Source organism: Toxotes jaculatrix, chromosome 14, assembly GCF_017976425.1.
Source record: "Toxotes jaculatrix isolate fToxJac2 chromosome 14, fToxJac2.pri, whole genome shotgun sequence".
NCBI lineage: Eukaryota > Metazoa > Chordata > Actinopteri > Toxotidae > Toxotes > Toxotes jaculatrix.
In genome coordinates, this window is record NC_054407.1 from 8,352,375 (window position 1) to 8,418,640 (window position 66,266).

The window sequence follows — 66,266 nt, forward strand, 5'->3', positions numbered from 1 at the left end:
TTTTGCTCCAGCCATAACCTTGTACTGACACTGTTCAATAAGTGTACTGGGCACTGCTCTTTGCTGAGGCTCACTGGTACAACTAGCTGTCAGGTTTTAGAGGTGCTTTGTTACATCAGGAAACCTGGTCAACACAAGTGATTCTGTTTGTGCCAGAACTGAAGAACTTCCTCAAACAACAAGAGCGAACGCATACAAGTTCAGATTTTTATTAGGCTGCTTTCTCTGTGTAGGCTTGATAATAATTCAGCTCACAATATGATGAACTACAAAAAATATTAATAGAATTATTTATATTATTGATCAGGCCTACTTTATGGGGAAAAACACTCCAGAAGTTGTTATTGTCAGTGAAGGATTTATTAAGAAAAAAAAAAAAACTAAGATTATTTCATTAATTTACAGATGTTTATTCTTTACAAAATTATCTATCAAAATGGTATAGGCCCAAAATGGCTTTAAACCACAGCTTTAATTCTATAGACGGACGTCAGAGGCACATTTTGACAATCAAACAGTGTAGCTTCTCACATTTTTTAATTTTCCACGAGCAAACGGCTCCTATAGACTCACTGGATGCTTCAGAATTCATATCAGACTTAGAGATGATGGGTCTAGAGCCAACAACGTGTACATAGGCCATTCTGCGCACACTATGCAGAGTGCTGTGATATCAAAGTAGCAGCTGGAATTGAACTGCCTCTCAAAATCAAACACATTATTAATACATTATGTGAGGTCTGTTGATTAGCGAAATTACAATTTCAACAGGAGAAAACGAGTTTTCCTTCGCCCTTCAAATGTTGCTCGGGGAACAAAAAGCTCACAGCTTAGCCTTGCCTGATATAACCTGGAGGTTTTGCAGCTTCATAGCCATGGCCATGTTTCCAGTGACCTTCAGCTTCCCTTTAAAGAACGCCTGCGGAGACGGAGAGAAAAGAGAAGGGAATAAAGACAAAAAGTCAACTTGTAACTGTAATACTTTGGTCACTGAAAAATGCATCTCTGGTGCACTGAAAATGAAAACTACTGAAAGCCTACATTTAATGGGAAAACAGAAAAAAACATATCATCATATCCTACTGGTTCAGTTTCAAGAAAGACTTATAGCTGGTAGAACACGTTTAACGAACACTTTAAAAACCTACCTTCAGTTCTTCTGATTTCAAACTGGGGTCGTTTTAATTTAACACTTTTAAGCAACTCAAAATGTTATGCTTTATCTAAACAACATCAGAATTACAGCAGAATTACCACCTATGTATAAGGACTGAGAGTTTCCTGTTGCTTTAAGAATTACCGACACCCTCAAAGTGTGCTGATACAAAAACAGTTAAACTGGATTAAGCTGGTAAACACAGGAAATAATCTAACACAGACATGTATTTAACTCTCTCTAGACAATAGACCGCTCTCAGCAATGCATGTCGAGGGGAAGAAACAACAGATGGACTGGCTGCCCAGAAACCTGATTTGCTTCCAAGCTGAATCTGGTGCAGTTAATTTGTGCTGTGAAAGCAAAACAAACCAACCACAGGATTTTATGATAGAAAATATGGGACTTTAGCAGAAAAAAAAAACTACTATCAAATCCATCTGCTGATCATGAACTGTTATGAAAGCAATGTCACAATCTGTATAAACACTGTACAGCACAGCCTGTATTTACCACACTTTGTAACCACGGAAACATGTATGTGCATCATCAAGTGAAAGCAGGTGTTACAACCTTAGTTGATGGTTCAGTTCACTGGAATGGGATGCAAGGGACAGCAGCAGGGTATTATCAGAAAGTGAAAAGGAGCTAAAACAGCAGTGTGTCGGGCTTTGTGTCCTACTCCATGTATTTTAGGTCCCCAATTAAAAGTAAGTGAAAGGTAATGGCCGCTCAGAAACTATACTCCTGTAATATTATGGGGGGGGGGACTTTTTCACATTTTCTGTCTGTTCATCAATATTTATGACTTCAGGTTGCAGTCTCGACTAATAATGCTCATAACGTTCATACACCTGTGAGCTGTGAGCCATAAGGTGCAGTAAAGTGCCGTATGGCTTGCGGTCAGTTGTAAAAGTTTGATTTCTCCACGTGGGTCCATGTGGAGCTGCCGACGCAAGATGATGTTCACAAAAAAATGGCCAGTCAATGACCTGTCAGTCTATATGACTCAATGCTTACAGCTGTAAGCACATACCATTTGAGGGTTCAGCTTTCCTGTCATCATATGCAGAAGATCCTCGTCATTCATGGCCAAGGTGCAGTCTGCCTTTTTATCTGAAAGAAAAAAAAACATGAGAACTTGAGAACTTATATACATATGTGTGTGTGTGTGCGTATATATATATATAGAGAGAGAGAAAGAGAGCGAGAGAGAGAGAGAGAGAGAGAGAGAGAGAGAGAGAGAGAGAGAGAGAGAGAGAGAGAAGAGAGAGGGGAGAAAATGACATTTCTCTTAAGAGACAGCACTCCAGGGTAGACCTGGCATTATGAAACTTTCCATTAGTGCAAAACATGCTATATGTGCCCACTGCACTTTCTTTCAGTGAAGCAACAATTCACAATAATGTTTTCTCTATTCTGACTAAGCATCAGTCCTGCTGTGTTCTGTGGCTTTTCAGGACAAAATCTCTGAGTGCCACTATCAGCCTGTTAAAAAGCAGAATACAACTTTTTCCATCATTATAAAAAGAAGCATGATGTCCACCTCGGGCATGATGATGATTAATCAATGTGCTTGAGGCATCTAATGGAGAAATCAGATGAAAACATGTTTTGTTTTGGGGGTTTTTTCTGTAGAGATGTGTGTGTTGTGAATTAGTGATTGTGATGAGCAATCCTCGCAGTCCTACAATCCTAAAAAAATGTTACATCAGTGCCTCTTCGACTCAAAAAGTGAACAAGCTTTAAAAGTCAGTATTAACCACAGTTATAGACCGTACAGTATACAGTATACGAACTGTAAACGTACTGATCTCTATGTCACGTATGTGTGTTAGCTAAATTTGCATTATTTCCATTAAATGCAAAAATAACAAACAACAACAACTTTTGCTAAACATCACTCAATGCAGTGCCAAGGGACAACTGCAGGATAATACCATGATTCATTTCATTTCCCCAAATTCTCCTGAGTCAGTTGCTTTAAAGACGAGATTGTTAGAAATAACTGAGAGCGACTGGGACCAGTCAACAAGCAGGACGTTAATAACACTTGGTGAGGTGTCGTGTTTGCTTCTTGCTTTATTTTTTTGATAAAACTATTCAGTGATGTTGTTGTTGTTGTGTAACATTATCACAACTAGAGAAGAGTCGTATAATGAACTGACTCAGTGCTAAACTCACATTTTAAGGTGAGCAGGGAGAAGCTTTCGCCCTTCAGCAGATGAACAGCCTTCTACTGTCAAACTCTGCCCATACACCATTCTGCACAGTGAAGCTCAAAGTGAAAAATAAGCAAAACTCACTTTTGACCGGAGCGGGACATCAAATGGATGAAACAGACTGTTCTCTCAGAGATTGTGTGTGTGTGTTTGTGAGTTGCTCTCCCCCCCCCCCCCCCCCAGTTGGGAGTTTCTAATTAATTTCATGTTTTGATATCTGCCGCAGCAGCATTATCACTTAGAATCCATCAGAGGAGCCATTTCAAAGTTATGGAAATGAGTAATGTGTTCGAAATTTCAGCTACGTGAGATTTACATACCAGTAGCTCACTAGAACTTCAGCCGTCCAATGTAAAACCTGACATGATGTTTTAACCGCCAATTCATTCTGACCGACAGCGATTTCTTCGCTCGTATTAAAAGCAGAATTTCTGAGAATCCATTAACTCTTTGAGTGAAGTCGTATTGTGCTGAATACATCATTCATGAGGATAAGGCCCAGGATAAAAATAAATTTTAAAAATGAAGCTTCAAATCCCACTGCTGCCACAAAAAAAAAAACATTTATAAACATAAAATAACAAATAACATTCGGACTTGACAGCAGAGTTGCCTCGCCTCTGTGACAGATACTTACTCGGGTCATTGGTGACAGAACCTTTGCCACTTTTCACATCAACAACCCAAGTCGCCTCCTTCCCATCTGGTCCACTCTTCACTTTAAATGCAAACACTCCACCAATCTTCTTGACAAGCTGCTCTCCTTCCTGCAGGGAGTCGAGAAGGCTTTTGAGTTCCATGACATGTTATATAAAATTGCAGTATAATGGCTGTGGACAGCCTGTAATTCCCCACTATTTCAAATTCAGTACCACAGACATCCATTATTATGTGGACGGTCTTCTTGAATAATTTAAATACAAGTTACATGGTTTAATCTCAGAAAATAATCACCTCAGTAAAAATGTACGATACTGCTGTACATATACCGCAAACTAAAATAACATACAAGAGCTAATCTGACTGAAACTGTGGAAGTGTAAATGTTTTAAGAGCCAACTGAGTCCTCACTTCACAATCTTTAAGCATTTATGCCTCTCACAATTATTCAGTTCCATCTGACTGAACTTTGAGCCACAAAAAAAGTGAATCTCTCCATTGTTCAGCCAGTCTGAAAGAGGCAGAGAGGCTGACTTCTCATTAAGGGAAATATTGTTCATCCATTGTGTATACAGCTTTTCTTTCTTTCTTTTTTTTTCTTTGTACTGCTCACATTTCACCACAGTGTGAAAGTACATTTTGCCTCACCAGTGCTGACCTGATGGCATCTTATTCACAGGGGGGAGAATACCTGATTATACCTGGGGTTCAGGGCTGTGAATACCTGATTATCTTCACCTAATCAAAATCACAAAAAAAAAAACAGTATCTACAACACTCAGTGGAAACACTCACCCACTTTGTTTTTTTTTGAAAGGAACATCTCCAAATAAATCAAATCATCCTGGGCAAGAATTGGAGTGGAGAGGCACACGATCATGTCCGCTCTCGAGAAATGTAACCAACACTCGGAGCTGAAACTGAAACTTAAGTCTAACAACCTATCATCAAGAATTATAGATATTGTTTGACATTAAGTTGGCAAGTGTGGGTAGAGTGAAAGCTCGCCTGCTGGAGTGAGCGGAATCCAAATGAATCCGAATACATGCTCCACATTTATAATCCTGCCACCTGAGGCTTCAAGGCATTTCAGTAGCCCTACGGCACACTTTACAACTTACCACTCCCACACATCATCACTGTAAAGCAGCTCTGCTCTGCACTCTGAGGGTTTTTGGGGGAGGGGAGGCGTCAGCCTCTGTCAGATGCAGGTTAACACTGACTGATCAGTGACAAATCAGAGGCTCACTTGTCTCCAACGTGGTCTTTAGCAAAAAATTGCTGGCCCCCTGTGATGTTTTCTGACAAGTCAAAGCACAATCATGAGCCTTTAAGCACAGGGTACATCCACCATGTTTTTAACAGACGTCATGTCACATGACTTAAAGTAATTTCAGCCGACCCCAGCGTAAAAGCAACATCCAGTTACATACAGCTAACACGCGTTTGTGTTATGTTTCAGATTTAGAGCTGTCATTCACCTTTGTACAAAGCATTATATATCAAGTGTGTTATATTTGTTAAAAAGCGATTCACTAATAAAGTTTAAATTGTTGCTGCTTCACTACAGCTGTACATATTAGGCCTTTAGAAAACAACGGACTGTTCACACCAGTGAATCCTTGGTAGCTTTGAACTTCAATATACGCTTAATGGTAAGAGGGTTGTATATGTTACACAGCGCTGAGACTGCAGCGCTGAAACCATCTGCTTTTATGATCCAACTCAAGTACAGTTTAGCTGGTACAATAGCGTATGTGGCTTCAGTGAATAAAAGCAACTAAAGACCATAAATTGGTCACTGCCTTTAGAAAGAAAGAAGATAAGACTTTGTGGTTGGTTTGTAATCTGTAACCACCTTCGCTTTGCTTTGATGGACCCGTTTATGAAGTAGTTATGGACACGTGTGGTCACATTTGCCCAATTTAGAACACAGTGGACTGAAAGGAAGAAAAGATGATTAAAGAAAATCGAAGATACCGAGGCCTTTAATATGATACAAACGTACTGATTCCACAAGATCAAACACAGAATAAGTAGGTTAAAGTGTGAGAGGGATGTTTGTTAGTGACAGCAAGTTGTTATACCTTCTCTAAATGTTTTTCAATCTCTCTGAAGACAGGGTAAACTTTAAAGCTCTCCAGACCGCTGCCTGAGCTGGTGGGAACAGCAGCCAAGTGCGACCTGAGGGGGGAAAGAAAAAGAACACAGATACACACATACAAAAAACACAGATACAAAGTGCACACAACCCCTAACCCTAACCCTGAGATTTCATCATGTTTCAATAACATGTGAGGCTCTAAACTATGTCAGTCTGGATGTTTTTCTGCAGAAAAGGGAAGAGAGGATAAAGCAATGTACTGCATCTACAGCACAAAGCCAGATAATGAGGAGGAGTACTGGAAATGGTCGAAGACACAATGTTCAAATGTTAGTCAATAACAAAACAGGGGAAAGAACAATACAGGACACAAAATGTTTCTTAGAATTGCGCATAAATGCACAGAATTATCTTGCTGCTGTTTTATCTTTGTTTTAAATGGCTGCAAAACAAATTTTTCCTCAGCACAGGGGACACAGACTGACCGATTAAAGAACACACCTGTAATATTCACACGATACAGAAATGGATCTCCCATGCCTTATTCTTCAGGTGTATTAGCTACCAGTTGATTGGTTAAAAAATACAGTGTAATACTATATAAAGCATCTACCTGAACTAATAAGAAATCATTGTTAAATTCTTGCTCACCTGGCCCCATGTGGGAATCCCATCCTGTAGAGAGCAACGACCACAGCTCCTCCTAAGCCAATGTTGTGTTGCAAGGCCACTTTTGCCCCCGGGACCTGCCTCTTGCCGGCCTGTCCTCTGAGCTGCCAGCACAGCTCTGCACACTGGGCCAGACCTGAGGGAGCACAAGGAGGGACAGAAGGACAGAGAGTGAGGCTGAGGTGACTATATAATTTAATGCTGACGAAGCTGCAAAATGCATCGTCATCATCGCACAAACTTTATTCAGTGAAGTATAATAAAATTTTAAAAAAAAGGTAAGGTTGATTGTTTCAGACTTTGAAATGCAGTTCCAGGAAAGGAAAATTAGCATTTTGTAGGTCAATCAGTCCTGGAAAGTACTGCTATATAAAAAGTAGGTAAGATGCATTAGTGAAGGTTTTTGTTTTAAGGTACAGAACAACAAGCATCTCCGTTTTTCCATTTCATAAAGCATGCAGTTCTTTAACAGGAGTTAAACCAACATTAACTGCTTTTTTGCCACTTTGGGGAAACAGTAACAGGCTGTAAATACAGCAGTGACATTTTACTACTTTTTAAGTTGATATGATGAACTTGTCACCACACGGTTTATTTCCGCTGGCAGGTCCCGAACAGACACCAAGCAACATTATCACTCGAGTTATGTTTCTGATCACCCGATGAATTTAAGTCCAATATTCACTTTTCTTTTACCTCTGTTTTCTCCGGGGGGGACCTGTCTTTTTAGCTGCTAGATGCTCCACTATGTTCACCAGCTGGGTGCTAATCTTGTGAAAATGTCTGCACTTAAGGTGGTGCTCGAAGGCAGTGAGCACCACCTGCCACTGCACCCAAAAGTTCCTTGACTTTTGGAGAGACCCATTTTTATGGACACTGATTTCCAATTTTCACAAGTGCCTTGACTAAAGAGCTTTGTCTTTGGGGCTGCAGTAATCAGAAGAGGAAAATTTAGTTAAGACAGACTTCTGACCCACATTTCAAGTTGCAGTTAATACATCTTCTGTCGGGGAGGGGCCTTAAAAAAAAAAAAAAAAAAAAGCGCAGCGTATTGCTTCAATCCCTTGATTAGTCACACTCACCAGGTGAAGACACTCCAGCATTCTGCAAGTGTAAAACACGATTTCCACACTGAGAAAGGTGACAAGTTGACTCCTAATCTGACAACTCGCTCCCTAATCTCGCCAGGGTCAGGTCCTGCGTTAGCGTTATAGCTAAGCATTTCATCCCATCTGCTTAATGAGCTTTTGCATTTCTCCATTATCCCAATGAGCTAAAGGACTTAACGGTAAAGACCTCTTCGTGGTGAGTCTTTCACATTCCGCAGCGCTCTCCTAATCTTCTCCACTGGGACTTGTTTGTGTCACAGCAATTTTGTCCAAATGCCAACTAAAACACTTACTGTGGAGTTCACCAGTTCACCGATTTATCAAAAATAAAGAGCCTCTGCAAATTACCTCAGGCACAGATATTTATATTCAACGAAAAGGAAGTGCTCACAGTCACACAAATCCTCTACACAGTTCTTCTGAAGAGAGCAAATTACAAATGCTCTTTCATGGTGACGAAGGATGATCATGAGGGTGTGTTGTAATTCATCACATAAGTCAAAGCCTCGCATCGGTGATGCCTCAAGGTCCCTGGATATTATGTCAACTCATAAAAAATCACATCCTCTTAGGGGTGGTGGGGCTCACACTACCTCCTGCGACGAGGGTCCCTGCCTCAGTCAGTCAATTAGCTGTCAATGTCTCCGCTCACAGTATTCCTGAGGGAAGAGGTCAGGGCTTTCCGAGCAAGATTAGGAGCAACACCATGGATCAGACAGCGCTTAGCTGACTGGGGCCCTTGCACACTCACTGGGAGAGTGACCCAGGAGATAGAGGGAGCATTGATTACATGGATGGGGAAAGTTCTTGCAAAAATAATGAGGTGGTGGGGAGGGGTATAGATGGTTCAGACTGTTGGGTGTGGAGAAAAGAAGTCAGAGAGAGAGAGAAAAATAAACACAATAACCATAAATAAAGAAGAAAGAAAAACAAGAAAGTGACAAATCTGTATCAAAATGAAGGAAAAAGGAGTTTACAGTATTGTTATCCCTCATGAGAAGGTGTGTGTATGTTCACACCATATGTGCACACCAACCAAAGCAGCTGTAACTATGAGTATGAAGTATGAAGAATTTGATGTGTATGAGAGATACTGGATCTGTGCAGAAGAAGATGACGCCCGCTACTGCAGAGGCTGGGTGAGCCAGCTGCACTGTTTGCCCAGTCTCACCCCTCAACGGTTTAATATGTGGACAGATTACAGGGGAGGCCTGCCAAAGCCACAGCCGGCTGCTCTCTCACATGCAGGCTTAGCATCGCTTTTACCCAGTTACAATCCAGGCAACCATCACTGTGACACACATGCCACCTGGTGGTCAGCCACGGACATGTCTCTGTCTATATCTCCTGCAAAATGTAGTAAGCCTGATGTGCTTAAACAAGCTCCGGACAAGCTAAAAATAAACATGAGTTTCAAATGTTTTTTGACCCTGATCTGGTATTTTGACTAAACCAGACTGGATTATGTATTTGTGAACTTGTGTTCTACAGTACATGACAGAGGCTCGGCATACCTGTGGCGCCCAGAGGATGTCCTTTAGAGATGAGACCGCCACTGGGGTTGACCACAAACTTGCCTCCATAGGTGTTGTCCCCTCTGTCAATCAGCTCTCCAGCTTTACCTGGAGAAAATATGAAACACACAAGAAGATCACAAAACAGTACAGAGTGAGAGCTGCACCGTTATATTATGCCCTATCATTATAATATCATCATTACATAAATGGGGGATCAAACATCTGCATCGCAGCAATTTAGCAACATTACGGACGAAAACTAAAACCCAGGCACTTTTCGTCTAATTTGGATTAAGTGCCGCTACATAGGACCTGATACTGGGCTGTTTGAGACATGTGTTGCACACGTCTGGAAAGCGATGAAAGCAGAGACATTTTTTCTGCTGCTGAATGAGAAATATTGGTTAAAGAAAAGCTACTTTCGGTGTTAATATCTTAAATCTTAAATAAATGTAGCTGCAATAATGTAGCTGCAAATCCTCCCTGATATGGACGGATCCCTTGACTCTAATTTACTGTGTCAATACAGCTGATCAAACAATACAAAGTGGTGGGGATGAAAGCTTTCACTCTCCACTGCCTGTTGCAGGAACCAGGCCTGATAAAGATACTTGGGTTGGAGCTTCATTTTTCCGGTAGCTCTGAATCTCTCTTGGGTAAAACAGCCTTAGTCCCCACATGTACAACTGTCCTGAAAACATCTGGATGGTTTAGTTAGATCTGGATCACATCCGTCAGTGTGACATTAGGTACTAGGCAGCAACAGGTTTTTATCAGTTTACTGCTAAAATCCCTAATTGCTGTATCCTCTCACAAGACTGGTTCTTGTTTGAGCACCACATTTTATATTTAACAATTCAGGGGAAATATCGATTTGAATATTGGCAGATACTCAGTATATTTATCGATATAGGGGGCAAAAAAACCCCTCAGTCCTGGCCAATTTTCATCTTTGTGTTCTCTCAAAAGTAGAAAATTAAATTGAGGCAGATGGAGGACGGTGGAAAACTTATCCATTCCTGCTTTGATCCTCCAACTGCCAAAATTCTGGAGGATAAAGAAGGACTTAAAGGACTAATAGCTGCAGTCTCACCTTCTTGACACAGCCCCAGGGCCTCGTATGTGATGAGCTCATTGGCTGAGAAGCAGTCGTGCAGCTCAACCACATCAACGTCACTGGGCTTCAGACCTGCCACCTCAAAGCACTTTTTAGCCGCTAACTGAGACATGTCGTATCCCACCTGCACAGAAAAAAAAAAACTTACTTTCACTGGGGGAAACTATTTTCACTGGTTTGTTTTTTTAATCATGCAAAGAAAACACTTAAGGATAAACACCGGCTTCATCCACGGCTGTCAAACCATCCATGAGCGAAATCATTCCGCGTCTCTTACCATCTTAATGCAGCTGTTTTCTTCAAACGTGGAGGCGAGGTCGGTCACCATCTCTTGGGCCACAATCTCCACTGCCTGGTTCTCCAGGTGGTGTTTCCTGACAAAGGCCTCGCTGGCCAAAACTGCTGCTCCAGCACCATCTGATGTCGGGCTGACGAGAGAAGACGCCGCGTGGGGACCAGGTATCATGGTTGACGTAGGAATGGAGACAAACATCATTCATTTTTAGATCAGAATCAGCACCTTGACCAAACAAATCTTTCACGGTTACATGTATCTGATGACCAATTGAGAGATTTTCCTTATTGAACGCAAACTATAAATCTGTGAGGATCTTACCAACACTGAAGCAGAGTCAGGAAATCAAACACCTTCCTGGAGTTGATCACCTGCTCCAAACTGTACTCCTCCTGGAACTGGGAATAACTGCATGAGTACACACACACACAAAAACATTAACATAAAATTGAAAAATAAAAAGCTAGAAAGCAGCAATCTGTTTCTATAAAGCTGTAAACTGTGTCTTACGGGTTGTTGGTCGAATGCTTGTGGTTTTTCCAGGCAATTTTAGCAAAGTGTTCCGGTTTCGTGCCTTGAAGAGATTAAAACATTGACATATCAAATATAGTGAAACTGCAAAACACAATTCAAGATACAACCATAACTTTCATGTTTTAGACCACGTCAGCATTTTCTCTTTTTACGTAACACGCATCATTTACCATATTTCTCCATGTGCTCCCTGCCAGCGTTGCCAAACATCTGTGGTGCTGCAGGTGCTGCCACCATCCCATAACGGTTGATCATAACCTCCATGTGCTTGTCCATGGGATTGGTCCTGTCCATATACTAAAACAAAAACAGGTATTTTTATGTAATAAAGCCTGTTTCTATTACAACAGATTCTTCTAATTTTCTATATTGTTTATGTTTTGGTTACAAGGAAAATTAGAGAAAGCAATTTAATTTGACAAACTGCTCGGCTTGTTTGAGTTTCCTTCTTAAAAGGCAGGAGTCTTATTTCTGCTGCAATGTCACAGAAACTTTCATATTCTTTCTTTTCAGCAGCCAATCAACAACCAACAACCATGCTACTGGCAAAAAGTACAGGCGGTGGACACAAGAATAACAACACCTGTATGTTAGACGTGTTCATGTAGTGTTCATGTTATTTTGTACCTTTGAGGACAAGGAGCCTCTCTCCATCTTCTCAAACCCGAGGGCCAACACACAGTCAGCGAGACCTGCAAAGGAAAATGAAAGAGCAGATTTTACAGTTTCTGTTACAGATAAAGGATTATGCTGCAGAACTCATGCGAGATGTCTCTGTGGACATTTTTCCTGCTGTGAAAATCTGTCATTATTGACATTCACTGAAACCACCATGAATTCATTCTGACCACATCCTGTGATACCTGTTATAGAGCAAAAACTACAAACCTTTTGCATCCTCATTTTTAAAAACACAGACTGATGGGGAGAGGGTGGTTTATCACCTTCAAGGCTTCCTCCTTGACTCACCTCCCAGGACCAGCTGCCGTGCCATGAAGAGAGCAGTGGAGCCTGTGGAGCAGTTGTTGTTGACGTTGATGATGGGGATCCCGGACAGACCCAGGCCGTGATAAATGGCCCTCTGCCCACATGTGGAGTCCCCTGAGGGAGTAAGGTCAGAGGTGAGGTGTTAATGATAGCAATATGTGTTACACATCATTTTCCTTGCATTACTTTTCAAATTCAAACATTAAAAAATTTTACTTTATAAAATGTAATGTCTATAGAGTATATTGTGCTGTATATAGTGTACACTGTATGTTCATGGGAATCGCAAGTATTTAAAGCCTCAGTGGACAATATCCAAAATGTAAATAATACACAAAACAAATGTTTATTAGAGACTCAGCAATAAGGTCTTACCATAGACATATCCTACACAGGCTTGTTCAATGGCAGAATATGGGATTCCTGCATCAGCTAAGGCCTTTTGACCTAAAACACGATGCAAACATACGGTTATGAAACACTGTGATAAGATCCAATTAAGATGTTCAGATAATGTATCTTCTGAATGACTGAACAATGTCCATATTCAGTGAAGATAAGCACCTGCTTCTTTGGCCATATCAGGATAGTCAGAGTTGTCTCGGGCTCCAGGCTTGTCAAACTGCAGCGACATAAAGAAAGACCAGATGGATTAGTGTTGTTTTATTTACATATGTTTTGCCTGTTTCTTTTAACAATTTAGTTGTTCGTTTTGTCTTCGGGACGTCTGGTTAGCTCAGATGGTAAAGCATGAGACTCAATCTCTCAGGGTCGTGGGTTTGAACCCCACTCTGGGTGGCACCACCTCCCATAGGCTCACCACCTCCAACACTACACATGTATAGTGTTGGAGGTGATACCACCACTTCAGTCTGTGCATTGCTCTGTCTACAGATCAGTCAGACAGGGACAACAGGCTTAATTGAACTTGAAGCAGTGTAAACATATTCTCATAAATGCAGTAAACAGATATTATCTCAGTTTATAACAGAGGGGGAGGGACACTTTTTTTTAAAATTCACTTTAAGTTCCCAGAGGTTGTTCAGCAGGACTTGAAGCAGTGGAGGTACAGTTCATAACGCTGGCAGCCTGCTGCAGCGATGACCCTTAGCACAGTTTGTAACTCTGCTGTCCATGAACTATGGACTGTAAAAGTTGGCATGGGGACACGAAATTTAGACCAAAGTAGGTCGAGCATTTAACTAACCAAACTTATAACAACCTAATTCACGAAAACTGACGACAAAAAAAAAAAATACAAATACAAATACAAACATAAACACCTACAACGTTACCCTGTCTGGGCTAACTTTGCTAGCTTCTGTTTACAATGTATACTCTCGGTTGTGACAGACGTTGTGGAGAAGTAAAAATAATATGAGCACAATTAATGACCGACAAATACTCAGAAACATCCGAGGACACCATCAGATAACTGTCAGATAACTGTAACGTTAAAATATAAAAGCTGACGTTTTGATAATGATCATGTTCAATGCACTGCAATCTGGAGTTAGCCAACAGGGCTAGCCTCAAGTCTTACACAAGTTCGCTCATATCGTCTTGCGGACTGAGACAGTAAATATGTAGAATAATACCTTTGTCATGCCCACACCGATAACAAACACCCTGTTCTTCTTTGCAGGTGCCATGGCTTTTCTCTTCAGCAGCTGGTCCGGACAGAGACACACAGATCTGAGGGCAGCAGTAGCACTGACAGGAGACTGCTGTCTCACCCACCACAGCAAAGATCGTCTGTGTCTCACGCGATGTCTCACTCTGTGGAGAAAACAAAAGCTTTCTCACGGAGTCAAGAGTTATCCTAAAGACAGAAACATGTTCTCCCTAAAATCTGTGGATATAACGTGTCCGTGTAAAACAGAGAACTATAAACTACTGGACCAGAGAAAAATATTTATCTCTATCACGTGGATAAACCTCTTTTAGGTTAAACCACTGGCAAAACACACTGTCGTCTAGATCAAAACAAAGTGAAACTCACAAAATCATCTTGGCTACTCTTTCTAATGCTTTGACAAACACAAACTTGGTCTTATTATTCTGTTTGTAACCTGGTATTCTTTTTTTCTTGTACACACCTTGTACTTATTAGCTTTAGCTGCATAAAGCAGGTTATATTCTATCTTACATGCCCACAAGTTTACCAGGTTGAAAACAATTACTACCAAGAGTTGTTTGTATTTGTCATGAATAATATTTATTTTGTATACTGTGTTAATTTAAGTTCCTTAATGAGCTTGGCTAACTGAAAACCTGTAAGTTGTACTTGTTGTGTAATGTGCGTGAGTCTGGTGTGATGAGGAATGTCAGCTCTGGGAGAAGCGACAGGGGCAATTCCTAGACTTTTTGCGGTTCCTGAAAACCCGGAAAGAGTGGGACCTCTTCAGTTTCTCGCTCTTTACTGGTTTAGCAGTCTGATGATTTTGCAGTAATTGCCCCTCATTTAGTATTTATCATTTAGTATTCCCCTGATTGGGCATCTTTGTTCAGTCCAGCTTCACTCAGATGCTCAGCTGAACAGACTGTTCAGTATTACTTTGCTGTAGTGATGTTCAATACAGCCTGAAGTTGCGCTGACTGTTGTACTTTTCAGTACTTGACTACACTCTCTCCTTTTTAATTTCCTCCCACAAAAAAATGCAGTTTTAAAAGTAAGGTGTGATGTTCCATTGCATCTATTGAGCTTTGAAGTTAATTATTGGATGTACAATAAATGCACAATAAATTACTATTGAATTTGAAGGGAAATCAATATAATCATTTTCTAATTAAAAGCTCAGAATATTTAAAATGAATAAAATAATGTGTCATCTTTTAAAAATATTATTGCAACTGGAACATCCAATGACAATGACACAATGCACTTTTTTCTCCTCATCAAAAAAGTGCTCCTATGAGCCTCGATATGCTTTTGTCACATACTACAATACTTTAAACAAAACAGATTTGAATTGTTAATTGATGCTAATGAGGGTGTGATGAAAGAACAACCTCAACTCAAAAGTTTCACCCTTCAATTTTATTGAGACAGTGAAAAAAAAACCCAGAAGCCTTCTCCGTTGAGCACGTCGATCAATCCCAGATGTGTGTATGGAGGCAACCTGTGCTGTTAATCCATGACTCCTAATGTTCATCGTCAACCAAACCAAGCCACCTCAGAGTCTGAAGCGTTGCTGTTTCCGGGAAACAGGCCTGAAGATGTTTGGCCGTAGTGTTCATTCTCCCTCCTCAGAGGCTCATCACATGATGACCGCAGCATCAGCACTTGATGAACTTGTGCGTGACCTCGTATATTCCCACCGACTCGCTGACTTTCTCATCATAGTCGGTCCAGTCCTGAGGTGTTAGTGAAAACATTCTCTAAAACGTTAATACTTGTGCAATGAACACAATGTAAACACAAAGACTGTTAAGCACTGCAAGTTATTCCCACTGCACTTACTTTTTCGAGTAGGTTGATATCAGGAAATGGTGTCCCAGACTCTGCTCCTTGTGCAGCAAAGCCAGCCTGGAGAAGGAAGGTAGAGAGAGTAGCATGGCATTATCATACTGTCAGTTATCTGGAACCAGGAACACAATTCATAGTTTTGGATAACACATATAAATAAAGCCTAAATCTGAAATAACTGTGTACTGTAATGTATCTGCGATGTTTCATTCAGAGTAGTTTGGATGTAATGGTGTCAGCAACAGGTCACTGATTTCAATTCATATCAATGGCCTTTGTTATGTGGAGTCACATTTCCTCCAGACCTCTGACTACGTGACCCTAATCATTGATTTTTTTTTTTTTTTTTTTGGGGGGGGTAAACGGTCCCTTGACTTTTTGAGCAGAAAACAGCAAACATGAGTAATGTCTGAAAAAGAAACAGGTACACCTAAAATGTTTTTATCTTCACCTGTGTTCAGCAGGCACACACACACACACACACACACACACACACACACACACACACACACACACACACACACACACAGTAAATTTCAAACAAAGCCTCTTACTTGTGGTTGGAAGTCAACAGGCTCCAAACCTCGACACTCAAACTGCACCATTGTTTTGAAGCTTTCACTGTCCTCGGCCTTCAACCCAGCAAACAGACAGAATTAGAGAAACACAAACACACAGTTAAACGGCCGGGAAATGAAACAGTTTCTCTCAACGGTAATTTGCTTTAAATGTTGAAGGGATTTCTAAAAGGCTCTGGAGGTGCTTTATTTTCAATAAAGCTTCTCATTAACAGAAACAGCCAGAAATGCTGGATGTTACTTAATGCATTTGCATCATCAGTATTTGCCTAAAGGGGTGATTAAACTGAAAAGGAGAAAGTTTACTCTGTGCACCATCTGTCATGCTGCACACCAGCAGCAGCCAAGTCTCCTGTGTAGATTGTCAGGCTGCATGAAAACAGGCTGGTAATGTGTGTGTGTGTATACTTAAAAGTAGAAGTACAGGATGTTTGCTTACGTTATAAGGTGTGATTGTGTCTCCCAGGATATCTGGAAGGAGACAGTTGACATATTATACTTCCACCAGAGTTTTTACCTCAGAGATTGTAGACAAAATGATATGTCAGATTGTACCAATTGAATTTTCCCTAGCACAGAGTTTACACTTCTGCACCATGCTGGCACTGCCTCTTCCTCCTTTCAGTGGCACACTCTCCTATGGAAAATTAAAAAAAAAGAAAAACACAAGTTGGATACTGCATGTGTGTGAGTTTTACAAAATCTGGCAAAATGCGTGGACACAAAGATTTAGTTTTCTTACCACTAGGGTAACATACTGCCATTTGTCCGGGATCTCGCCACAGTTCCCACACTTCAGCTAAATTAAGAGGAAAAGATAGAAAGAAAACTGCTTATGTGAGTGAGACAGAAAAGGAGACAGAGGCTAAAACACGTAGTAGGCAGAGAAAGAAAATTACAGAATGGTACTTGGCCATGATTTGAGCCTGCACTGTTTCAGTTCAGCAGGAAAGACGCTGAACTAAAAACACAAATGGAGGTGGAGGTTGGGATGCACTCCCACACACTTTTATACAGGATCTATTTGATCAGATTTTGTTTAAAAAATTGTGCCAAACCTCTATGATATTTGAGGAGAATTAGAGATTGATTCTGAAGAATCTGGGAATTTGAGCATCAGTCAGTGCAGAGAGCAGGGTGTGAACATAACATTTGAACAGTTTGAGCCTGTCTCCATATTTAGTAGTTAAAGAGTGTTTAAAGTCACCAGGTTTCCCTTAAGAATGAACATGATAAACTTGGGACCATTACTGAACAAAGAGAGAAAATACTCCGATATAACTAAATGTGTGGAGAGGTGAATTAGCATGCTAGCTTCAGCCATCCTACCTTCAGAAACCAGCGGAAGTCTTCTCCCAGTGGTCTCACGTTGGTGACATTCTCCAGAGTGGCTTTGAACTGGAGCCCAAATTTCTGTCGTGCATATTTCAAAAGGAGGAGTTAGTATTCACCCAAAAATAAGCTACACACGTTCACGTTTACACCACACACGAAGCATAGACACATACCACCATCTTGAAGCCTTCCCACTGACAACTTTCCTTGCTGCGTTCATGACTCCTCGGATATTCTGATTTCTCTATCTATCTCCCAATAATAATAAAGCACCAGTTTGGGTTTTTTGGTGGCGTTAGCGACATAGAAAAGCAGTCAGTGTACCAGCAGCGCGTTTTCCCCTTTTGCATTAGAAATTGAACGTCACGGTCTTGATTCTTTCTCTCATTTTTAGTGTTCAAAATCGACAACACGTATCCAAGCATTCACACATCCGTCAGCACGATAAGGCAGCAGAACAACAGCGGTCAACGGCGCCCTCTAGTGGAAACACCGGGGAGAAACCGAATGACCTACTAACGGTATTTTATTGTGTAAAGCTGTGTTAGCCAAGTCTTTGTTCTAACAAGCTCTCTCACACACACATAGACGCACATTTAAATCTCACATCAGCGCACCATTCACATACTTTAACCAAATAATGAAGCGATTATCACAGATACACTGGGATGTTTCAGTTTATTGACCATTTAGCATCTGGCGACGCCATATAAATCCTCCAGAAGAAAAAAAAACAACTCCCCGAGCCAAATCATCAGCCATACCGTACAAATCTCATGGTACAAATCATTCATTCATTCAATTGCACTATACACAACATATACAGCACATGGAATACAAAAAATCGATTCAACAGTTTTTATTGTAACCTTGTGTTAGAATTGAAACTGGTTTCTAGTGCGGATGCTTGCTGTACATAACCTGAGGCAACTTAGCAGAGGCATTGTGGTGGGTCTCAGTGGTTCATGGTCACACACCTGGCATAAATAATATTGCTGTGGCCTTGAACACCCTCATCGCTCCTTTATTTTTTTTCTCTGGACTTTCAAATCAAAAAGGGTATCATCAACCTGAGAATATACATGTTGCATTTTAATCTTATTCAACGGGGCCTGATTCTGTGGTGAAAGCTGGCAAAAACCTCTAAATTAGGGAAGATTTGATGTAAATTATATGTCCAGATTTGAATACCTTTCTGTTATGCACAAAGAGAAGTAGATGTATTAATAACTTTTGATTGGGACAGTCAATACACATCAATGGGCTCTTAATTAGAGAAGAAAAATAATGTAACAATACCCACAACACTGGACTCAGTTAATACAGTAGTCAGTTGATTTTTCAAGCCTTGGGCTTCACTGGTCTGGTGGTCACATTATTCTGCATGTGACAATCAATACTGAAAAATTGTGTAGTGTTTTTCTGCTGCTGCAAATGTTACACAGAATCAACACGGTGAACACTTTGTGTAGTAAACAGACTTCTAGTGTAACACATTACACTAAACAACATGATGAGCGAACTTTAAACAGAGAGAGAAAAAAAATAGGGTAGGAAACATTGCCAAGATTGTCAGTACAAATACAGAGTGCAATCCTGGTTCATCTCGTCTTCTAATCCACATCCTTCTCGTTTGGAACCCAACCAAACATTTATCACTCACCAGCCATTAAGGGTTTCAAGTTTTATCAGATGTTTAAAAAATAAAATAAAAAGTTTCCCCTCTTTTATTCATAGTCAGCATGAATTTCCATGGAGCAGCAGGGGATACAATAAAAAACAAAATGCAATCTGGGAGGAAAAATGCATGGGGTCAAAATAAACCCATGGTCTCATCACAAGAATAACAAGAGCTTTTCTTTTACTTGTCCTGACAAAAAAATCTGAATCCCAAGTTCAACAATTACAATGAAAGTAAATGAACAAGAGTACTCATGATAATAAAAGGCATTTCTATTATTTTTGCATCTCTTTTTTTTCTTTTTCTCTTAAATACAGTGATGCCAACAGGCATTATTTACAGCGCAACCCCCACACCCCTCTCCTTCCTGTGAAGAGAGGTGCAACGAGGTCAATGAGGCCGGCTGCTGGACTCGGAGGTCCGCCGCTGACGTGGAGTGCTGTGGCCGTTCATGCAGCCATTGTGACGCTTGCTTAGCCCGCCATTCAGAATGTCTTGGATGTGCTGTACTATCAAGTTGATGGCCACTGCAAGCAGAGAACAAGAGAGAGAGATGGTGACACAGAGGACTTAAGACTACAACACTGATTTAGCATTGCATTTCTGTAGCAATGTCAGACTCATAATATCAAAACTGATGCAGCAGAAACAAAGACATTGTCCTTATTCACACATTATTCTTCCTTGTCAAAACCTGGCCCTTATATTACCCACAATACCACTCGACCAGAGATCTGGGGAATTTTGGGTGTGTTATGCTAGTAGTGGCTGATGTTGCCTCAAGCAGAGGAGAGAAGTGAGCTACAGAAGTTTCATTTCCTCCCAACTCCACAGGCCCTGATGTTTTTCATTTTCAAACCTGTGATGTTCAGCCCCAACCGGCACTTTTCTTTTGTAAACAGAATTTCAGGTGAAACATTGATGAGCTCCCCCATAATGCAACGCCTCACAAGGCTTGGGAAAAAACGTTTGCAAGACTGAACCACACAAACACAATGTATATTCTATATAATGACTCTGGTCTTACCAAGGTTATCTGCTCCTCGAGGAATAATCACATCTGCATACTTCTTTGTCTAGTAGAAATAAAGATATGGTCAAACAACGCTCACGTTACATTTTTCTCATGATGTGTATTGTATAATATAGTCAGACTGATACTTTGAGTTTAAAAAGATGTGATTATAAATCAACTGACAAGGCTTAACACACAAATACAAAAACATCACTTACTGGTAAACAGAACTCCTCAAAGGCCGGTTTCACAAAAGTAATGTATTGAGCCAGCACTTGCTCCAGCTCTCTTCCACGCTCACTGATGTCTCTTAGAACTGAGAGAAAGCACAAACAAAAAAAAAAAAAACATGGACAATGTAAATAATAGCCATTTAACAATATATATAAAAGAAAATTAGAGCGCTCTACACTTGTTACAAGCTCTCCCCACACACCTCGGCGTGAGAGCCGTGTGTCTGGATCTGTGTCAACAAACAGCTTCATCTGGAACAGATCTCTGATTTCCTGTGAGTAGAACATGAGGATACCCTCAAACAGGACCACATCAGCTGGATACACCGTGACAAACTCCTCTTTCCTGGAAAGATACACAGAAAAGTGTCCTCTTTTCTGTCAGTGTCTATATGCAGACATGAGGTCATGCAAATTTAAATTCATTACACAATCAAGTTGTAAGCCAAATGATAGGATGAGGAACCAGTGACTCATGACCCGCAATGGGAGATTAAGCATCTGCTCTGCAGGGGACACATGTTGCTAGATAAACAGCTATTGAGCAGGAAACTAAGAGGTGCTCACCTGGAATGAGTGACAAAGTCATAAACTGGGATCTGGACAGTCTTCCCCTGCAGGATCTGTCTGAGTGTTTGCATGATCAGCTCATTGTCAAAGGCATCTGTGGACGAGAAAAGGCAAAGTTGAAATCTTAATGTGATGTTATATTACTTAACCCCATTTACACCAACTTAGTGTGCAAGCAGGGACACGTGGGACACCCCACACTGCACCTGTGGTAACCCAGGAATCCCTTTCGTGTAGCACGTGTTGGGTTCAGTCTCCGGGCCACAGAGCAGCTGCCTCTGAGAAAGGCCTGCTGACTGTGGGGTTTTAAAATCAGCCGAGAAAGGAAGCAGGAGCAAGAGGGGGCAAAGTCAGGCTCCAAAAATGGAGTCGATGCTTCTGCCAAGAACATTTTGGGAAAATTATCTGCATGGCAGCAAAGCATGCTCCAGAACACAAGCCTGTTTTAAACACTGTTTTTATATCATTTTGGCCATTTGGGTATATAAGTTACTGTCACGTGAGCCTTAATTTTTAATACATGTAGCACTAAAGCAAGCCACAAATGACTGCACCTGTTTACATACATCATTTAGTTTACAAAGTCGAGTATGTGGAGAATTTCAAAACCACACAACCATTGTGAAACTCCACTTGCTGATTAGGTAGCACACGAATAATACGGTCTCTGAGGCCACTGAAATCTGTGATTTGAGTAGCAAACATGTGCCTGCTGCAAGCTCGCCGAGGTGCTATAAGCAGCGCAGTGCATCAGCTGTGCCACCTACTGTCAAGTGTTTTTAATACCTGGATGATCGAAGTTGAACTGGCCCTTTAGTGCCTTGGCCTTCTGCTCAGGAGTCAGCACCTTGTAGAAGCTGTCCTGGCTGAGGATCGCCACCTGCCGCTGGTGGTGGTCGATCTTGTTCTGCCCCAGCAGCTCCATAATTTTCTCACATACAGACGACTGCAGAAACAGAGAAAGAGAAAAAAAAAGATGCCTGTTGGAATAGTAAAACCTGGGTGATAAGAGAACTGACAGTGTAGATATGCAGATGTTAAAAAATGTACAAGAGCAGATGGTTAAATAAAAATCTTCAGCCACACTACTACCAGTGTGAGTGAAAGCACCATAATGGTGAAATAGTCTCAATTCAGTCTTAACAGAAAACACACAGTCATATTCTACCTAGAAATTAGAGTGGGTGGGTAAATTCCCACCCCGTCACGAGGTCAACTAACACAACCATAGGTGAACTGCACCGTGGCCCACCATGTTTGTCCGCACTGACCTCCCCAACTAAACGAATCTCATACCCAGTGCTGACTGGGCATTCCTCAGCTGCCCGAGGCTATGCTGCTTTTGTGTTCATCAAATTGTGCTACAATGAATTTGGACGCCCCCAATCGGGAGCTAGGTGGTTGTGTCAACATGCTCAAATGCAGCATTTCGAGTCACAAGGGCCTTACTTCGAACACACCACAGATCCAAACGGTAATGGCAGTTAGTAGTCCAATCCATAGCATCAGCCAACGTAAGTGACTTATCAATAAGATGACTATGTGATTAGTCTCTTTAAAAAAAGAAAACTAACACATAGATATTTTAATCATACAGTTTGCTATTTAAAGATTAAACAAATATTTGGGTATAAGTGAGTATTCTCAACTTTTCTACTTAGATCAAATTTCTCAGCAAATTAATATTGGCATATTTATTAATGGCAGAACAAAAGAAGTGCATTCTGTACTGAACAAGAAAAGCTTATCTGCCCCTTAATGAAGCATCAGCAGAGAAGCTGATGAAAATACAAAACTATCTGCAATGCCTCACCATGCTGATGGCTGGAGCTGGGGGGTGGCTAAAATTACATCATCCAATTCATAAAAAGGGTAACTTCACACTCAGGGAAGCCGTCACTAACTTCTCAGTTTAAAACTGGTCTAACCTGGCGTCAAAACCCTACAGGCCAGCCCCCCTGCGGGTTGATGAGTTTTCAGGAAAACACTGGCTCAGCGCCAGTGAGCTGATATCTGGGACAAAGTTTGGTGATGGTGGTAGTTATGGGGTTAGGCGAGTCTTCACCCTCCTATCTACTTCTGTGGTGCATCTATACCATAGGTGAAACCGGAATAAAGTCACAACCATGAAAAATGAAAACAAGCAACGCTTCAGCAGCAAAAGGTTTTCCAGTTAACCCGTGTATCCGGTTTGCATGAGGTGTTTATGTGGGGATTTTTTTTTTCAGGCGCCACTAACAAGTTGCCAAATACACCCAGATCATAACAAAGAAATCTAGTGACGTCTTCGATAAATTTCCACGTCTGTCTTTGAAAGAAGAGCACGGTCTCTTCCCAGCGTGCTTCTGTTAGCTTGCCACTGCCCACGCAGCAGCGTAAGTTACAGTAAAAGGTAAAACAATGAGGCTATTTATATAATAATTGTTAAAATAAAGGCCGGGATGTATTTAAGTTAACCTCGGCTAATGTTACACTACACTGGGGCAACACCTGATTACCATACCTGACGGTATAATGGTCATCTACGTACAACTGAACAAAGGGACGTGGGCGCGATGGCCTAAGACGAATGTTCCAAGATGCTGTTCTTCCCGCTGGCGCCTGTGTCTGCTGTGATTCAATACACCAACATCTAGGTTAATGTTATTTAAGGTTAGCGGTTACCGCAGGTCACTCGAAGAAAAAATAAAGAAACATTTGACGCCACACAACTGGTATTTACCCTAACTATATGTAACGCTACAAATGTATTAATATGATAATGTAGACACGAAACAAATGTAAGCGGCAATGTTTACAAACACGGTCTAGCTACCCTTGAGGCAAGCTAGCACTGGCTATTGTCTAGCGCAGCCGGCACTGCTACGCTAGAGTGTGATGGAATTTAGCTTGGCGGCTAGCTAAGCTAAAATCAGTGATTTCCACGTCGTCTAACGGTAGACGTCCCTGCCCACGACTTCCATCCTGTACGAAAAAATGAAATGCAAACGAACAGACAGCACAAATTTCAGTCCAAGTGGCGGCGGACAAGCATGCCGTGCCAGTGAAACCGGTGCTAATGGAGAGCCGGGTGATTAAACAGATGATAGAGCTGTCAATCAAACCTCAACGTTGTACCGCTGAAGCCACGCGGTCAACTAGCACCCGGCTGGCAACTGACCCTCCGACGTGATTTAGCTCAAAATCTTAACATGACAATTCGCAAAAACCGTCACATTAGCTAAGCAGGATGCCAACCTTGCCGCTGGCGGTACCTCCGGAGACACCGATGAGAAAAGGTTGTCGAATAATGCTGGTGTTCTCGCCACGGTCCTTTAGATGTGTCTCGCTGTCCCCGGCCATACTTGCAATGTGCGGTGGGTGATGCTGTGCTGGAGGATCATTGTGACGGAGCTCTTCCTACGTCACCAACGTCAGTTTTATATTCTCATATTTTGATTATATCAATTTGTTTTGTATTTATTTTTTTATAAATGTTTATTGTCACACACACGGGGTCGATATAACTAAATTCTTAACTTGTAAATTTTATCTTTATTGTTCTTTTTGTGATTGACACTGAAGCCATCCAATCATCTGTTACGCTCTGATGGCTGCCGGATTTCGGCTACAGTCGTACTTCATTTGCCCCGCCTCCTTGTCGAGCCTCAGCAAAATAAAGTACGGTGAACAAAATATTATATTAAGTTAGATTTCAGCTCATTGTCTTCAAATTCACTGTTAATGACTTAACGAATCCTGTAGGTGCGTGTATCACGAAGACTTAAATACAGTAATGACATATCACTAATATATATATAACAAGTTGAAGAAAAGTAGCTAGCGTTAACAGTTTTGCACACTTGGTGTAGTTGGCGTTTTCTGTTGTCGGATTTGCTTAAATGAGGTGACAGTGTTGCTTGGCCGTTACCTGCACAGTGTATTTTACAGTCATCGGCTTACCTTTGAGGAACAGGGCCAATTTGAGTATGCTACAGAGGGTGGCTGTGTTCCTGCGGCGGCCCGCTGCCGCTCCTCTCGCGGCGGCGGTACGATGCGTCTCCTCGGGCTCAGTGGATGTCACCGTTCCGCTAAACTTCTGGGCTGGGAAGAGAAGGACTAGCCAAGAGAAATGCAACAAAGAAAGTGTTTATGAACCTGCAACAGGTATGCCATACAATTATTTAATACTGAAAATAATTTTTCACTGTTTTGACATTACTGACACTGTCTCCTAACTGGACTTTGGACGTTACTGTGTGAAGATGTGTGTCTGGTGATCTCTGGCCTAGGCAAAAAAAATATTAGGTATTTTAACAGCTTATCTTGACCTTTAGAAACTTTAAGAACTTAAACGGTCTAGGCATGCTGTTTTTCAGCAACATGCTCCTACACATCCTGATTTAAATAGTGTTTATTCAAATTGTCACACCTGGCCACTTCCATAAGCAGCCATTTTTATGGCCCCTGAGCAGCTTCAGTGGAGCAGAACTAAGATGTATGACCACATCCTTAGCTACTGTATTATAGCCTGCCTAGTACCCTGTGCGTTGTAGATTTTCAGTCTCATTCATTTTAAGGCTCTTTGTGGCTTGGTTCCTAACTTTAATTCAGATATCTTAACTCCATTTAAGCTTGCACACTGCCTGTGTGGAGCCCACTATTCAAGCACAATGATGCTCCTTGTCTTATCGCTACCATCGCTGCAAATGAAACCTCCAACTCCACAGCGTAAATGTCAGGCTAAGACTCAGTGTGCCACAGTCTGTAGCCTACAGGCCTAGACTTGATTGCCTTCTTAATTGAAGAATGAATCACATTGAATCAGTACTAACAAAATGAACAAGCAAAGTGAGATGGCCTTGTCAGATAGACACTGTAACCTGTTTTTTTTTTATATTTAACCTGTGTACTTTGCTGTTGTCACCATTAACATTGAAGGGCGGGTCTTGTGCCATTTGGAGCCGTGTGGAGCTGTGGATGTGGATGAGGCTCTGAAGGCTGCCAAGCTGGCCTTTGGCCACTGGAGCAAAATGTCTGGGATGGAGAGGGCGAGGATTATGATCGAAGCTGCCCATATCATTGAGGTGTTTATTCTGTTTGTTTTATTTGAATCTTTCACAGTTGTATAATACCTAAATTAGTTAACAAGTCATTATGATTAGCTCAACTGAATCTCCTGTGCATCCAGTGTTTCTATACTAACACAATTTATTACATTTGCTCTGGTTTTCATGCACAGAGCAGGAGAGAGGAGATAGCTGAAATGGAGGTGGTCAACAATGGGAAGTCCATCACAGAGGCCCGTCTGGATGTGGACTCTGCCAGACTGTGTATAGAGTACTATGCAGGACTGGCCAGCACTCTGGCAGGTTGGTATAACCCTTACTTAAAAGTTAAGTGTTTTCCCAAGCACTTATCTGCCACTTAGCAGCCATTAAACTTAATGTTACAAAGTACGTGATCCACCATTTTTATTAATGACTAGTGGGGAAAAAAACCCATCATATGATGAGCATTTTAGCCCATTAGAAGATACTATATGTATGAAAATTCAATTTGCTGGAGTTTATCTTTCAGATCAAATTAATTAAAAAGATTCATCAGGTATTTCTGTCACGTGTTGGCAGAGGAAAAGACTTTATTTGAAAAATGTTATGATTACATCCTTCAGATTTCCAGTGTCAGCACTTTTTAAAACCAGAATCTTTTAAAAAAAAAGTCACATTTAAACACTATTTGGTCATGTTTATGCTTCTGTTTTCCTTGACAAGGTCAGCATGTGCAGTTGCCTGGAGGATCCTTTGCCTACACGCGGAGGGAACCTTTGGGAGTCTGTGCTGGCATTGGTGCTTGGAATTATCCTTTTCAGATAGCTGCCTGGAAATCAGCTCCAGCCCTGGCCTGTGGTAAGGGATTCTTCCAAAGCTATCAAGGCATCAGTTATTGCACCTAAATTATGTCCTGTCAAGCGATTTATGTTTTTGGTTTGATATGTTTATTTGTTATTTAGCAGAATATTTCAAAAATTACCTAAAATAATTCAATGAAACATGTCAGAAAGGTATACTGCAGGCCAAAGAAAACTTATATATATAACTATATAATTTATATAATCCCAGAGTGCAGTAATTTATAAAGAGCTTTACACATTGGCTCATAACTCCTGACCAGTAAGGCATAAATCAAGGCAAATAAGGCAAATGTTTGTTGAATTCTTCTAGGTGTGTCTTATTTGGCTTGGTTTAATGACACGTCACCTGTAGATGGCACTACAGCAACATGATGAATTTAAATAGCTGTATTCCAGTGGTCATGAGTCTGTCTCTTCACTTCAGTCACAACCACTGTCTGCCAGGCTGTGTATTTAATGGAGTACTGTATCCAATTTAGTGAATTGTGCAGACTTCACATACAGTCAGTATAATCTCTGAGTGCTTTTTAGTTAGTTAGATGAGTCAAACGATACGAGTGTAAACCAGGCAATTGAGATAAGAGACCCACGATTAGTTTTTTCTCTGGTGTCTGTCACATAAACCAGGAAACTCCATGGTGTTCAAGCCTTCACCGGTGACACCCGTGACAGCAGTCATGCTGGCAGAGATCTACACTAAGGCTGGAGCTCCAGATGGGCTATTCAACGTGGTGCAGGGCGGCCAGGAGACCGGCAGCTTACTCTGCCACCACCCTGATGTAGCTAAAGTGTCCTTCACTGGGAGTGTTCCCACAGGCAAGAAGGTCAGTGTTATTTATGAGGTAGAACTAACTAATTCTATAAACCTTGTCAACTTTTCTTTGTTTTATTGCAATGAGACAGCCTTTGATCCACAGATTATGGAGATGGCATCCAAGGGGGTGAAACCTGTGACTCTGGAGCTTGGGGGGAAATCTCCTCTGCTCATCTTCCAGGATAGCGATCTGGAGAACGCTGTGAGGGGAGCTCTCATGGCCAACTTCCTGTCCCAAGGCCAGGTAGTGTGCACTGTTTTGTATATTTTGTACTAGGTTTTCATACGCTGTCACATTTTACCGTCTTTATGTGCTGACACTTTAGAAATTTGTGTCCAATCTACACATAAAAATATGTTGTTTGATTTGATCTAATGTATCACAGGTCTGCAGCAATGGTACAAGGGTCTTTGTTCAGAGAGACATTCTGCCTGAGTTTGTGGAGGAGGTGGTGAAGAGAACCCAGGCGATTGAAATAGGAGACCCACTATTGGAGAGCACCCGAATGGGAGCCCTGGTCAGCCGGTCACATCTAGAAAAAGTCTTATCTTTTGTGGACCAGGCAAAGAAAGAAGTAAGACTTGTCCGAAAAAGTTATTTTTCTTTGTCGATAGGCTTAAACTTAATCAGGCAGCTTAAATTTAGACTTTGGTGTAAGTTGTACTGTTTCTAGGGAGCCACAGTGTTGTGTGGAGGTGAACCCTTTGTCCCATCAGACCCCAAACTCAAAGGTGGATACTACATGACTCCATGTGTACTGGGTAAGAGTTCAGTACACTCCTCTATAGACACAGCATGTTTAGAAAATACACTGCCCTATTTTTTACTCTTTCTTGTGGTGTAAACTGTTTACTCTATTTCTACCGCAACCACAACCTCAGTGTTTATAGTCAGTGGGATTCAGCACTATCTGAATACTGTGTAGACCAAGTAAGTGTCAGCATTTCCACATACTTGTTCTGTCTTATTTCCCCACATACAGGTGACTGCACAGATGAGATGACCTGTGTGAAGGAGGAGATCTTTGGTCCTGTCATGTCCGTGTTGTCCTTTGAAACAGAAGAGGAAGTGCTGCATAGAGCCAACGATACCACCATGGGTCTGGCTGCAGGAGTTTTCACCAGGTGGGTTTATCACCAGATGTCTAGGGCAAATTGACTGGCCCATATGTGATTTTTTTTTTTTTTAAACCACAAGAATGTCTTAGACCTTTCTGGATTTACGTCGTCTTTGGGAAACTAGCTATGCCACTTGCATGGTCACCTCTAAACTAAGTTTTGTTTTGCGCCTGTAGAGATGTGAGGCGAGCCCATCGTGTGGTTGAACACCTCAAGGCTGGTTCCTGTTTCATCAACAACTACAACATCACTCCCGTCGAGGTTCCCTTCGGAGGCTTCAAAATGTCAGGTACAGTCTGATTGTTTGCACATAAACCAGGAGCCAAGCCGTCTCTGGCAAATTAGTATTTTAAAGTCATCATTTAAGTCTTGCTTACAGCCACTATAGTGTTATTATTTTTAACTCGCATCACCAGGACAGAGGTTGTACCCATTCAGTTGCCCTGGCAACAAACTTAACCTGTTTTGATTTCAAAACATAGTAGAATAGATGTTATGAATTATTGGAATGACCTAAGTCTAATTTTAGGGAACTTACCTAAAAGTAAAATTAGGATTTTGTGCTCATTTGCAAAGGGTAACACACCATCAGTAGCTAATCTGATCTCTGTGGAAAGTACTTCCTTATTTAAAAACCTGGTTTCACTATTACCCAGTCAGAGTAAGTGGAAGTGGAAGTAAATTTATAATCCTTACTTTCACCAGGTATAGGGCGGGAGAACGGCCAGGTGACCATCGAATACTACTCCCAGCTAAAGACTGTGTTTGTGGAGATGGGCGATGTGGACAGTCTTTTCTAGGAAACACACACACACAGAGGAGGATGAAGCTGTAACACTATGCCAGAGACTGTAAGAGATGGTCTGGACCAGGGCATCTCTTCCATCACTCAGGGGAAAAACCATCAAACGTTAGTGCGCAACAGTGATGAGGAACAAGCTTTGATCAGTGGGGCTCAAACAGTCCATCCTTAATGTGAGCAGTGTTCTTCAGTATTTTGTGAACTGAAGAACAATGTAACACAATTCAATGTGAGACAAATAGCTGGTAACTAAGCAGTATGGTGGCAATGTAACATTAGATCTGGAAACACATTCAAATTAAAAGCGAACATTATTCTCTGTGCCAAATCCTAACATTTTTGTTTTTACTGAACATTGATTGTTTTCTGCTACTTCAGCATAGATGAGTTGCATTTTGTGATTCGTGAGTTGCAATTCAGCAGTTTTGCCTAATAAATATTGTTTCACTTATGTAGAGAATAAAAATCTGAAATGTTTTAAATTTTTGTACAAGGAAACCAAGTTTACAGTCAAGTTTTATTTCTTGAGCAAAACACATTTCAATATATTTTTATACACATACAATACTAAAATATGAAGCACTTTTGAACATTGTATTGGTTTAAATCATGTAGACGGTACACTTTATGGACACTTTCTGTACAGTATTGTTTAAATTAGAACTGTGACAGCAACATTTTGTCTTTGTGGGTAGAGTGAAGTATCGAATGAAAGAAACTCAAAAGAATCTCATTTGTTAATTGTGACATAAACAGTCTTTGTGAATATCACTACAATAAAATGAAGCAATTTTTCACATACATGTTTTCACCTCTGTCTGAGCACTTGTCTGGTCGGCTAAATTCTTCTTTTCTTCCTCGAAAGATTTTTGGCAGCTGCATTTCTCTAAGATAGACCAAAAAAAACAAGATAATCATCTGTCTAGTTTGCATTAACCCCTATTTCAACTATAACCTGCATACCCATCATGTGTTTGTATATGTTTACCTTTGCCACAGATCTGGTGGGTTTCTTGAACTGTGCAGACTCTGTTTAAAGAAAAGTCAGTGAATCGTCTCAGATAAATTTCAGTTTTGTACCAGCACCAGAACATTTACTTACCATCTTCAGAGGGCAGATCCTCTTTGTCATTTATTTTCTTATGAGGAACCTGTAACAGCAGTGTACATCAAACTGAAAACCTCAGTTATGAGACCAATTTAATTCAGTGATGTTTAGTACTTATTCGTCTTTCTGGACCCACCTTGTTAATTTCCCTCTCCAGAGGATTTCCCTGAGAAACCTGCTCGGTCTCCTTCATCTGGTTGCCTTCCTGAAGTTTCTCAACTCGGCCTTGTTCGGCCGACACACGCACTTTCAAGCTGTGGAAGGCCGTCTGCACCTCGCCCACCTTAAAGTGCACAGCCATGCCTTCAAACCACAGACTGTCACACGTGCCCTCCTTGAAGCCTGGTGGTTGGTAGTCAGCAGGAGTGACTTTTAAAGGAGAGCAGGACGAGATATTCTCATTACACAGCCCAAAAAAATCAAACTAGATTTCTAAATGATTCTCTGAGACAATAGTAATGTGTCTTACTGTCATCATAATAATAGAGCTTCATGGTGAGGTAGACATCATTAGGAAGGGCATCCAGGTTCTGCATGAGCAGGAAGAGCTTCCTGATGAGCAGCACTGAAGCTCTCTTGGTGCCCTCCAGTGTCACCTGCATCTCCATGCCATTGTCCCTGCGGTTTCATGAAGATTATATCACTATCAACTCACCTGTGGAAGCTGCATCTATGTGACAAATGCCAATACAGTATGTCCAACCAAACCTGAGTATGTCCATCTCTGGTCCCTTCTCAGTGTATTTGAATCTAAACTGGTAGGACTCAATAATGCACTGCAAATAGAGAAAAACAGATCTCTCAGATTTCTTTGCATTGATGACACTGGCATTTTAACTGTTTTTTCCTGTATTTTCAGAAAAAAACTTACATTAGGTTCATCTGGATTGGTGCACACCTAGATCGCAATAACACATACAGTGTACATACAGTAACTGTTGGCAACACTTTTGCTCAACCTAAGCAAAGTGCTAAATCTAAATGCTGCAGACTTACATACCCCAATGAACACAATCTGGAGCTGTTAAGAAGACAACATCGAACATAAGTAAAAGTAGTTGGAGTGCTGATCAAGATCGCAGAACAGTTAAAATATTACAAAGTCAAAGTATTCACAGACGCATTCACTTACATACTGCTTCTCTAGTGCATCAAAGGAGCCCATCATCCTGGAACAAACAAGATTGAACAGGATAAATACATTAAGTAGGAAAGGAAATTACCTTGAAGTGCTGATTATTACTGCAGATTTTCCATTTTAAAATGGGTCTGGTCTGGCTTCTGGTGTTGAGCCAGCTGCTGTGGCCAGCTTGGCTGATGTGCTACTGTAAAGTCTGGGAGCAGGAAAATTATAATTACCATTTCACAACTTTGTTGGCACCAGGCGCGTGGCAATCTTCACGTAAAACTTTGAGACACAAATCTGGTCAAATGGCAAACAGCAAATGACAAACAGCACTTACAGATAACAAAATGCATCCTTATTCCTTGATAATCGTATGGTATCTACAATGACCCTGAATCTTTTTCTGGAATGATCTGTGGTATTATCAAGAGCTTAAGAAAAGGTCATTTCTCCCGTTTTGTGGGTCCTGTAAAATAACCCACACATGAAAACCTCTTAAGTTTCCTAAACTGTCCCTATCACTGGAAGACACTGTTCAAAAATCCAAAAATGGACTCCACCTTCCAGATATCTGGATCTGTAGGCATCCTCCGGGAAAATCCCTCTCAGATAGGTGATGGAGGAGACGGCCACAGCCATCATCCTCTTAACGAAGACGAGGGACTCTTCCTTGGTTTTTAGGTCGCTCAAGAATAATCCTGTCCACTTTAGCAGTTTAAACAAAGATGTTTGGAAGGAGAAAACATTTTTTTTGCTAACGCTGGCGTTAGATTTATACAGTCTATGCGACTTTTAGCTTAATGGCCACACGATGGCGCACAGAAAGAAAATCAAGTTAATAAATTAACTGTCTGAGTAAATAATCCCGTTAGTAATATTATTATTTAGCTAGTCTGTGCTGTGTTCAAACCTCGGCAGTTTCCTCCTTGTTCTTCCTGAGGCACGTCTTCCCTGCTGCCATTTTTCCTCGTTCCTGTGGCGGAGAGTTTAACTAGCTAGGTTTCGCTAATGCTAACAAATTAACTAGCTACGGTTAATATTTAGATTAGCTTAGCTAATAACAACAACAACATCTGTGGCACTTTCCTTTTAAAACTATTTTTAGTTCGGTCTGCGAAGCATAGGTTAGGATAAAGATACTGAACATTTAAGTTTAACAGACCTTATGATTTTATAATCAGTGTTTCCCGCCCATATATTATGTCCTCAGTGATACAGTAGACTTTAGACTGTACATACGCTAGTGTGAGAAAGAGAGGCGGACTGGTATTTAACTAACGGACATAATACTAAAACCTCTAAATGGAACACAGCTGTGATTAATATGATTAATTACACCTTAACTTTTCATCCCATGACAAATCAAAATGTCTGAGATATTAGGTCTGTTCATAGGATAAATCAGAGGCCCTGTCACCTCACACTGGTGTTTTCAGGTGTTTTACTTTGTCTGATAAGAACTACTATTTTTAAAAAATAATAATAACTTTGTAGGTAGGACAAGCCGGTATAACAAAAGTAAGAGGAGAGTGACAGAGATGTCAGTCAAATCTGAGGAGAGGTCCAACCAGCCAAGTAAAAACACCACTTATATAATTCAGTACAGTAGCAATGCTTCTTTTTTGAGACTTGAGACTGGACCTTCCACTATCTAGATAATATTAAACAAGACCCCAACATCTCACCTGTTGGTATGTTGTTTAATTCCACCCTGATAGGTGAGATGGTCTGTAATTAAATTATACCCCATCCCACCTGTTGGGTACTGAAGTAAATGCACCCCTTGATGAGAGTGTTACACACTGTATTTTTTATTCAGATGAAAGAACACTTGTTGTTCACTGTAAAAATAAAAAATAAAATGTTCAACATAATGGAGAGAGGTGTTTGTGGCTTCTTAACAGTAAAAATGTTTTGTATGGTCCTTTGTATCTAGCAATAGTAAAGGATGACATGAAAGAACAAACATTTATCCCAGTCAGACGGGGAAAACAGCATACATTACCACAGCATAATTACACAATTATATACTTTGGTCATAACTGTACTATTTGCTCTACAGACAATAGAACACACATCATGGTAACTAAAAAAAAGAGACTGTCTCCTAACCATTCTTCCACAGGCACGACTGACTTAAATATTGTTCACTGGAAATGTAATCTCTAAATGAAATCTCCTACAGCAGGCAGCAGACTCGGGCCTTGGGCTTATTTCTGCTTGGAGAAGAAGTCTTTGCTCTTCTGGACGTCAGGTTTGATGGTGTCATTTCCTGGTTTCCAGCCGGCTGGGCAGACTGAAAAGATAAGACTGTAATGAATCCTGACCCAGATGAAACAGTAAAGATGTGCCAATATGTCACATATCCAGAACATAATCATCACTGCTTCAGTTTTTAAAGCATGGAAATGTATCAGAGGTTTGGTAGCATAAAATAAAATCTATCTGTGGCCAGACCATGCTCAATTTATTGCCTACAGTCATTTCTCAACTCACTGTAGGTCAAGTGAACCTCAGCACTGACTGGAGTACCAACCTTTGAATTTGAAAAAGCCTCTTTAGTCTTTGCCCTGTCTGATTTATATGGTGCAATTTCTTTTCAAACAGCCAATAGCAACTTTGGATTCAAATAATATACTGTGGTTAGAAGTACAAGGGTTAAATGATTAATATGAGCATGTCTGGATCATGGAAAAAAAGATGAAAGTTCTAATTACATCACTTGCAGCGTAGTACACTTCGAGCAAATCGTTTAGAAACAGATTGGTGTGATTGTTCAATAAGTAAGGGTTTTATGCAACAACACCCAGTATAATGGACAACAGTGCAGAGCCACAGATCTGCAGCAGTAGCTTACCTTCTCCGTGCTTGTCGGTGAACTGAAAGGCTTGGACCAAACGCAAGGTCTCCTCAACAGACCGTCCAACTGGGAGGTCGTTGATGGTGATCTGTCTCAGGATGCCCTTGTCGTCAATGATGAAGAGACCTCTGTAATATCGAGAAAGAACAGCTCACACATACATACACACACCATGGGGTGGATAGGATAGAGGGTATCTCAACCTCAGCCTCTTTTTTTTCATGCAACTATTTGTGGCACTTTTAATATGAGAAACTGAGTGGAACACTATGAATGACTTCCTGAAAAGACTGTCTGAATTTTTGCCCCATTATATTTAAACAATATCGGGTCTCTTCCTTCTCTATCACAACCAGCTTTTCACTCCACCTTCCAGTGTGGCTGTTTGGAGCGATTAGAAGCATATTTGATTTCTGAACTGGTTTCCAGAGACCATAAACCAGCCCAAAGGCCACATTCAGACAGACATTTGCCCTGCGTTAAAACGATGCAAGGGGTGAGACAGTGAAATAAGAACACATAGCAAATGTCTGTGTGGATGTAGCCTAAGATTAGCCCCAGAAAAGAGAGCTAAATGATGGAAGTACATCACCTCCCTCTGCAAACAGAAGAAAAAGCAACCAAAACTGGCTTCTCTGGTTCTCAACCTCAAGTTGTTAAACTCACCTGTAGGCTATGCCCTCATCTTCCTTCAGGACACCATAATCTGTGGAGATGGTGCGCCGTGTGTCAGAGACCAGGGGAATCTTCATGGTACCCAGACCGCCCTGCTTACGTGGTGTGTTGGTCCTTTAAGAAGATAAACCAAAAACAAAAAGTGAGGTATTAGCTAGGAGGAGTGAATGCACACCACCGTCTTGTGAGTGTTTAAAATATGAAGTCTTGTAACTACCATGCGAAATGGGAGAAGTGTGAGTCAACAGAGGCAGCGATGACTTCACAGCCGATTTTCCTGAATTCCTCGGCAGCATCGCTGAAAGCGATGATCTCGGTTGGACAAACAAAGGTGAAGTCCAGCGGATAGAAGAAAAAGACGACATATTTCCCTGCACCAAGGGGGAAAAAAAAGTTTGTGAATTTGTCATGTGACAATGCACCTATGGTAACTGCAGTCTAATTAATTCCTGTCGTTAGTAATGTAAATGAATGTCTATTCAAGACATTGTTGGGATCACAGAACAGTGAGTCACATTCGAGAGGAGAGCGGCATCAAAGCATGTCCTCCAACCAACAGAAGATGAGACACAGGTTTAGGTGTACCTCTGTAGTCTGACAGCTTCAGATCCTGGAACTGTCCATCAGGCATCACCGCTTTGGCTGTGAAGTCTGGGGCCAGCTTTCCAATATATGCTTTTCCTGCTGCCATCTTCAGTCTGACTGGATTACACAAAAGGAAAACAGTTTAAGTGTTGTGCAATCTCTTCTCAAAATCACAACTGTGCATTGTTTCTTTGCGTGTGTGAAATCATGGCTCTAACCATTCACTTTACACATTCACAGGACAAGGAAATTATGTCTCTCTTGTACAGAATATCAACACAGTTGTGCAATTGTTCAGTTTCTAATGAAAGAACTGTGCATTTTAAAGCTTAGTGAATTAGTGAATTTTCACTATCAGTAATCTATCGATAATTATCTTGATTAATCAAATTACTGTTTGGTGTACAAAACATTTTTTGTCATTCAACTTATCACTTCAGCTACAGTGAATTCAGCACTAAAGGTATGCTATAGCACAATGGACGTGTTCTTAATTAATTGGTACCTGGTATGACAATAGATTAATGGATGAAGTATTTTTCCAGCAGCAACACTGGCCTCTCCATTGAGAGTATTTGTTGCTTTTCTTTGTCCTATGTGATAGTAAACTGACATGCTTCAAGTTTCTCATAGTTTGTCAAAAAGAAACAAAAAGAAAACACTTGTGGATTTTCACTATTATCTGCCATTTTAAAGACAAAACGATTACTCAGCTAATTGTAAAAATTAATAATCTATTGTTAGTTGCAGCCCTAAAGGTGAAGCAAATAAAGTTTTGACATCTTCTTCAGAGAGACTGTACTCTTATATAATATAAAATTATATAAAAATATTAGGTGAATATGACAATAGGAAAACGAGTAATATTGTGTTAAATACACTGTAATATTATTGATATTATAAAACCAAGGAGATAAAAGGGGAAAAAAAGGAAGAAAGTACGATTTTTTTTTTCTAAACTCGAAACTGAATACCACAGATTGATGTAGGCTATATTAGAGCAGAGGTTAATTTAAAGGCTCATTCTGTAGGCAGACCTCAGACTTGACAGCCATTTACTGACACCACCTGTAACACATGAGCTATTTCCACTTCTTCTCTCAGTTTTAACTCACACGTCTTTCCGCATATGAATATCCTGTGCAACTTTCAACGTTTCTTTCTTGTCACAACTTCAGGAATTGTACCACCTGAGGCCATTGGTCAAGGTGAAATTATAACGCGTTTTGGGTAATTCACTAGCTAACGCTGACACCAGAGGATCCAAAAATGTCGAAATTTGCTCTTGACGTTTGATTTCAGAGCAACCAAAAAAAAGTATCTGTCCTTTCTGTCTGTGGAAACTTTTCAATCAACAACAACAGACTATATGACCAAATTCACCTTTTCCTTTATTATACCTACAAACCAGGTAGGTTTTTCGGAACGAACGAGATGATCATTTTGTGAAAAAAAAAAAAAAAGCACTTGTTGAACAGTGAATTCAACAACAGCGACGCAACTGGAAAACTTCGACTGACAGACACTTAGGAAACACTTAGGAAAAAAACAGAAAAACTAACTCAAAACGTAAAATAGACTGATAAAAAAATATTTTCTGTATTTTGTTATACATACCTCTGACTTTACCACACCAACGGACGTAGGAGATCGGAGTGCAGGGGCTACCAAGCGCGATTGTGGAATTTATACCACGGCTCAGTTCTCGCGATGAGATCGTTCCGAACGTGAGCACAGCCCACTTCACAGTCAATCCAGTCTTCTCAACCCCACTACACAGGATGACTTTGCATTTTTCCTTATCACTTTTCTGGGAATTTTCATGCTCTTGTGAAACCAGATCAGATCGCGGAATACGAGGAGCCGACGGGACGAAGAAAATGCCTCCAGGAAATATTCCCCAGATTCTGTTTTCAAAGTCTCACTGTTACTTAAAAATCCCAGAGGGAAATCTATCACCACGATATTTTATCCAAGTTCACTAGACAGGGGCACAGGGCAACCTTCAGTCTCTCGCTCTCTCGTTTTGATGTATGGCACTGAATGATTCATCTGAAAGTTAAAGAAAGCAGGTTTCTAATGCCTTGCAGTTCCCTAATCCAAACTATCATCCATGCTGGGGTCACACAGTCATGAGGTTTCCTCATATGACTAATTTTCTCTCCGGGTGTGGAGGATATCCATTGTCATCATGAACAGGCATTAAACACACCTTCAAATTGCTGCTACAACCCCCACTCTCTGTTGCAGCCTCCTGGTGCCCTTTTAGTGGGTGATTAACAAATTAAATTTACCTCTCAGGACATAAATCTCTTGCAGCACCAGGCCACCAGCACCTTCTAGATTCTTGATTATTGTCTTTCACCAAGTTTCCTTGCAGTAATGATCATGTTTCAACCCAGGGCTGAGAAGCTCAGACATTAGCTTTGAGGAAGACAAAACACTGTCAAACGTGGGCTCACGCTGTACATTGTACAGTAAACTTTTCTTGCTAAGAATAGAAACAGTAGTTCCCCAAAACGGGTAAAAACAAAAGCACATACATAGCTTTTTTTCTCACAAACAAATCACAAGGACAAATTCAGTGCCCTTTATTTATATAAATTATAGATAGAGACTATTGCACTCTTGAAATATTCTTTGTTTTATCAAGCTCTTTGACACAGTTGCACTTGCCAGGCAATGTCCTCCATGTTTCCTGGATTGTCACTCACTACCAAACTATTTGGTATTTACAATGGGACATACTGCACGGTGCGGTGCACTGTTGCAACATCTTGTACTTATCCTGTGGGCTGCAGAAGGCATTTTTTCATTCTCATTTCCTCCTCATCATTGCTATATTTACATAATGACTAAACTGAGGCACAGCACCCTTTGTCTATGCATTTTCACACTAACACCAGTTTCCATAGGCTAATGAAAAACTAATTTGCTGAGAGACTGTATCTGTTGAAAGGGTCCGTAAATGTAAATTTTCAAATACATTTTTAAGGTGCAACAAACTACTTGACTCAGGAGAGTCACTTGATACTCGTCTGTATTAATTCCTAGGTGACATGCTGAATCAGGACATAGTTTTACATTAATTAAAAATGGTGTTCACTTTCCCTCATTAATGATCTTGATTATTTCACCAACCAGAGTGAACTGTGTACCTCAGATTTCTGGACAAAAGTGTAGAGGAACTATTTTCCACATCTAACTTACACACAGACCTATATACTATACACTATATATGTGACAACATATAACCTTGTGTGTGACAGTTGCTACCCTCCAATAAGAGCAAAACCACTGAAGAGGAAGTGAGGATAGTTTCACAGAGCCACATACTGTAGGTCACAGTATATCTCAAATTACATTACATTGTTTTCAGCTGGCAACAGTTTTATGCAAAAGTAGTTGAAGGCAGACCAAGGCAAAACAAAATTGTCTTGTTTTAGTGACTTTGAGTGATCTTGCCAAATTCCTTGCCACATGAGTACAATTTTATAAATTGAGTTCTATATATGTTTACAACCCATCATTTGTAGACAAAACCTGTGTTGTTTAACAGAGAATATTAGGTCACCTGAGTCTGGGTAACCTGGACAGACAGAGGCTGATATCTGCTCAAACAGCACCTCCACAGTGCCTATTTTCTCCTCTGTCACCGAGAGACGTCTTTGTATGCTGTTGCCATAGGCACCGCATCAAGGGCCAGATAAGAGGGGGGCACACAATAACCTCCTGTTAGAAGCACAGCGGTGGGCTAGTGATCAAACGCTGCCCTGCGTTCATCTCCTGTCTCACAATATGCCCGTAATTGGTGCATGTGCTCCACTGCTGATTCCAAAGCAGCTGGGTGTTTGAAGGGCACTTGTGTGTCCATCATCCTGGTTACGTTCAGCCCTGCAAAATATCAAAACATTTTTTTTTAATGGATAAGTCTGTGGATTAAAAGTTCGTTGCAAAGCAGTGATACTTTTGGTCCAGTATTGGTAAATTAATGCATTTCTGTGTTCGCTTTAAATAATTCCCAAGAGCACTGACATGAACATAGTCAATATGTTTAAAGGCTTCACATGTTGCATTCAGCGAAGGACTGATGACTGTATTACTGTGTGGGCTTTTCATCATAAGCTTGCTGCCTATCAGTCGTAATACACCCACCAAACAGGAGCAGCAGATCTCAACACAAAAGGAAAACTGAGTTAGTTAAAAATGTTTTCTCACTGAACACACCTCTTGTGTCTCACTGTCACAAAACAAGATTAAATTAATAATTCAGCAGTTTGGGAAATATACACATATGGTGTAGATACTGTGCTCCAAGGCAGGCTGAGTTCATACAGTGATCAATGTGTGTTTGCATGACAAACAAACTATAAAAAACATTATGTAAAGCCTTTAACCCACTACAATATTGGCTTTGCCTAAAATAAACTCAGCCCAACTATTTCCACTCACACTGATGCTGCTCAGTGGAATAACAGTGAAGTGTGTGACTCAGTAAGCTGTGCTGCAGTGTTGGTAGATTTCACTAAGAAATTATAGCCGTTAAAGCTGTGTCTCTAAAGATGACAGAGTGTGGAGGGTTGGGTAGGACTGACTCAGTGTGAGGTTGATTGGGTGCCAGGTCCAGACTTGTCTTGACGAGGCAGCGACACAGCAGAGTCAGCAGGAGGAGCTCGGGGGGAGCTGGGCAATCCCTGTCCCTCACAGCAGGACATGACAGCAGCTTGTACTGCACACACACACACACACACACACACACACACACACACACACATATATAGTCAGTATAACAAATAAATGTGAAGTAACCCAATACATTTGAACATATGAAATGTTTCATCGTACTTCTTTCTTTTCATAACATTTTATTGTATAATATTCTTTATTTTTATATTTCATATTTAATAGTCTGTATTATGTTATATATATATATATATATATATATATATATATATATATATATATATTTTTTTTTTTTTTTTTTTTTTTTTTCCTTTTTTTTTTTAAATTCACAATGTCCCTTTTCACCAAGAAATATAAAGCAAGCTGATTTTTTAAATTGTTGATTTATTTCATTATTTTATATTGAATAAATAATTTTATCTGTACTTATTCATGAAAATGTTTTACAATGATGAATATTTTTTTTTTAGAACTCTACACTTAGTAGTAGTGGTGGTGGTGGTAGAAACATTAATAGTAGTAGTAGAAGTAGTCACAGTAGTAACAATAGCAGCAGTATTTGCAGCTGCTAGTAGCAGTATCAGTAAATGTATTAGTTGTCGTAGTAGAAGCAGAAGTAGTCATAGATCAATAGACCTGTACCTTTAAGAATTCTCCCGCGCTGGTAACCGGGAAATTGACCGGAAGAGGCAGGAATATTTCGCGCCAAATTGAAACAACAGATCAGGCAGTGCGAGCAGCGGGAGAGACGAGCTGAGACACAAACCACAGGATACTGCTTTTACTTTTTCTGTTCTTTTTTTGTCCACCCTTCAGTCAAGGTATGTAGCTACCTACCGTAACATGTTGTGTGTTGTAGTCTTTCACTGGGTTAGCCTGCAATATAACGAAGACTTACAGGCTGAACTCGGTCAGCTGTTCGGTTTTTGTTGAGTTGAGCTGAAAAGTGTTTTTTTTTCTCTCTCTGTCCAGTGTAGCTAACATGGAGGAGGCAAACAAGCTAATCGGCACCGGAAAGAAGCACCTGGTGATGGGGAAGGTGGTGGAGGCGGTGAGCGCCCTGCAGGAGGCCTGCGGCATGCTGTGAGTTAACTATGAGACAAAGGAAGGAAGGAAGGAATGAATGAATGAATGAATGAATGAATGAATGAACCTGTCCATCACACTGTCAGCTCACAGGGCTCAAACTAACAAGCAACCCAAAGTCAGAATGGTTAATCTTAAAGGTTTTATTTTCATTTTTTTAAGTTACACAACTAAAATGCTTTTGAAATACTTTTTTGTCAACCTTTCTTTTTGATTGTTTGGTTTACCGAATGCCAAAAAAGATTAATCGAGTATCCGTATCGATTACTTTTGTTGATCAACTAATCCTTGCAGCTCTAGTCACGAGTAAACCTTTATATTTATTTATTATTTAATTTCTGTTTCAGAGCTAAAAAGTATGGAGACACAGCAGATGAGTGTGGAGAGGCTTTCTTCTGGTGCGGCAAAGCGCTGCTGGATTTGGCACGGTAAGTCCATGATTGGTGTGAATTTTTTTTTTTTTCATTCCACCTGCTTTGACTTATTATTTCATAGAAATAGAAATTAACAAGTCCATTCCATTGTGGGTGAAAGCGTGCTGACCTATCTGATGGTTTTGTTGTAGGATGGAAAACTCAGTCCTGGGCAATGCCCTGGAAGGAGTGCCAGAAGAGGAGGAGGGTGAGGAGAAACCAAAAGACTCCAACATTGAGAGCACAGAAAACATTGATGGTGAGGAAAGGAAACTTAAAACAGTCATTTCCAACCTTCTTCTTGGCCTTGTTTTAGTGCTGTGTGAGCATCATTATTATTAGTAACATTAATAAATAAGGGGCATGCTTTGTTTGCGCTGCTCATCCTGACTGTGCTCTCTAACCCCAACAGAGAAGACCAGAGACGAGCTGAGGGTCCAGGTGTATGACGCCATGGCAGAGAAGAAAAACGAGGATGCTGAGAACAGTGAAGAGAAGAAGAGTGAAGAAGCTGCAGAGACGAACGGGGAAACGGAAAAGGCTGAGGCTGGTGACGAACAACAGGAAGCAGCGAAGGAAGAGGGAGATGAGGAAAAGAAGAGTGAGGTCAGTGAAAACAAATCTGCTGAAAAAGAAGACAAGAAGGAAGAGGAGGAGGCTGAGAAGGAAGAAGGCAAGGAAGAGGACTCAGCAGACAAACCGGAGGAAGCAGAAGAAGGTGGCTTTCCTTTCTTTTTTCCTCCTCTGTCCTTTAATGCTAATCATAATGACACCATGGTAGTTGTGATGATATGTTGCCTGATTTAATTAAACACTTTGTTGGTATTTCTTTTTGTTGGTTTTCAGATGGTGAAGAAGAGGGGGAGGAAGAAGACGGTGATGAAGCAGAAATGGAGGGTGATGCAGAAGAGCAAGGCGAAGGAGATGGTGCCGCTGAGAAGGTACTTTACCAGTCAGCTTGAGTGCACATCAAAGTGACCCTGCTCAGTTAATTTAAGAGTTGGATTTTAAATCTTTTTTTTTTTTTTGTGTATTAATTTCAGGACAGCGACGATGAGGAGGTGGGGAACCTGCAGCTGGCCTGGGAGATGCTGGAAGTAGCCAAAGTCATCTACAAAAGGTAATGAAAGCTCCAGATGTGTTCTGAGCCACTATGATTGTTAGAACACGATGATAGTCATTGAAATACAGCTTTCATGTTAACTTTAGGGTTTTTTTTTTCCCCTCTCAAATAAGGAAAGACAGTAAGGACGATCAGCTGATGGCAGCTCAGGCTCACCTGAAATTGGGTGAAGTTTCTGCTGAATCAGGTACAAACACGTCGCTCGACAAATCTTCCGTTTTGCAAACTTGATTTATTTATTTCATTTTGGTCGTGACTGGTTGATCTCATGTTGTCATTTTAACCTTAAGCCATGTGTCACAGCAATATGCTATTAAAATGTCAACATACAGTGGTGTCAGCTTCTCAGATGTGAGTATTAGCTGCAAAACAAGCAGAACAGTGTGAACAGTGATGGACATTTTCCACCACTTAGTCAATTTCTTGTTAAATGAATCAACAGATTGTTAATGGTGAAAATAATTGCTAGTTGCAGTTCTTGCAGGATCTTAAAACTTGACAGTCATGAAGAAATTACTTGCAGTAGGAAGAGTAATTTTAGCCGACGTGAAAGCTAATGGGGATCTAGTTCACCATAAATAACTGAAATGATACTTTAACATTTTTGCACCTTTCTGTCCTTATTGAGCAACGTGTGCTGAGTTGCTGCCCTTTTCTCCTCAGGAAATTACACACAGGCGTTGGAGGATTTCCAGGAGTGTTTCAAACTGCAGGTGAAGCACCTGGACTCAGACAGCCGCCTGCTCGCTGAGACTCACTACCAGCTCGGCCTGACCCACAGCCTGAACCTTCAGTACAGCCAAGCCATCGAGGAGCTCAACAGCTCCATCTCTGTCATAAAGAGCAGGCTGGGTAAGCAGGGCCGGCTGCTACAGCGTTTTCGCTCGCTCGTCACGTTTAGGTATGAGTGCCAGAGTCTGAGCTGTGCGCTAACACGTCCACCTTGTCTTTCAGACAAACTGCAAGGGCTGCTAGACAAGGCAGAGGGCCCGGAGGCTCTGCCTAATGAGAGGAAGGAGATGGAGGAGCTGAAGGCTCTGCTTCCAGAGATCCAGGAGAAGGTGGAGGACGCCACAGAGGGACTGAAAACAGCGAGCTCTGCTTCCGAGGCTGTGAAGGGTGTACTGGTGAGTTAAAGATGGGCTTGTTTTCTTCAAACTGGAAAGAGCCGTGATTCGTGACGTCACTGTTCCATAGAAACATGAGGCGTGTGCACTGAGGTCTGAACCAGTAGGATTCGTTTTGTTGGTATTCTCTATTTTGGCCACCCATGCATGCAGCCTTAAATATTCATACATATCATTTAAACACAAATATCAAGTGTCAGTAAACAGAATTCCCATTTCTGCCATTTATTATACACAGGCTCTCTGCAGGTCTAAAATCTAAACAAGCACTGAGTTCAGATTCTTCAACAAAAAGACTTTTAAAGGTGTTAAAGTGATTCATAAAAGGTCTAAAATGTTAGGGTTAATGTTTAGTTCTCAAATGTTTTTGTATCTGATTGTTGAGAGTGTCGACCTCTGACTGTAGCGTGGTTTGTAAGACACAGCTGTGAGTTACAGATTAACTTAAACTCCATATAAATGTTGTCAGGATGGAGGCTCCTCTTCCTCTGCATTCCCCGGGTCCGCTCTGCAGAACGGCGACGCTTCCTCCAGTTCAAAAGTAAGTTGCACTTGTCATGGTTTACTTACTAAAATCCAAAGACGCAGGTGTGTTTTTGATGCGTCATGTTTTCCTTTCCGTCCAGATTAACAGCACATCTACCAACGGAGTCAATGGTTCTGCCAATGGACACAGCTCCACAGCTCCTGTCTCTGACATCTCCCACCTGGTCAGAAAGAAGGTGAGGGAGACGAGAAGTTCGCGGCTCACTTTTTTTTTTTTTTTTTTTTTTAATTACAAGATAAAAATTAATTTTGCAGATGCGAATCTCATTTGAATGCACCTGTGCTGTCGTATTTCAGAGGAAACCAGAAGAGAGTCCAGTGAAGGAAGGCGTGGTTAAGAAGGTGAAGCAGGACGACGGTCACACTAAGGGGGAGCAGGAGCCTCACACCGACGGTGTTCCCAAAGCCAACGGAGAGACTAACGGACACACTAACAGTATGGAGGTCGAGAGGTATGAGCTGCAGTGTTTTCTACCTGGCCACACACTTTGTGTAATGCACCTTGAACAATTTATAACAAGCAGATCAGAGCCTTTCCACTGTGGGTCTAACTGAGATCTCCTCTCTTTCAGTAAGTGAAGCTCGACCCCTCCCTTCCAGATTTTCATCTCCATGCAAGAAGAGATTCACCATCATGACAAACTCCTAATGTTGCTGCACACTTGTCTGCTGTTGTAAATATGTGTATCTTTTTCTACACCTGTTGTTATGTTAGTTGTGTATTCATCTATGTAACCTATGAAGTTGAATAAAGGATATAATTTGATAAAACTTTGCTGTTGAAAACTGAAGTGATTCCCAGACACGTGGCTCCGGTGGGTTGCATTTCTCTATCCAAAGGAAAGTATGGTCACAATTAACTGTGTAGACGAGGTGTTCAAAATTTCCACTGTCTTACTTGTTCCTTAAAATCTTCAAATTATTTTCCCCATCAGATTTCATGTGTTGCAAAGTAAATGATGCCATTTACTTTGGAGCCCCAGCACACTTACCTTCAGTAACCATGGGGGAATGCTACAGAGTGAATACGCAGCCAGTTTCAAAAGAAGGTTAAAACCTAAACAGTGAACTACAATTTCACATACACACTGTAAATGTACATTTTACAGTTTACATGTTAATTTTGAAGAAGCGTCTACTTGAACTTGTTTTGTAGTTAAACTTGAGGATACGCTCCCTCGTTGTGTTAATCTCATCAAAAATAAGACGGTTGAATCAGTGAAGCATGAACTAAATGTGATAACAGTAAGTGAAGGATTAGTTGTGTGATGATTGTCTAGTTGAAAAGCAAAGAACTTAAGATTGTTTCCAAAACAGGTTCAGCTGAGAAACGCTCCTGCACCCACACAGGTGTTTTCACTTAATTTGGACTGTGGGTGTGTTCAGACCGGTACAGCTCTCTGTCACACGGTGGTGACTTTGTGGGACGCTTGAGTCTTCATTAATGTTGTTAGTAACACCTGTGTGTCTCCTACTGTGACAAGTCAGAATGTCAGGTGTGGAAAAAGCCCAATTTAATGTTGAAGACACTTAACATGTAGACTTCAAAGACAAATGTAGGAAACTATCATTTCAGTTATGCCCCTTTGCTTCTGCGCTAATCTGGAAAACGTGTTTTTAATTCTAAAATTTATATTTGTATAATGTGGACACAAATACCTCTTTTTTAAATCTACAACCTTGTCCTCTTTGGGTAAAATTAAAATGGTTAAATACCAATTACATCCAGCACAAGTGAAGAATATTTTCAGTGGGAAAAGCTGCTCCAGTTGCTCTGGCACGAGATCCATAAATGTCAGTTACTGGTCTTGGCATGCACCAGCTGCTTTAACGCTCCCAGTCACAATTTCAGTCAATACAAACTGCAGCATTTTACTGTGAATTCATTATCGCTCCACTCAGGCTGATAAGAATCAAGGATTTGTCTACAAGGCAGCATGGGAGAATTTACAAGGTAAATTACATGAGGACTCAAAACACCACAGTAGCCAGATTCATATTGAAACATATCAGCTTGTCAGGAACCAATTTTTATTAATATCATTAATAATGTGTCATCAGCATCATCAATGAAATGAGTTAGTCTGTTTGAAGCAGAATCAAGTGTGCATTCATTGCCCTTCTTTTTCTTGATGAACACTTCAGTTCCACAAAGCGAGGAAGAAAAAGGAAGAAGGGGAGGAGGGGGGAGTCAAAGAGGGCAGGGACTGCAGTGAAGGAGGAAACGCAGGGAAAACGACGTCTGGCGGAGCAGGAATCTCCCCCTTCACTGGGATATGATTGGTTTTTCCCTTGTGCAAGAACAACAACAACAAAAAAAATCAAAACAAAAGAAATTCAAAATGGTGCTCTAAAAACAAAGATGAGAGAGGAAGAGGGGGATTGCTTGCTGGGATGTGGTGTTGGCTGTTGTGTTGTTGTTTTTTTTTTGTTTTTTTTGTTTGTTTGTTTTTTTTTTGTTCCATAAAGCCACGTTAGGATTTGATGCAGTCGTCGTCGTCAGAGGTCTGGCTGCTGCTACTGGTTTCGGATTCGGAGCCCTCCTCAACGTGCGCCTCCGCCACACTCCTCCAGGGGGTGAAGTGGAGGGTCACACCCCGCGCCCTCGGGAGAACCCCATTCCTCTGCATGCCGTTCCTCTTCAGCTGGTCACAGACACACAGACAATCAGTGTGTGAATGAGATGCCTTTTTTTTTTTCTATTCTCACTTTCAGTGTAGAAAGTTTAACCACTAACACTGATCAAATTATTAAGCCTTACTAATTAATTAGAGCTTTCCCCCCAGGTCTCACCTGTTCAGTTTTAGTCTGGAACTCTCTCAGCTCATCCTCCGTCAGAGGCAGGAAGTTGTCATCATTTTCTGGGTACTCCTGCCAGCCCATGGCCTTCAGCAACCTACACAAGCATAGTAATTTTCTGCTTAGTTGACTTCTGTGTGTGTGTGTTAGAGAGTGTGTGTGTATATAAGGCTGTTAGCAGTGTTACCTGTGCTCTGCCTCCAGGGAGCTGGACAGGTGTTCGGTATCTGAGTCACTGAGGGAGTAGGACAGACCATTCTCATGGCAGACTTCCTCGCCGTAGGCTTTGGGCTCTGGGGTGCTACTTTCACCCTGAGGAAAATTCACACAGCAAAAGAACACAATTCACAAATCTTCTATTTTGGGGGGAGGGGGGGGGTGGGGGTGTCCTGACGGCCTATAGTTATATCATACTCCTCTTCCTCCATATGTTTACCATCTGTTTTTATATCCTCTCCATTTAATGAGGACGCAAATGTCAAAATGTCAGAGAGTCTTCAAGGGGGTCAGATTTTGACTTTTTGTGCTGACTTCTACTTGCAGAGCATTAACATGTGGCAATTTGACAGTGCTCTGTCACACAACAGCGCTCACTGTCTAACAGAGCACTTTCTTATCTCTGCCAATACCTGTAACGTCTGTGCCATCCTGTGTCACGGTTTACGAAAGCGAGCCGAGCTCCTGCCTACCTCTCCCGACGTTCCCGGGCTGCTGCTTGTCGTCAGCTCTCCGGTGCCCTCGTCCTTCAGAGCTCGCAGGAACTCGCTCTTACGGTCCGGACCGCGGCGCATCAGTTTCAGCCTCGACGGGGCAATGTCTATGGGAGGAGTCGTGCTGGAAGGGTGCTGCAGGCGTGACGCGCACGAGGAGCAGGGAGAAGCCGTGAAGAGGAGAAAAGCGAGTTAACGTAATCTATCGGCTGTAAAATCCATTTGGACAGCAAAACTTCAAAGTAGGTCAACAATCTGCCAGATAAGGAATCAGAGCCAAATGTTCGCTGTAATCAAAAGTTTTAGATCTTGGCATTTGAGGCAGTTGCACACATGCCGCTCAGTGACACTTTCTAATGAATATTAAAGTTTATGACCATAGATAGACATTTTAATACACTGGAGAGGAGACAGAGCACACACACTGCTCCAAGGGAAAACTTAATGTGCGCAAGTGAGTAAGCATCTCAGTCAGCAACCACACTAACACATAATTACTATGTTAAGATCAAACCTGTCATTTACTTACACAGGGGTAAGCCAGCTACATACAGTATATCATGCATGGAGCTAAAGTATAAGAACAAAGAGTTCAACAGAGAGCTACACTGGAATTCTCTCCCTTGGCTCACTGTGCAGTTTAGTTTGTTAGTAATAAGTCTGAGTAAATTACATCATTAAAAATTTTTTTTTTATGTCTAAACGTCTGCTCTTCCTGTCTCGTCTTGACGTCCTCACCTCTTTTGGGGTGTTGTGCTGTGGTGCACTGACTGGGGTGCTGGGTTTGGCTGCAGAGACGGGGCTGGTGAAGACTGAATCTCGGCCTGGCATGTGGAGGCCAGACTTAGTGATTTCTCTACCACCGGATTTCCACTGGGTGCTCTGGAAGAGAGGACGTATAATGACTCTCTGTTCCAAACAAACTGGCGTGCAAATAACTGCTGCAGAGTGCAAAGCTGGATTTTTGTTAAATAAAAATGTGTGTGACTGGCCTATCTTGTTATCTCTGCTGAACAAAATAAATAAAGTCCTACTTTGGTGGGGGCCACAGCAGGTTTTGGGACCAGGTTCTTGTAGACACTGGAGCCTGCGATGGGTGCTTTGTTGCCGTTGGTTGGTAGGGCGCCAGCAGTGGCAAACCCCGCGGAGAAGGCTGTGCTGGGGTCCTCCTTGGAAACTTTCTTGATAACCAGCATTTTGGACACCATCTGTTTGCCACTAGGAGGGTTTTCTGAAACATAACCAGGACAATCAGAGGTGACATGTTACGCAGGTGAGGAGGAGAAACTGTTGAACAGATATTACGCTTTTAACCGTCTCCTGTTTATCCAAGAATTTAAAATGCAGACTGGGTGCTCTTACCCCACACTCCAGCATGTGGAGCCACTGCTCGCATCTGATTCCCAGGCTTTCCAGTTGTTTCAGGGTTGAGGGAAGGCTAAAGGACAAACAAGCATTTGCATTAAACACCATTACATTCAAATTTTGTATTTTCAAGCTGTGTTAACATCCTAAAGTCCATACGACAGAATAATGGGTCAGTACAGGAAAACTCTTGTAATAAACAAGAGTTTGGCAACAATTTCCATTTATGTCCAGAGAATTTAAAGTAAAAATATGTCAGCAGTTTTGACTTTTTGGGATTAGGTGCACCATGAACAGTCTCTACTATTTTCCCAAAAATGAAGGCTTCATTTAGAACCGGCTGCATTCTTTGTTCAGCAGTTCAAATAGCTTTTCTGTTGACTTAAGGTGTCTTATCTTCTGAAAGAGCTTTGTCACTGAAGAACTATGCCAAGGTCAGTGGCATGCTTTGTGGAAAAAAAAAAAAAAAAATCCAGGAAGGCTGTCTACTCACAAAGTCCTCTTCCACAAACTTCAGCTTGTCTTCCTTGCTGTCTTTGCGTTCCTCGTTGGGAAACTTGTCCTGGTACGAGGTGCCCTTGCGGGGATGGAAGTTACCATTGCGCTGCCGGTGCCCCCCCTGCCTGTCCCTGTCGCCTCCTCCCCGTTTGGGGTGGCGTCCCTGGTGGTGGTGGCCGTCCTGAGCACCCCGCGGAGCTCCGTGCCAGCTGGGAGTTTCCTTCCAACACGAGCCCCCTGCCAACCCACCATGTCCTCCTTTGGCCACCCCCGAGTCCACTGAGTCATGTCTCAGAAGCAGAGAGGGCTGCTGCCATCCGTCACCTCCAAAGAGAACGAATATAAAGAATTTATAAGAATGATGTAATTATGCTTTAGTAGGTGCAGAACAACTCTTTCTCTTATAACTTCCTGAAATAACATCTGAACACCCTCGGTCTCTGTCAGTCCTAAACAGCATGTCAGCTGAGACTTAGTACTATTTTCAATGTGAAAACACAAAGCAGGTGTGGGACTAAAAAGAGAAAAAAAAAGTAGAAGTAGAAGTAAATACATTTTTGACTGAGACTCTGTAACCACTCACAGGGTAACTTATTCTTTAAAATAAAATCTCAAATGAGAAATGTGAAACCTTTGAAAATAGTCGAACTCATGATGAGGTTGATTCTAATCCACAACACAACAAATATCCATTAGTTAAAGAACTGAATTCCTTCATGTGAACAGAAAATGTCTTAAGCACTTATTACTTCATCTACTTCGTGGATAAGTGACATTATATGGACATACTGCTGTGCAGTTTAGCAGGGTGAACCTTACGCTACTGTGGTAATACGAGAAGCCAGAGAGGAAGCTACAGGAATCACAACCAGGTTCCCTAACAGCCTCCACCCAAAGACCTACAGGGTTCAAAAAACAATTACTGACTGAACAGATCAGGCAAATACTTTACTGTCAATTTCCTAAAATTAACCTACACCAGCAGTTAGAGTCACAGCTACTGGGAGAAAAACTTTCGAGGAAGAGCTGGAGATTTTACTCAACATGTCTGACTGGCACCACAAACCTAAAGCCTGCAGAGATACATAAAGCTTTCTGGCTTTCTGTTTTCCCCAGGTGAGAGCTGAGCAATGGCTGAGGGAATGGAGAGACAACAATGAAGACACCCCTAGGACTGTAGTACAAATGGGTGAACAACCTGTCAAACAGGTATCTTAACTGGCCAAAGATTACTGCTTGGACCTGGGACTGAACTTTGCCACTACACCTGATTGCATCCTGGTAGTAGACCTGATCACCGGCACATAACCTTTCACCCGCAGCTTTCATCAACACCGAAGATACAAAGGCAGCTGAACTAACTCCAAAGAGGAAAGAACAAAGCAAAGGCCATATATGTCATGTATAAGAAAACCTCAAAAGAAGACAGGACTCCAACGCCACCTGTCTGCTGTTTACAATGCTGTTACAACGCCATCATCTCCATCACCGTCTTCTGAGCAGGTGGCCTCAATTACGTCCTTCTGCACTACAGGGACCTCATTCAGCACAGTCGCTTTATTTGGCATAATTGGTTTAATGTCTGATACAAAACCAACATCGTTCCCATCCTGAAAGCTTAATAAAACGTCCTGTCTAGTATGTAAAAGAAGAGACCATTAAAGAAAAAAACTATTTCCACAGCACTGCACTAAATCAGCACTACAGTGGTAGAGTTTCATTATTTCTGCTCATGCTCTCACAGTTGCTTTTCTTTACACTGTTAAACTCAGTAACAGCAGTAAAAAGGATAAGACTGAGAGGACAGCTGGTCCACAGTGTTACCTGCTGGAGCACGCAGGGAGCCGTTGTTGAAGAAACCATCAGAGGAGTTGTGGCGGCGGCGGCTTACAGCGGTTCTGCCGTCTCTGTGGTGGTGGGGCTCGCCTTGTTTGTCGAGGTTGGCAGCAGGGGACTGGCAGGAGGACAGAGAGGGGACGATGTTAGAAAAGTGGGACTCTACACAGAGATGGTGGGCAATTATAAGCACGCATCTTAGCACTGAAAACTACAAAAAAAAAAAAAAAAAGAAACTGCAATTATCCTCAGATCATTTTTCATGTTATTCTTTTATCCCAAACTTTATCTTGTCCTTGTGTAGAAACTGAGATTAGCATAAATCCTGTCCATGCTCGAGTTCCTCACTTATTCCTTGAGAAAATCTAAAGAACCCTAAGTCAAAGTGTCAGTGTAGGGATCTATTCTGAGCCCCGAATTATTATAAGAAATGTGCTGCTGTGGAAGCCAATAAGATCAGGAAAACACAGTGTTCGTGGTCCTGAAAACGGTAAATCCTGACGTCACAGCACCAACTCACCCGCGTGTTGGACAACGTTGACTGACATGGCTCAGTTCTATCTGAATCATTTCCTTGTCATCAGCTGAGGTTCAAAGCTCAAATCAGATTGCATTCTTCAGCCTGTCCCTGCAAGCGTCATCTCAAGGAATCTTTTTTATAACTTCCACAGACAATCCTCAGCAATATAACACAGAAAAAACCCTACAGTAAGAGAATAAACTGTAGCTCCAACCGTGGCAAGAGTATCCAGACTAATCCCAGAAGGCAAATGACACTGAGGTAAAGCCATGTGTCAGCAGGACAGTTACTTGCACTTGGTTTCTCTGTCTTGACCCTTGATTTCACAGACAGGCCACTAAGCTGGGCAACCTCCTGACTCACAGATTACACTGAGCTCCAGGCAGAAACACACTCACAGTCTCAGATAGACAGTCAGACAGCTTAGAGGGTTTTTAAAGGAAGGACAAAAATCAATCTAATCGTTCCTCTCACATCCACCCTTCCTCCTTTAAAAAAAAAAAAAGGCCCATGTAAATTTAGTAATGCCCGAATACAAAAAAATCCATTAAAACTTCCATTAAATCCTCCACCAGCATCTTCAGCTGTCACATGCTGTTATTTAAAACTGCTTCCTTTCTTGTTTCAATCTTTTTCATAACGGTACACAATGCCTAGGTGACCCTCTGCTGAACCACGTGCTGAATGAACTGTCAGTCCCCTGAGGGTGACGCTGACTACACAAACGCACACTCTTACACTCAGGTGTACAGACACACACTCACTCAAAGGCACGATTCTGACAGTTATGCTTTCAAGCTTTGTCGAGCTCCAGTAATCTCCTAGCACACACTCAAATACATAAAGTACATTCACACTCACACTCTCATACACACACACAGACACACACCTTGGCAGGCTGGGGTGTGGAGAAGTTAAGCCAGGCAGGGACAAAGTCATGCTGCGCCATTTAGGTCCAGTGTTTCCGGTCAGTGGATCGAGGCATCAAACCTCATGGCCAGGATCTAACGAGAGAAACGAACGGCAGGAAAAACAGATTTAATGTTCAGCTTCGGAAAAATTTCAAGAGCAGTAACATGACTCTCTGACACTCAGTCAAAATTCCCTTTCATGCCCATCTATCTTTGATTTCATGTCATCTCTTTCAAATGTGGTGTCTGCCAGCGGTTATTTAGAAATTCACTGCGTAAAGGTCTCCCACAAGACAAGTCAAAAAGAGGCCTATTCTTAGCAGAAAACAACAAAGCTTGACTTGCTGCAGCTGTGCCTATGAAGCTGATAACCGGTTGACAGCCTGGATGGAAAATATCTTGTGCAGCATAATACAAGTATTATTTTTCGATGTGTGTGTGTAACTCATCATGCTGAATTTAGCAAATCTCTCTATTTTGACTTTAAAACCATTTCTGAGCAGAAAATTAACACCTGTTACCCGCAAAGTGTTGACAAATGACTTGTTATGGACCACATAACAGTAAGTGATTTCCTGGCCACTGAGAACAATCATGCATGTCTGCCCAAACCAAGACAGCAAGGTGAAGCTTTATCTTTACCCCAGAGTCTGTGGCTCTGAAGTCCTCTGCCTCCTCTCTCAGTCCGGCTGGGCTCGGTTCCTCAGGCCTGTTGGCACTGATCACAGTGTGTGTGCACTGACAGACAGGGAGCAGCACACTGACCACACCCTCTCCACCTCCGCCAGGACAGCACAGCCCCTTTCCCCAGAGGCAGATCCCTTCGTCCAGGGTGAAACACTGGGAGAGGAGTCAGAAGGTTGCAGGAATGATCTGGAATGGTGATCCAGAGAACTGGCCAAGCAGGAAGTAGAGTTTAAAACGGAAGTGCAGAGGTCTACAAGGGACCGTTTTTCCTCCTTGAACCAGATTCCCAAGCAGCTCCTGCTCCGGTCGCGTGAATTCTGAGCGTTACTGTTTCCAGTCCGGGTAACTTTTTCTCCCAGGCAGACTGAATTCTTCTCTAATTCATTTGAACCATTTGCTCTTATTATCAGGAGTAAAACTCAAAACCTGAACGGACTTTATGCTGATTGGCAAAACAAACTGATTTGACAGGTGATTTGTCCCAACGGTGAGGAAGAGCCAGGCTGTCTTATTCTTAATATAAGGGAGCAGTCTGTGAAAGTTGTCTGCCCTGAAACATGGACAGCAGTTTGTGTAGCAGTTCCACTTCGACACCAGATGGGGGGGAAAAAAGAGACAGGCGTTTTCCTGCCACACTGTGTGCCAGTATGTTTTTGTGTCGACTCACCTTTTACCGAATCATTTTAAGATCTACTTAAACGCATGCAGAAAAGAAAAATGTGTTCAGAGACAGTCTTTTATTGGCAATGGAGGTAACTGAAAACCACTGCTCACCTCATTAAAGTGGTGAAAAGACTGTCAGAGCTTTGAAGAAAATAGTGCTCAAAGGTTCAAAGTCACATGACAATGAAGGAAGCAAAACCCTATGTTACATCGCCGTCATTTTCAGTTTTGGTTAGTGAAACAGAGGTGCTGCTGAATGATGCATTATAATGCCGTTTTTATCTTTGTATGTTTTAATATCACATTTGTAAGATGCCCATTTAATTATCTGCCGTTTTTTGACTGAAGCAGATATAAGGTGTAGCTCTGATTTCATAGATATGCAAGCTCAAAAGCTAAACAAAGGTCTTCCACAAGCCAAAAGGTTTTCGTGTCATGTGATGCACAGGAGTCCATTAACAACAATTTGTCCAAAAAAAATGTAAAAAAAAAAAAAGTCCTCAAGACCGCTCAATCAACTTGTTCTCTGGGCGGAAAAAAATGAAAGTTGAAAAACAGCATGCGTTCAAAATTTGTCAAGTGGGTCTTTCCTTTCCTTCTTGAATTAGTTTTTCCTCACACAGGAAGTTTCAGTGTAGTTTTCGGTTTTCTTCCTGATGGATCAGGGATATTTGCACAGGAACAGACTGGACCTGCATTAAACAAAGATGGTATTAGCTTCAATCAGAATAAAATAAAAATCATCTCAAAGCTCCAGGTTCAAAAGTACACACACAGAGCTGCCATTTTATTAAGTACACCTAGCTTAACTGATTAATACAACAGTCCGGCAATTAACCCTACTTTTATGAACAGTGCAGTGCTGATGAGGTGATAGTGAACTTTACATAAGCTTGTGATGTTGAATTGTATTGTTAAGTGTTTCTAATATTTAGTCTATCCTCCATGATGGAAACAGTTTGGACAAAACATTGCTGAAAATATAAGAAAACTTCTCAGTACAAGGTAACAAAATCCAACAGCATCACAAACTACAGCTTCCAAAAATAATCATATAAATAAAAAACAATAACCAAAGTTGAATCAGCTCCTCACTAAAACAGATTTATTGTAGGGCTGAGTGTATAATGGTATTCCAAAACAGAGAAATTAAGCTTGTATCAATAATTTCCTTCATTTCTTTGTACCCGTGTTACTGCAAATAGTTACAAGGGATGTCAGATATTATGAAATATACTCCTATTTTGCTGAATACTCTTGTTAAACCCCAAAATAGCTTCCAATTCAAGAGACAACCACTGCCTTCAACGAAACTGCTTCTGACACTTCAAATACATTCTGAGGGGAAAATCATGACTCAGTGATCTCAGCACCATTTCATGCTGAAAGCCGGCTCCTTTATAAAATTGTGTCGGCTTTGGTAAATGAAATATTTATACCAGTGTAAAAATAACTTGAACACTTTCTTCCTCGGTGCCTCTCCGCAGACTGCTGCGCATCTAAACAGGCCTGGAAATGTGTGTAATACTGGATGAAACTGGGGTTTACTATCTGAGTCTTGAGTCACACACCTTTCTCAAACACTCGTTATAACACAGCTTAACACAAAAACAAAAATAAACCCTTTACGCACGGACTCGGAGCTACCATTGACTCGTTAACGTATCCCCGCTGAACTATTACATAATAGCTCAACATCAATGAGTTTACCACGGATACGGGTTACAATATGCAGCACAGACATTTACATCACTGTCACAACAATGCTCACATGGATGACTGCTAGGTATCTGAAATACTGCGAAGTTTGGAAAGTGCCCTGTTTAACGTTAATACAGATCGTGGGAAACCCATATGTCCACAAACACTGCAGCAAACCAATTCAACACAGTAACGTTACAGGCACGTTTCACCAAGCTAACTAGCTGAGTAATACTGTGGATTAAAGTGCATCGAAATAATTTAAGACGCAAACAGCTCGCTAGTTAACGTTACTCACTAACTAATAACATTATCAGATCTGTCCTAACTCTGCTGCTAGCTAACTCTACTCAGTTAACTGGGGTTAACGTTAGCGTAGCAACTGTTAGCTAAAGCTGGCGCTACCTAGCCTGTTAAGTAGCCCACGAAACCTGCTAGGCAGTTGAAATGAATTAGTACAGTTAGGGGGTTTAGCAAAGTAAAAATGCATTTAATATGCTTATTGTGGCTAAAACTGTCTATTTAAGCAACTGTCGCGAACATACAATAGAGGTAAACAGACCTGGCTTCGTTGGAACAACACAGTTTCAAAATGGCTACCTTAACAGCGGCAGCACACATTTATCAGCTTGCTAAGTGCTAGCGAGCTAACTTGCTGTGTTTCATGACGATACCATGTACCTTCTCCAGAGCAAGATAGCCTCCGATGGACAGTGGTTCAAATATGCATGAAATGTGCAAACACCGACAAGATCGAACTTTTTGGCGACTATGAACCTCTTACTAATACGGCTATTGATGTTTGTTTGGGTTTTCGGAGCGCTTACCACTGGCGCTGGCACTGAGGGTTTCGAACAGCCTCAACGGTGCTGCGTTCAAGTTCTGTCATGATTATGCAACTCAGTGAGGTTCCAGTGTGTTGTTAGTGATGAACTGGCAAAACAGTGCAGCTTCTATACAATACTGTTCTATTTAACCCAAACAACGTGGTAATATTTGAAATTTTAACATCATATTTAAAAAAAATCTTAGAGCACGGTGTTAGTAGCACGTATAGCGGGGTTTTGAATTCTTGAATATAACTTAATACCTCCTCCGCCACCGTCAGCCAAACCAGTCGATATCAGACCCCGTCTCATTCAGTTTGAGAGGTCTGAGAACATGAGGAGAAAGGCATTTAATCGAGCATCGATAGAATGGCAGCCAGCAAACGACCTTAAGTTTAGCTAGTAAACGTGAACTTTGCAACTATTAACCATATATCATTGTGCCCGTGGTGGCCTTGGCAAGCCGCTGGATGACAGACAATTAAAGGGTAACGTTTAGAAAACTGCAGCACCTGTGGGTTACAGGTTATTACAGTAGGATAGCTCTGTATTGCATCAGTTTGAGCGAGTGGCTATAAGAGGTTGTACGCTAGCTGTTTGTAGCACCATCATTAGCCAAGAACCAAATAGTTAGAAATTCCAACGTGCGTGTGCTATGGACAGAATTTTATTACTAACTGATTACATGTCTTTTTCAGATTTAAAATGTTTAGATTTGCAGCTGGAAGACGCATAATTCCCGGGGTAAGACGAAAATAAAATGTGACTTGATCAGTACAGTTTGCTTATTAATGAATGCAGAGGTTCTCCTATGTGTCAGCAGTATATGGAAGAATAAGAAGTCACTGTGTATATGCACTTGTATGCTTATTATGTTCTCAGGTTTCAGCATGGAGATGCCCTCAACAGATAACAGCAGCAAACAGCTCAACAAAAGCTCAGCTGCTGTTTCACTCTCAGGCCTCCTCAGTGTTAAAACCATCCAGAGCAGCTTCCACCAACAGGTTGCTTAGCATCAGGCCCGTGAGCTGGCATGCATCCCGTCTCTGCCACGGGGATTCAGGAGGCACCTCAGACAGAGGAAACACCAAGGAGGGCTTCAGTTTAAGGGCCCTCACACAGGCTCCCAAACCAGCTCTGTACCTTGGTTTCTCTGGGCTCATCCCCTTCTTGTCTGCCCCTCTCTTGATGGCTGCCACACAGTCCTTCTACCCTGAAGTGGCATATGCACAAGTCGTCTACGGAGCCTCTATAGTCTCCTTCCTTGGAGGTGCCCACTGGGGGTTTGCCATCCCTGCTGGTAGTCCAGCTCAGCCAGACTGGATGAACTTGGGCAACAGCGTGGTGCCTTCGCTTGTGGCCTGGTTGGCGCTGCTTTGCAGGGACAATATTGCAGAGGGAGCCCTGGTAGTTATCATGGGACTGGGTCTATCACTGCATTATGACCTGACCCTTCTGCCTGGATACCCTGCCTGGTTCAAAGCCATGAGAACTGTCCTCACTCTGGTTGCCACCTTCTCATTGGTGGCTACACTAACAATTAAGAAATTCTGTCCTGAGAAGAAGATCAAAGAGATTCAGAACTGATTTAAGAGGACAGTCTGTACTTTGATGGACTTAATTAATTAAAGGAAGCAAAACCCTTAATTAAAAATGTAAAATTAAGTGAAGATGTGAAGACAGCCTGGTTTGTTCACAGCAATAATTTTGTAACATATGTAATATTTTTGTGGGAGACTATCCACCTATAAATATCATCTAGAAAATAAATAAGAGCAGTTTTAAAAGTTTCAAAATAGGGACAGAAATGTGACTTGTGAGGATCTACATTAGCAGACATTGGCAGAAGTTGAATTAAACATTCATTATTTAACAGAAAACATTTGTAGATTTATATTCTTTGCTGTGAAAAGTACAAACAAAATGTATCTTACCTGAAAAAGATTATTAAAATACATCAGTTTTACATGTGCAAATTTGAGACAGTGGATTAATAACTGGTAATATTTGCATATTTTTCCATTGTTGTCCAACTGCAGACGGATACATGTCAAACCACAGTCAAATGCATGGGAAATGTCCCACAGTTTGTGAGATGCAGTCTTAAGTAAATGACAGTGACAATGTAAGTTCATTTCAAACTCAGCACACACACCAGCTTTTATGATCTTTATTAAATATGAAACGCAAACAATAAAAGATATAATTACTGTTCTATTATAATTATAATATTAATATTATGTCCTTTGCAAAGGGATAACAGTACAAGATAGGCAATACTGTTATTGTGCAACACCTTAATCTGATATGCGCTATTGTGACAGAATCCAAAGAGGAAACTAACAGTACTTAGCGTAAACAAGGTAAACACATTTCTAAACACGTGCAATGTCAATTATTGTCATGTGTCTCAATATTAGAAGGATGAAATGCAAATTTTTTGTCATTTCACACATTAGCAGTGTGTGAAATGAACTGTATTCTCTCCCTTGGATTTAAGTGTAAATAGTGACAAAGAGGCACCAGTATTTACAGTATCATACATACAAAAAAAATCCAGTGGAAACTGAGTGATCACTGCACTGGTGTAACAACAACAGTGGTGAGCTATTCAAGTCCATATTTATTTACAGAACTCTCTAACCATTAAAGTTGGTTCCATTATCAAATAGGCTCAAAGTGGTTTGATATATTATCCAAGTAGCAAAGCACACACCTCAAACATTCCTCTAAGGAAAAATAAAAAGAGAACAAACTAAAGAACAGTGCTTTAACATCTCAGCCTAGAATAGTATTCACAGTCCCTACAGGACTTTGACACTTAACTCTGCTTAACTGCGGTCAATCAAAAATAGAATCCTCTGCTGTGAAAAAATTATCCTCATAATCAGTATAGCTTTGTCTTCTAATGCACAAGAGGGGAAAAAAAGTGTTGTCCCCTCTAACATTCTTGTAAAAATCAAGAAACACATGAGCCATGTAACAGTGTTAATGGAAGCAGTTTTGGCAGTTTTCCAGTTGCAGATCTGCTGTCAATGGACGTCAAATGTTAAGGACCAAAAAACGGAAAATGTGTATATGTATAGATAACACCGATGATCATGTGAAAGCCAACATGAGACAAAAACACACTTTTGTGTTTTTTAAGGTGCAGCTTCTCATTAGTTCATGTAGTTTTGGGATGATTCAGGGGCTGATGTGAATGGTCACAGTTCGAATCTGAACATTCCTGTGTATCAGAGCACAGCCAGCCCTCCGTCGCAGCGGCTGGTGATCATGTTGCCGACCTCAGTCCAGGTATCCAGGTGAGGGTCGTAGATTTCCACAGAGTCCACTGTCACCGGGGCAGAGAAGTCTCTGCTGGCAGCCCTGCCCCCGACGGCGTACAACAGCCCGTTAACTGCTGACACAGACACGCCTGCACGTGCAGTAGACATTGGGGCCACCTCTACCCATTTTTCCTGACAGACAAGTAAAGAGATGCAGAGAATGTTAGACTGAAATAAAAATTATTTTCTTAGACCTCAAGATATCGAGTGTCTTTAGTGACACTTTACCTCTTCAGGACAATATTTCTCCACTGTCTCCAGTGCACCCAGTGCCTCATTCCAGCCACCCACTGCATAAATGCAGTTATTGAGGCAGGCGACGCCCACATAAGCCCGACGTGTGACCATGACCGGCAGGGCACTCCATCTACGGGAGATGGGATCGTACACCTCGGCTGAACGCAGCTCCATCCCTTCATCGCTGATCCCTCCGATCACGTAAATGAACCCTGGTAAGAAACAAAGACATTAGGTTCAGAGTTGCTCAAATGAGTGTCCAAGTGTTGATGCTATATGCTAGAGAAATACTGAAATTAAAGGGGGGTCCAGAGGAATTTACAGTTATAATTCCAATACTATTTATTGTTAGAGTACATTGTCTCTGCTACCTGAGAAATCTGTTGAGGGTTCTTACAACTTCCACCTGATTATATCCATTAAAAAAGAGAGAAGCACACACCTTGTAGCTCACAGCATCCAAAGTAGTAACGAGGAACTGCCATGCTGCCGATGACCTCCCACTTGTTCTCCTCTGGGTCATATCGTTCCATTGTCTTCCCGATCTCAGAGCCAATCCAACCACCTAAAGAAGCACAGGACAGTATAATGATCAGGTGACATTTTCCCAGTCATAACCCAAGATGCTGGTTATGACTTATGGATTTAATTACACTCACTGAGTTATTTGTGATCATTTCACTAAATTATTTTATTGGACTTATCAAACTTGCCATTTTATGTTGCTATATAGGTGAGATTCTGTCAGCTATTACAGTCAACTGATTATCACCTGTGAAATCAATGGAGAGCCCTTTTAAAACTATTCTACAAGCTTGTGCTGTATGTATTTTGGTTAAACATGGTGCTATTGTTACTCTGATATTTACCGAGTGCATACAGAGCTCCGTGGCAGGGGCAGACGCCAACTCCACAGCGAGGAAAGTTCAGAGATGCTACAGCGGCCCACTGCTTAGTCACTGGGTCATATCTCTCTGTGCAGTCAAAAATCATTGAGTCTTTCTCCCCTAGCAAAAAAAAAAAGTCACAGTTAGGCTGATTATTATGCAGGTTATTTTGTTTTTTGTTACAGAGCACAACCTCAGCTCTCTCACCTCCCACCACGTAGATCATACCCTCCAGGACTGCAACCCCCAGACCGCTGCGGGCCTGATGAAGGGATGATACGGTGGTCCAGTACTGGTTGAAGGTGTCAAAGCGCTCCACACAACTCAACGCCCGGCTGTCACTCCAGCGGCCGCCCTGCAACCGAGTGTAACCTCCTGACAAGTCAAGGTCAGAGATTAAGTGACATTTAGTTATTGGAAAATCACAGGGGATGTTTTCATTTTAACTGTCAAACATTCACCAAAATCCATCACAAACTATGTTTATATGCTGAAACAGAAGGTTTGATACAGAACCTATGGCATAGAGGTATTTCCTGGCTTTTCTTCTGGGTCTCATCTTGGCTGGCTGTAGCTGACTGTACATCTTATTTTCTTTGGGAGACTTTGTGACTTCTGTGTATTCCTTCAGCAGAGTCTGCAGTGCCACCCTCAGGCTGAAGTCAGTAATACCTTAGTAGAAAGAAAATGGCAAAACTGGATTATTGTTAGGGTGCGGTTTCAAGATATCCTTAATGCTGTTTTCAATTTTTTTTTAAATTATGAAATATAAGTAAAAAAGAGTGTAAAATATAAAAGTGGAATGTAAATTTTCATACTTTTCTTACCCTCTATGTACTTGAACAGTCTCTGTGGGGAAAGCAGAGGGAAGCGGACTGGTTCCAACACCTCCACTACATATTTTTTCCTCTTTGCCACATCTTGGAGAACCCAGTCCATGGCTGCAGTGAATACCTGGTACTCATCTTCTATTCTCAGCTCCTCACTTCGCAGCAGCCTCACCAACTGATCCTTCAACAGAGCCCTGAATTCATCTGTAACACACACCTAAAGGGAAGGTGATGAACAAGGGAACGTTTAGGCAGTAAAACTTGAAAATTACAATGCGAGTTGAAGCATTTTAAGCGACAGAAATGATACAAACACCATGCTGATAAGATGTTGACTGTTTGACTGTGCCTTTAAGTAGGGACAGAAAAAGAAAAGATTTCATGTACATCTCGCTTTAATCTACAAGAGAAACACATGAGGAATTTTAATACAGTGCCTCTTGTGTAATTATACCTCCAGAAAGTGAACATGGATGTAGTTCTCAGTGAACTCCAGCATGTCCATGCAGGCAATCTGCTCCAAGAACTGAAAGATGCCTACACAGTTGGATGGGTCCATGTGGCCCTTGAGAAATTCTCCACAGACAGACACCACCTCGTTTAATTGCAGCATGTCTGCTGCAACCATCAGCTCCTGAACGTTCTCCACTGTCACACTGATCACACCTGATAAGACAGTGTACACACTGACACTGATAAAATGGTACAAAATCACTTATGGAACATGAAAATTAATTTATTTATGGAATATGAAAATATCAGGATCAATGCAAACCTGTGTATATGAAGTCCAGCAAAACCTCAAAGACTTCGGTCTCCACACCAAGGATCTGCACCTCCTCTTTATCAGCCTCCCTCATCCCTCCAGAGAACAAGGCAGAGAAGTACGGGCTGCTGGCAGCAAGAACCAGCCGGTGGACCCTGAAGACTCTGCTGCCGACCTTCAGGCCCACATCGCAGAAGTCGGTGCGAAGCCGCATTTTGTTCATCTGGGCCAGGATGAGTCTGGCATAGCGGTCTGAGGCCAGCAGAGCCTGTTCAGATCCCTGTGTTGCCATGGCAGCTGCAGCATCACCGCCACCACCACCACCACCACAACCAGGGGATGCTGACAAAGACATGGAGGACATGGCAGCTGGGGCAGGACCGTGTTACCATGGAGACCAGTATCCCCCAAACCCTCCTCTCTAGAGAGTCTCAGCACAAAACAGGCCTGAAAGACACATGAGCTGACCGCATAAACACCACAACACACAGAGAGTCACATCTGACTGTTGTGTAACAACGAAGAACTCAGCAAGTAGTACCAGCAAGTAATGAACGATAAACCCATTATGGGTGCCCGTCTTGACTGCCCCGTGGTAAAGCACCCTGGAGCAGTCAAATGTAAGTAACTTTCCACCTGACTGTTACTGTATTATCTGCATCTCTATATCTACCTCCCGTCGCCGTTAGCCAGCCATGCTAGCCAACAGACAGCTCACCAGGGTGGATTCTGTTATCATATTTAGCCGTAAACTGGCCAACTGACACCAGACAGCTCGGCTACTAAACCAACCCCTACCCAGACTGTCCACTCCCAGAGAATTACGAAGATGTATACAAAAACTATACAGTTTTAACTGCAACTTACCCATGAGTTTACTGATGAGGATGCAGGCGACTTCCGTCGCCGTGCAGACTGACAATCCTTTTTCCAGGATCGACTGCACCGGTCTGGCAGTTGAAGGTCCAGCCATAACTAATCAATTCCCGTTTAGCATTTAGCAATTTAGCATTTTCGGTGATTTTGTATCGTTAGTGGCCTCTGTTTTCTCGAAGGCATGGCTTATTTAGTTTTATTTTGATTATTCTATGTAATTTTACTGGTTTTGAGCTCTTAACTTGGGAATGCACGTCAGGCACGTTACATTATTCAACGCCAGATGGCAGTGTTGCCTTTGAGCAAGCAGCTAAACAAATGGAAGACCTTGACAACAAACCACAGAAACCTACCATGTAAATTATCATAGTATTCTTACCATGTCAGCCCCCAGCAGAATGGTAATTTTAGATGTAGCTGTCCTCCAATGTGTTGGCTGCAAACTATTCCACTGGAGGCTTAACCAAGCCAACAACCCAGCCTACTCTTAGACAGTGGCAATGGGTAGTCCGGTTTGTTTTAATCAGTAGCTTTGTATCAAATTAGTTTAAATATTATGTTGGAAACCTGTTATTACATTCAGAACTCTAGCACTGCTTGTGCTCATTAGACCGGCCTGGTCCACTGAACTGAGTTGAAAAAGGCCTCTGAACTGCACCCAGAAATATCTGGGTTAATAACTGTAACATCCAACAAGATTATGTGTCACACACTTGAAATACAAGTCCTGTAACATCTGTCACTGGACTTGTATTTCTGGCTATTTAAATGTGTCACTCAGAGTTAAGCAGCCAGTGTTGTGCTAGAAAATATCTGGTGGCACCAACGTTGGCCAATTAAAATTCAAAGGTAGTCATGTGCCAGACTGACCACCATTTTAACTACACCCTTAGTTGGGTTTCCCTCTTGACGCTCTGTATTGTTAAGTTTCCAGTGTGTCCCGTTTCCCTAAAGGCCATCCACCATGGCCATTATCTCAGCAGAACAATTAGCTTAGTGGATACAACTTAAATGGACTCTTGGTAAGCCAATATGAGGCAAAGCTCAGCCTCTAAATTGAGTGAGCTTTGAAAAGACAAGCCTGCTCCCTGTCACTTTAATGTTTTCCCTCTTTACAGTGAATTATCTTGGGAGGAGTTTGAAAACCTAGACTTGTAATGTTACTTGTCTAAGAGACTCAAGAAGTTTGTGAACATGAAAACCATAATTGTTGAGCCTAAAAAAAGGATGGCACCTTAACTTTAAGCATAGATAGATTTTCACAACTGATTCTCAGTGCATGCGTAAACCTAAAACTACTTTACAATGTTACAACATGTAATTTCTTCCATTTACTGTGATATCTTTTTAAAAATCATTCTATTTAAATGGTTATTAAATCACCTTAACTTGGCTGCGTGTTTGTCAGAAGACCAAACAATATTAAAATGTATTCAAATGTATTCTTCATCCTCACATAAGCTCCCTTTTTTTCTCAGTAATGGCACAATTACTTTCCACACAAGGCTGTGATATGTGTTTATCACATTACATATTTTTAGCAGTCGTGAGGTGATCACTGCTGTTTTGCAATTCAAGAGCTTCATTGGCATTTCATTGAAGTGTGACAATAA

The 66,266-nt window shown here is 41.5% G+C and overlaps 10 protein-coding genes across 16 annotated transcripts; 3 read left to right on the plus strand and 7 right to left on the minus strand.

Moving 5' to 3' along the window:
- Positions 1–341: 341 nt before the first annotated feature.
- Positions 342–14,114, minus strand: scp2a (sterol carrier protein 2a). The gene is made up of 16 exons (XM_041054677.1): positions 13,969–14,114; positions 12,935–12,992; positions 12,746–12,817; positions 12,353–12,484; positions 12,011–12,075; positions 11,554–11,680; positions 11,360–11,423; positions 11,171–11,257; positions 10,832–10,982; positions 10,531–10,678; positions 9,435–9,542; positions 6,794–6,947; positions 6,126–6,222; positions 4,016–4,145; positions 2,193–2,272; positions 342–919 (listed from the first exon to the last, which is right to left on the minus strand). Exons 1-16 carry the CDS (start codon positions 14,020–14,022, stop codon positions 824–826), a joined length of 1,623 nt encoding a protein of 540 aa, XP_040910611.1. The 5' UTR covers positions 14,023–14,114; the 3' UTR covers positions 342–823.
- Positions 14,115–15,391: 1,277 nt separating this feature from the next.
- czib (CXXC motif containing zinc binding protein) lies at positions 15,392–18,131 on the minus strand. Its single transcript, XM_041055367.1, has 8 exons — positions 17,926–18,131; positions 17,747–17,830; positions 17,160–17,216; positions 16,973–17,054; positions 16,857–16,888; positions 16,394–16,471; positions 15,834–15,899; positions 15,392–15,727 (listed from the first exon to the last, which is right to left on the minus strand). Exons 1-8 carry the CDS (start codon positions 17,929–17,931, stop codon positions 15,650–15,652), a joined length of 483 nt encoding a protein of 160 aa, XP_040911301.1. The 5' UTR covers positions 17,932–18,131; the 3' UTR covers positions 15,392–15,649.
- A 282-nt stretch (positions 18,132–18,413) lies between these two features.
- uck2b (uridine-cytidine kinase 2b) lies at positions 18,414–24,614 on the minus strand. The gene is made up of 7 exons (XM_041056041.1): positions 24,489–24,614; positions 22,038–22,197; positions 21,249–21,345; positions 20,885–21,027; positions 20,667–20,764; positions 20,461–20,509; positions 18,414–19,960 (listed from the first exon to the last, which is right to left on the minus strand). Exons 1-7 carry the CDS (start codon positions 24,591–24,593, stop codon positions 19,824–19,826), a joined length of 789 nt encoding a protein of 262 aa, XP_040911975.1. The 5' UTR covers positions 24,594–24,614; the 3' UTR covers positions 18,414–19,823.
- A 281-nt stretch (positions 24,615–24,895) lies between these two features.
- On the plus strand, positions 24,896–30,658 carry aldh9a1b (aldehyde dehydrogenase 9 family, member A1b). Its single transcript, XM_041056304.1, has 11 exons — positions 24,896–25,397; positions 26,172–26,317; positions 26,473–26,602; positions 27,005–27,139; positions 27,772–27,968; positions 28,062–28,202; positions 28,345–28,533; positions 28,633–28,720; positions 28,942–29,083; positions 29,254–29,366; positions 29,783–30,658. Exons 1-11 carry the CDS (start codon positions 25,220–25,222, stop codon positions 29,875–29,877), a joined length of 1,554 nt encoding a protein of 517 aa, XP_040912238.1. The 5' UTR covers positions 24,896–25,219; the 3' UTR covers positions 29,878–30,658.
- Positions 30,659–30,717: 59 nt separating this feature from the next.
- On the minus strand, positions 30,718–33,074 carry zte38 (zebrafish testis-expressed 38). The gene is made up of 12 exons (XM_041055042.1): positions 33,024–33,074; positions 32,674–32,818; positions 32,347–32,410; positions 32,120–32,156; positions 31,988–32,008; positions 31,859–31,885; positions 31,696–31,763; positions 31,457–31,605; positions 31,124–31,356; positions 30,982–31,030; positions 30,868–30,908; positions 30,718–30,765 (listed from the first exon to the last, which is right to left on the minus strand). Exons 1-12 carry the CDS (start codon positions 33,072–33,074, stop codon positions 30,718–30,720), a joined length of 933 nt encoding a protein of 310 aa, XP_040910976.1.
- Positions 33,075–33,900: 826 nt separating this feature from the next.
- prdx1 (peroxiredoxin 1) lies at positions 33,901–37,967 on the minus strand. The gene is made up of 6 exons (XM_041055043.1): positions 37,851–37,967; positions 36,234–36,350; positions 35,866–36,019; positions 35,640–35,762; positions 34,971–35,101; positions 33,901–34,409 (listed from the first exon to the last, which is right to left on the minus strand). The coding sequence occupies exons 2-6, from the start codon at positions 36,337–36,339 to the stop codon at positions 34,324–34,326; spliced, it is 600 nt and encodes a 199-aa protein (XP_040910977.1). The 5' UTR covers positions 36,340–36,350; positions 37,851–37,967; the 3' UTR covers positions 33,901–34,323.
- Positions 37,968–41,605: 3,638 nt separating this feature from the next.
- LOC121192969 (histone-binding protein N1/N2-like) lies at positions 41,606–45,960 on the plus strand. Of its 2 annotated transcripts, none has more exons than XM_041055039.1 (14): positions 41,606–41,737; positions 41,889–41,999; positions 42,350–42,430; positions 42,568–42,674; positions 42,828–43,133; positions 43,262–43,356; positions 43,459–43,535; positions 43,652–43,725; positions 44,202–44,390; positions 44,493–44,665; positions 45,135–45,206; positions 45,292–45,387; positions 45,509–45,663; positions 45,784–45,960. In XM_041055039.1, the coding sequence occupies exons 2-14, from the start codon at positions 41,899–41,901 to the stop codon at positions 45,788–45,790; spliced, it is 1,533 nt and encodes a 510-aa protein (XP_040910973.1). In that variant the 5' UTR covers positions 41,606–41,737; positions 41,889–41,898; the 3' UTR covers positions 45,791–45,960. The 2 variants fall into 2 exon arrangements, with proteins under 2 accessions (XP_040910973.1, XP_040910974.1); XM_041055040.1 differs by having other exon boundaries at positions 41,611–41,737; positions 41,894–41,999.
- Positions 45,961–47,210: 1,250 nt separating this feature from the next.
- gpbp1l1 (GC-rich promoter binding protein 1-like 1) lies at positions 47,211–57,770 on the minus strand. Of its 3 annotated transcripts, none has more exons than XM_041055491.1 (12): positions 57,729–57,770; positions 54,493–55,892; positions 53,829–53,943; positions 52,408–52,537; positions 50,579–50,907; positions 50,083–50,158; positions 49,755–49,951; positions 49,459–49,602; positions 48,700–48,855; positions 48,198–48,322; positions 48,005–48,107; positions 47,211–47,856 (listed from the first exon to the last, which is right to left on the minus strand). In XM_041055491.1, the coding sequence occupies exons 3-12, from the start codon at positions 53,886–53,888 to the stop codon at positions 47,686–47,688; spliced, it is 1,491 nt and encodes a 496-aa protein (XP_040911425.1). In that variant the 5' UTR covers positions 53,889–53,943; positions 54,493–55,892; positions 57,729–57,770; the 3' UTR covers positions 47,211–47,685. The 3 variants fall into 3 exon arrangements, with proteins under 3 accessions (XP_040911425.1, XP_040911423.1, XP_040911424.1); XM_041055489.1 differs by lacking the exon at positions 57,729–57,770 and adding an exon at positions 57,583–57,722; XM_041055490.1 differs by lacking the exon at positions 57,729–57,770 and adding an exon at positions 57,464–57,722.
- A 309-nt stretch (positions 57,771–58,079) lies between these two features.
- Positions 58,080–59,791, plus strand: LOC121193677 (transmembrane protein 69-like). The gene is made up of 3 exons (XM_041056107.1): positions 58,080–58,216; positions 58,427–58,472; positions 58,611–59,791. The coding sequence occupies exons 2-3, from the start codon at positions 58,434–58,436 to the stop codon at positions 59,313–59,315; spliced, it is 744 nt and encodes a 247-aa protein (XP_040912041.1). The 5' UTR covers positions 58,080–58,216; positions 58,427–58,433; the 3' UTR covers positions 59,316–59,791.
- An 87-nt stretch (positions 59,792–59,878) lies between these two features.
- LOC121193675 (intracisternal A particle-promoted polypeptide) lies at positions 59,879–64,744 on the minus strand. Of its 4 annotated transcripts, none has more exons than XM_041056106.1 (10): positions 64,645–64,744; positions 63,787–64,119; positions 63,466–63,677; positions 63,009–63,228; positions 62,698–62,853; positions 62,389–62,556; positions 62,164–62,301; positions 61,737–61,859; positions 61,286–61,506; positions 59,879–61,189 (listed from the first exon to the last, which is right to left on the minus strand). In XM_041056106.1, the coding sequence occupies exons 1-10, from the start codon at positions 64,646–64,648 to the stop codon at positions 60,965–60,967; spliced, it is 1,800 nt and encodes a 599-aa protein (XP_040912040.1). In that variant the 5' UTR covers positions 64,649–64,744; the 3' UTR covers positions 59,879–60,964. The 4 variants fall into 4 exon arrangements, with proteins under 4 accessions (XP_040912040.1, XP_040912038.1, XP_040912039.1 ...); XM_041056104.1 differs by having other exon boundaries at positions 63,787–64,224; positions 64,645–64,692; XM_041056105.1 differs by having other exon boundaries at positions 63,787–64,240; positions 64,645–64,675.
- Between the last annotated feature and the right edge of the window lie 1,522 nt (positions 64,745–66,266).

What these genes read in the sequence shown, in the direction of transcription:
- LOC121192969 (XM_041055039.1), top strand. Translation starts at nt 41,899, where the DNA reads ATGGAGGAGGCAAACAAGCTAATCGGCACCGGAAAGAAGCACCTGGTG. An exon ending in GAGCACAGAAAACATTGATG is followed by an intron (nt 42,675 to 42,827) that starts GTGAGGAAAGGA and finishes TAACCCCAACAG; the next exon opens with AGAAGACCAGAGACGAGCTG. An exon ending in GAGATGGTGCCGCTGAGAAG is followed by an intron (nt 43,357 to 43,458) that starts GTACTTTACCAG and finishes TATTAATTTCAG; the next exon opens with GACAGCGACGATGAGGAGGT.
- czib (XM_041055367.1), bottom strand. An exon ending in CTGTTGACTTCCAACCACAA is followed by an intron (nt 15,900 to 16,393) that starts GTAAGAGGCTTT and finishes TTCCTTCTCCAG; the next exon opens with GCTGGCTTTGCTGCACAAGG. An exon ending in ATATCAACCTACTCGAAAAA is followed by an intron (nt 15,728 to 15,833) that starts GTAAGTGCAGTG and finishes CTAACACCTCAG; the next exon opens with GACTGGACCGACTATGATGA.
- zte38 (XM_041055042.1), bottom strand. Translation starts at nt 33,074, where the DNA reads ATGGCAGCAGGGAAGACGTGCCTCAGGAAGAACAAGGAGGAAACTGCC. An exon ending in ACAAGGAGGAAACTGCCGAG is followed by an intron (nt 32,819 to 33,023) that starts GTTTGAACACAG and finishes AAACTGCTAAAG; the next exon opens with TGGACAGGATTATTCTTGAG. An exon ending in GCCAACAAAGTTGTGAAATG is followed by an intron (nt 32,157 to 32,346) that starts GTAATTATAATT and finishes TGTTTGTTCCAG; the next exon opens with GATGATGGGCTCCTTTGATG.
- gpbp1l1 (XM_041055491.1), bottom strand. Translation starts at nt 53,888, where the DNA reads ATGGCGCAGCATGACTTTGTCCCTGCCTGGCTTAACTTCTCCACACCC. An exon ending in CTGCTGTGGCCCCCACCAAA is followed by an intron (nt 49,603 to 49,754) that starts GTAGGACTTTAT and finishes CCTCTCTTCCAG; the next exon opens with AGCACCCAGTGGAAATCCGG. An exon ending in AGCACAACACCCCAAAAGAG is followed by an intron (nt 48,856 to 49,458) that starts GTGAGGACGTCA and finishes TCACGCCTGCAG; the next exon opens with CACCCTTCCAGCACGACTCC.
- aldh9a1b (XM_041056304.1), top strand. Translation starts at nt 25,220, where the DNA reads ATGCTACAGAGGGTGGCTGTGTTCCTGCGGCGGCCCGCTGCCGCTCCT. An exon ending in TGTTTATGAACCTGCAACAG is followed by an intron (nt 25,398 to 26,171) that starts GTATGCCATACA and finishes TTAACATTGAAG; the next exon opens with GGCGGGTCTTGTGCCATTTG. An exon ending in AAGCTGCCCATATCATTGAG is followed by an intron (nt 26,318 to 26,472) that starts GTGTTTATTCTG and finishes TTTCATGCACAG; the next exon opens with AGCAGGAGAGAGGAGATAGC.
- LOC121193677 (XM_041056107.1), top strand. Translation starts at nt 58,434, where the DNA reads ATGTTTAGATTTGCAGCTGGAAGACGCATAATTCCCGGG. An exon ending in GAAGACGCATAATTCCCGGG is followed by an intron (nt 58,473 to 58,610) that starts GTAAGACGAAAA and finishes TTATGTTCTCAG; the next exon opens with GTTTCAGCATGGAGATGCCC.
- prdx1 (XM_041055043.1), bottom strand. Translation starts at nt 36,339, where the DNA reads ATGGCAGCAGGAAAAGCATATATTGGAAAGCTGGCCCCAGACTTCACA. An exon ending in GATGAGGGCATAGCCTACAG is followed by an intron (nt 35,102 to 35,639) that starts GTGAGTTTAACA and finishes TCGATATTACAG; the next exon opens with AGGTCTCTTCATCATTGACG. An exon ending in CACCGACAAGCACGGAGAAG is followed by an intron (nt 34,410 to 34,970) that starts GTAAGCTACTGC and finishes TTATCTTTTCAG; the next exon opens with TCTGCCCAGCCGGCTGGAAA.
- LOC121193675 (XM_041056104.1), bottom strand. Translation starts at nt 64,141, where the DNA reads ATGTCCTCCATGTCTTTGTCAGCATCCCCTGGTTGTGGTGGTGGTGGT. An exon ending in ACTGTTCAAGTACATAGAGG is followed by an intron (nt 62,854 to 63,008) that starts GTAAGAAAAGTA and finishes CTTTCTACTAAG; the next exon opens with GTATTACTGACTTCAGCCTG. An exon ending in AGAAATATTGTCCTGAAGAG is followed by an intron (nt 61,190 to 61,285) that starts GTAAAGTGTCAC and finishes CTTGTCTGTCAG; the next exon opens with GAAAAATGGGTAGAGGTGGC.
- scp2a (XM_041054677.1), bottom strand. Translation starts at nt 14,022, where the DNA reads ATGGCACCTGCAAAGAAGAACAGGGTGTTTGTTATCGGTGTGGGCATG. An exon ending in TCGGTGTGGGCATGACAAAG is followed by an intron (nt 12,993 to 13,968) that starts GTATTATTCTAC and finishes ATGTCGCTGCAG; the next exon opens with TTTGACAAGCCTGGAGCCCG. An exon ending in ACGGCAGCTGGTCCTGGGAG is followed by an intron (nt 12,076 to 12,352) that starts GTGAGTCAAGGA and finishes TTTCCTTTGCAG; the next exon opens with GTCTCGCTGACTGTGTGTTG.
- uck2b (XM_041056041.1), bottom strand. Translation starts at nt 24,593, where the DNA reads ATGGCCGGGGACAGCGAGACACATCTAAAGGACCGTGGCGAGAACACC. An exon ending in CACACGGCTCTCACGCCGAG is followed by an intron (nt 20,765 to 20,884) that starts GTGTGTGGGGAG and finishes GCTTTCTCTCAG; the next exon opens with TTCTAAGAGACATCAGTGAG. An exon ending in TCGAGGAGCAGATAACCTTG is followed by an intron (nt 19,961 to 20,460) that starts GTAAGACCAGAG and finishes CTCTGCTTGCAG; the next exon opens with TGGCCATCAACTTGATAGTA.